We start from the raw sequence: 72,089 nt of genomic DNA on the forward strand, positions 1-72,089 counted from the left end.
CCTTTTCCTCCACATCTATAACATGCATTTTCTGCATTTGGCGCTTGCACCGCTTCATGCTTTTGTTCCTTCCTTTTCCACTGCTGGTGGTGAGGTGACTTCTTTGGTGCATTATTATTATTACCATGATTGGGGTTTCTTCCCCCGACCACGGCCATGACCACGACTGGGGCCACGACCTCTTCCACGTTTAGCTTGGTGGAAGTTCGTCTCATTCACTTCAGGGAATGGACAAGAACCAATAGGTCGACTTTCATGATTTTTCATTAATAGCCCATTATGTTTCTCTGCTATAAGAAGATGTGAGATAAGTTCAGAATACTTTTTAAATCCCATCTCTCAATATTGCTGCTGCAGGAGCATATTCGAGGCATGAAAAGTGGTGAAAATTTTCTCTAACATATCATGATCAGTAATATTATCACCACATAATTTTAATTGGGAAATAATTCTGAACATAGCAGAATTATACTCACTGATAGATTTAAAATCTTGTAGCCTTAGATGAGTCAAATCATAACGTGCCTGTGGAAGAACGACCATCTTCGGGTGGTCATATCTAACTTTCAAATTATTCCACAATATGACTGGATCTTTAATAGTGAGATATTCCATTTTCAGGCCCTCATCAAGGTGATGGCGTAGGAATATCATTGCTTTGGCACGGTCTTGGTTCGATGCCTGATTATTATTCATGATGGTGTCTGCCAGACCCATCGCATCAAGATGAATTTCAGCATCAAGCACCCAAGACATGTAGCTTTTGCCTGATATATCCAGGGCTACAAATTCAAGTTTAGAAAGATTTGACATTATTTAGGAAAAGAAAGTTCTTACCTCAGATACTTTCAAAATATTTGCTCGAGATGGTAGAGCTTCGTGCTGATAACGTGTTATAAAACAAAGACTGTAAAGTAAAGACAAGTATAGAGAGAAACTGATATATTATTCGAACTCAAACTGATGTACATAATGAACTGAAATCTCTTCTATTTATAGAAGAAAGGAAGCTGCTCTGTAAGCTGCTACTACGAGCTGCTACTACAAGCTACTGTGTAAGCTCCTGTTGTACCAGATATGGATAATCTTCTACTGAGAGCAATATTTATCCATAACAGAGTACTGAATGAATAAGCTTATTATACCCGGTATGGATAATCTTCTACCGGGGGTAAGTTTCTTCAGGAAGCTTATTTACAACGGAGTACTAAATTAACATCCATAATATAATATATTTATAACACTCCCCCTTGGATGTTCATTAAAAGATAACGTGTCTCATTAAAACCTTACTAGGAAAAACCACGTGGGAAAAAAATTCTAGTGAAGGAAAAAGAGTACACATATTTAGTAATACGCATTGTTAGGTGCCTCATTAAAAACCTTATAAAGAAAACCCCATGGGAAAAAACCTTAGCAAGGGAAAAAGAGTGCATCGCGTATTTTACTCCCCCTGATGAAAACCTTGTTTCAAATATTTGAGTCTCCGCATTCCAATCTTGTATACCATCTTCTCAAAAGTTGAAGTTGGCAAAGATTTAGTGAATAAATCTGCTGGATTATTACTTGAACGGATTTGTTGCACATCAATGTCACCACTTTTCTGAAGATCGTGTGTGTAGAATAATTTTGGTGAAATGTGCTTCGTTCTATCTTCTTTTATAAATCCTCCCTTCAATTGAGCTATACATGCAGCATTGTCTTCGTATAAAATTGTGGGTCTTTTCTCACATTCCAAACCACATTTTCTCGAATAAAATGAATTATTGATCTCAACCATACGCATTCCCTACTTGCTTCATGAATAGCTATTATCTCAGCGTGATTTGAAGAAGTAACAACAATAGATTGCTTTGTGGAGCGCCATGATTTGATAGTACCTCCATATGTAAATATGTAGCCGGTTTGAGATCGAGCTTTATGGGGATCAGATAAATAACCTGCATCTGCATAACCAACGAGGTTTGCACTATCTTTGTTAGCATAAAACAAACTCATATCAAGAGTTCCCTTTAAATATCGCAATATATGCTTAATCCCGTTCCAATGTCTCCATGTAGGAGAAGAACTATATCTTGCTAGTAAATTAACAGAAAATGCTATGTCAGGCCTTGTATCATTAGCAAGATACATTAGTGCACCAATTGCACTGAGATAGGGTACTTCGGGACCAAGGAGTTCCTCGTCCTCTTCTGGAGGTCGAAACAAATCCTTATTCATTTCAAGTGATCGAACAACCATTGGTGTACTCAATGGGTGCGCTTTGTCCATGTAAAAGCGTTTTAAGACCCTTTCTGTATAGGCAGATTGATGGATAAAGATCCCGTCTGCTAAATGTTCAATTTGCAGACCAAGACAAAGTTTTGTCTTTCCAAGATCTTTCATCTCAAATTCTTTCTTAAGATATTCAATTGCCTTTTGAAGCTCTTCTGGAGTTCCAACAAGATTTATGTCATCAACATAAACAGCAAGTATAACAAATTCTAACGCCATTTTCTTTATAAAAATACATGGACAAATTACATCATTTATGTAACCTTCTTTCAGCAAATATTCACTAAGGCGATTATACCACATGCACCCAGATTGCTTTAAACCGTACAAAGATCTTTGTAATCTGATTGAATACATTTCCTGAGATTTTGCTTCAGGCATTTTAAATCCTTCAGGGATTTTCATATAAATTTCATTATCAAGTGAACCGTACAGATAAGCTGTAACTACATCCATTAGATGTATTTCAAGCTTTTCATGTAGTGCTAAACTGATGAGATATCGAAATGTTATGGCATCCATAATAGGTGAATATGTTTCATCAAAATCGACTCCAGGTCGTTGTGAGAATCCTTGTGCAACAAGGCGAGCTTTGTATCTTTCAACTTCATTTTTATCATTCCTTTTTCGCACAAAAACCCATTTATGACCAACTGGTTTTATACCAGTAGGTGTTTGGACTACTGGTCCAAAGACCTCTCTTTTAGCAAGTGACTTCAATTCCAATTGAATTGCCTCTTGCCATTTTGGCCAATCAGATCTTTGTCGACATTCTTCGACAGATCGAGGTTCAAGATCCTCACTATCTTGCATAATATTAAGTGCAACATTATATGCAAAAATATTATCCACCACTATTTCAAATCGATTTAAATTAATCCCATCACCGTTCGAACTTATTAAAAGTTCCTCACTCACATGAGCTTCGGGTTCATTGATTTCTTCAGGAATCTCAGAACTAATCAAATTTTGGGTCTCTTCAGGAGATTCCTTCATAGTATCGTTTGGATCATTTGTCGATTTTCTTTTTCGAGGATTTCGATCCTTAGAACCCAAAGGCCTACCACGCTTCAGGCGTGCTTTAGGTTCACTAGCTCTCATGCTTGTAGATGGTCCTACTGCGACATCAATTCAGATAGGCACATTCTCTGCTGGGATATGTGACTTAGTTATCCTTTTCAAATCAGTAAATGCGTCTTGCATTTGATTTGCTATATTCTGTAAATGGATGATATTCTGGACCTCCTGATTACATATAGGGGTACGGGGATCAAAGTGAGATAATGATAAACTTTCCACACAATTTCTCTTTGATTTCCTTTTTCTCTCCCCCTAATTGTGGGAAATTTGTTTCATCAAACCGACAATCTGCAAATCGAGTAGTAAATAAATCTCCCGTCAATGGTTCAAGATAGCGAATAATAGAGGGTGATTCAAACCCAACATATATTCATATCCTTCTCTGTGGTCCCATCTTACTACGTTGTGGTGGTGCTACTGGCACATATACAGCACATCCAAAAATTCGTAGATGGGCAATATTTGGTTCATGACCAAAAACTAATTGTGACGGAGAATATTTATTATAATGTGTCGGTCTGAGACGGATAAGTGATGCTGCATGCAAGATAGCATGGCCCCAAACAGTAGTGGGCAATTTTGTTTTAATAAGTAGTGGTCTTGCTATCAATTGCAAACGTTTAATAAATGACTCTGCAAGGCCATTTTGAGTATGAACATAAGCTACAGGATGTTCAACTTTTATCCCAACAGATAGACAATAATCATCAAAAGCTTGAGATGAGAATTCTCCAGCATTATCAAGGCGAATAGCCTTTATAGGATAATCTGGGAATTGTGCCCTTAATCGAATTATTTGGGCTAATAGCTTTGCAAACGCCTGGTTGCGAGATGATAGTAGACACACATGAGACCATCTTGAAGATGCATCTATTAGGACCATAAAATATCTAAACAACCCACTTGGTAGGTGAATAGGTCCACATATATCCCCATGTATACGCTCTAAAAAGGCAGGGGATTCAATATCAACCTTCATTGGTGATGGTCTAGTGATCATTTTTCCTTGATAACAAACATCACAAGAAAATTAAATTCGTCATTTGTAAGAATCTTCAGGTTCTTTAATGGATGCCCACTCGACTTTTCAGTAATTCGTCTCATCATTATTGATCCGGGATGGCCCAAACGGCCATGCCAAAGCACAAAAGTATTTGAATCCGTAAACTTCTGGTTTACGATAGAATGTGCTTCAATTGTACTAATTTTTGAATAGTATAAGCCAGAAGATAAAGTTGGTAACTTTTCTACAATGCATTTCTGGCCAGAAATATTCTTTGTAATACAAAGATATTCCCTATTCATTTCATCTATTGTCTCAACATGATACCCATTTCGGTGGATATCTATAAAACTCAACAAGTTTCTTCGGGATTTGGAGGAGAACAATGCATTGTCTATAATAAGTTTTGTTCCCTTAGACAGAAATATTATGGCTCTTCCGGAGCCTTCAATAAAACTTATATTACCAAAAATTGTTGAAACATTTGCTTTTTCCTTATGCAAATAAGAAAAGTATTTCTGATCGTTGAATATGGCATGAGTTGTTCCACTATCAATAACACAAATATCTTCATGATTTGTCTTTGATCCAAACATAATTTGAGGGTTATCCATATTCTTCAAAATAACATAAATAAAATATATTATAGTAAACATCATTATCAAAGCATAACTTTTATTTATGTACAACAATTACATAACCATACTATCTATTACAAACAATAAAAATTAAAATATTTACATTTCTACAGATTCACTACCAATTACATGACTTGTTTCTCCTGCTGGGAGTGCAAAGTAATCAGCTACATCCAAATGCATGAAGTCTAAATTATCTTCAGAAATAAAATTTGCTTCAGCATTTTTTTCTGTCTTCTTCAGGGAGGCTTGATACAGCTCAACCAGGTGTTTTGGCGTACGGCAGGTACGTGACCAGTGCCCTTTTCCTCCACATCTATAACATGCATTTTCTGCATTTGGCGCTTGCACCGCTTCATGCTTTTGTTCCTTCCTTTTCCACTGCTGGTGGTGAGGAGGCTTCTTTGGTGCATTATTATTACCATGATTGGGGTTTCTTCCCCGACCACGGCCATGACCACGACTGGGGCCACGACCTCTTCCACGTTTAGCTTGGTGGAAGTTCGTCTCATTCACTTCAGGGAATGGACAAGAACCAATAGGTCGACTTTCATGATTTTTCATTAATAGCCCATTATGTTGCTCTGCTATAAGAATATGTGAGATAAGTTTAGAATACTTTTTAAATCCAATCTCTCGATATTGCTGTTGCAGGAGCATATTCGAGGCATGAAAAGTGGTGAAAGTTTTCTCCAACATATCATGATCAGTAATATTATCACCACATAATTTTAATTGGGAAATAATTCTGAACATAGCAGAATTATACTCACTGATAGATTTAAAATCTTGTAGCCTTAGATGAGTCCAATCATAACGTGCCTGTGGAAGAACGACCATCTTCAGGTGGTCATATCTATCTTTCAAATTATTCCACAATATGACTGGATCTTTAATAGTGAGATATTCCATTTTCAGGCCCTCATCAAGGTGATGGCGTAGGAATATCATTGCTTTGGCACGGTCTTGGTTCGATGCCTGATTATTATCCATGATGGTGTCTGCCAGACCCATCGCATCAAGATGAATTTCAGCATCAAGCACCCAAGACATGTAGCTTTTGCCTGATATATCCAGGGCTACAAATTCAAGTTTAGAAAGATTTGACATTATTTAGGAAAAGAAAGTTCTTACCTCAGATACTTTCAAAATATTTGCTCGAGATGGTAGAGCTTCGTGCTGATAACGTGTTATAAAATAAAGACTGTAAAATAAAGACAAGTATAGAGAGAAACTGATATATTATTCGAACTCAAACTGATGTACATAATGAACTGAAATCTCTTCTATTTATAGAAAAAAAGAAGCTGCTCTGTAAGCTGCTACTACAAGCTGTTGTGTAAGCTGCTACTACAAGCTGCTGTGTAAGCTGCTGCTGTACCAGATATGGATAATCTTCTACTGAGAGCAATATTTATCCATAACGTAGTACTGAATGAATAAGCTTATTATACCCGGTATGGATAATCTTCTACCGGGGTAATATTTATCCATAACTGGGTACTGAAAAGATAAGCTTATTATATCCGATATGGATAAACTTCTACTGGAATAATATTTATCCATAGCCGGGTACCGAAGTGATAAGCTTCTTGAGGAAGCTTATTTCCAATATAGTACTAAATAGATAAACATATTTACGGTGGAATCACATATGGATAAGTTTCTTCAAGAAGCTTATTTACAACGGAGTACCAAATGACATAATATAATATATTTATAATAGTATTGTTCCTTTGTGGGTGACCTAGTTTTCTGTGTGCTAAACTTTGAGCCTTTTCTTTATAAGTCTTGCTTTATTGGTTCTTTGACATTCTTTTCTCTTGATTCTTTGAATTTCCTAACATATTTTCTCCTTAGTTTCTGAAGGGATTTGGGGTTTGCACTACTTTTAGTCAAAATAGTGGAGAAAGAAAGAAATGGCAGGACATGGAAGAGTAGCTTCAGCACCAATTGCAAGTGACCCAGTGCCACATCCACCAAAGATTCAGCTTCCCAATGTTTCCTACTGCATTTGTAATCACCCCCCATGGCGTAAGTCTACATTCCTTTGATTTTATATGTTCCTGTTTTGGGTTTCACGGGACCGTTTAGTTTCTTTGAGCGAGACTGTTTCTGCATTGTTGATGTTTTTTTCACCTAGGTGGTTGAGGCCTATGGGCAAAAATTTGGGGTGGTTCAGGTTCGAATATCCGATACAACACTTATCATCTGTGCTTAGGGTTGAACAATACTATGTGGTAGTAGCCAGTGGGCTAGCGGGTGGATAAATCCAAAAGAAAATTATTTGTGCATATGGGTCCGAATCTAGCCACAAGCAATACATTACAATCAATACGGGCTAAAGAAATCAATTCCACAAGAAAAATACGAAATTATAAGCCAAAATCCGAAATTGGCCAAAAACCGGTCCCCGACCCACATCTCAAAATCCAACAAAAGTCACAAAATCTGAAAGCCCATTCACTCACGAGTCACCATATGAAATTTATCAAAATCCGGCACCAAATCGACACTCAAATCCCCAAAATCAACTCACTAATTCCCTAGCCTCAAATCCCCAAATTATGCCTCAAATCCCCAAATTACTCCTCAAAAACACTTAAACTAGGTGGGAAAATCAATGGAGAAACATAATTATTGAAGAAATCTAACCACAAGTGACTTACCTCAAAACCCCCTTCGAAATCTCTCTAAAAAATCGCCCAATTCCGAGTCCCAAATGTTAAAATGAAGCCAAAATCGCGAAACCTAGCATTTATATGTTCTGCCCAGTTAAACCGCACCTGCGGTCCAAAAATCCGCTTCTGCGGTGAAAGCTCCACACCTGCGGAAGTCACTTAACCTATCTGGGCTCGCACCTGCGGTCTAGGCCTTGAACTTGCGTAGGCACTTCTGCGGTCCACCATCTCCTTCTGCGGAAACATCCTTCACCCATTCATTCCTTCAACTCCGCTTCTGCGCCTTTTTCGCCGCATCTACGGCTCGCAGGTGCGGGAGAACCTTCACACCTGCAACTCCAGCTCCTCTCTTCCTTGCCCGCTTCTACGGCTTCCTTCCTGCTTCTGCGGTCTCGGACCTACGGTGCCCACTTCGTAGGTGCGATTACACCAACAGTGGAATTTCTTCAGCAACTTATCAACTTCAAAACTTGATACGTTAATCACCTGAAAATAACCCAAGGCCCCCTGGACCTCAACCAAACATACCAACGAGTCTTAAAACATCATACGAACTTAGTCGAATCCTTAAACCACCTCAAATAACATTAAAAACACGAATTGCACACGAGTTGAAGCCTAATGAACTTTGAAATTTCCAAATTCTACAAACGATGTCGAAACTCATCAAATCACGTCCGATTGACCTCAAATTTTACACACAAGTCACAAATGACCCCATGAACCTACTCTAAGTTCCGGAATTCCAATCCGAGCCCGATATAAAAAGTCCAACCCTCGTTCAAACTTTCCAAAATTTCAAGTTTCGCCATTTCAAGCCTAATTCTACAACGGACCTCCAAATCACAATCCGGACAAGTTCTTTAGTCCAAAATCAACTAACGGAGCTAACGGAACCATCAAAGCTCAAATCTGAGGTCGTTTACATACAAGTCAATATCCGGTCAACTTTTCCAACTTAAGTTTTCAATTAAGAGATTAAGTGTCTCAATTCACTTTGAAATCTCTCCGAACCCAAACCAACCAACCCGGTAAGTCATATAATAGAGCACAAAAGGAGCAGAAAATGCGGAAACAGGGCTACAATTCTCAAAATGACCGGCCGGGTCGTTACACAAGGTGTGGCCCAAGGTATGAAGACTTCCGGGGCTAGACTAAAGTATCAAATTTTGTATCATCTAAGATGGGCCATATCAAACCATCAACAGTGACCATGGCACTGGTTTGGTATATGTGATCAAGTCCTCTCTCTTTCTCATAAGATTTAATGTGTAGTTGTCAAATGGACGAGACCTCTATCCAACTGAATAAAGATCAACACTGATGGTAGTTGGAATAGGGAAGGGATCAGGGGGGCTGGAGGTATAGGTAGAGATTCTGATGGTAGTTTGATCATGGCGTTTGCAAATACTTTAGGAAGGGGCAGCAGCAATATAGCAGAGGCTAAGGAAGCTTGGCTAGGAGCGAAGAGGTGCATCTCACAAGGCTATCAAAACAACTGAATAAAGATCAACACTGATGGTGGTGATCGATATGATTAAAGGGAATACGAAGGTGGCTTGGCATATGCAGGACATCATTTTGAACATTAGGCAACTTCTCCAACATGTTAATAGTAAAATCCAACATTGCTATCAGGAGGCTAATAGGTAGAGATTCTGATGGTAGTTTGATCATGGCGTTTGTAAATACTTTAGGAAGGGGCAGCAGCAATATAGCAGAGGCTAAGGAAGCTTGGCTAGGAGCGAAGAGGTGCATCTCACAAGGCTATCAAAACAACTGAATAAAGATCAACACTGATGGTGGTGATCGATATGATTAAAGGGAATACGAAGGTGGCTTGGCATATGCAGGACATCATTTTGAACATTAGGCAACTTCTCCAACATGTTAATAGTAAAATCCAACATTGCTATCAGGAGGCTAACCAAGTTGCAGATGCTCTTGCTAAATGGGGCATTAAGGAATATAACTCTTTTTTCTTTTCATTAAGGGAGCTTCCTAAACATGCAGCTGGTTCATATCTTCTGAACAAGGCCCAAATGGCATCAATAAGGCATAAGCAAAGGAGAAACATGCTCGTATCAAGCTATTTTTGGTTTGTTAGGTGGTAATTGCTGGTAACATTTTGCTGGATAACTGGGGCAAATATACTGGGAACCAACCTTATATATGACCCTATGAATATGTACATAGTCTAGAGAATGCCAATATGCAACTTAGAATAGTCTGTAATTTTATAATATGGTTTTGTTTGTAGCTACTAGGAACTTTCTTAACAGAGGACGTTGATGCACGCCTCTGTTTCTGATGTCATTTTTCGGTGATCAATAGAAGGATCGTGCTTCCTAAAGGCATAAATTTTATTTTTAAAAAAAGAGGGTGAGAGACAGATTGGATGTTTTAGCAAAAGTCATGTTTGTGGTGCGTACGAATACTTCAGGGTCGACAACTTTGGTTTAAAATTTCATAAGCAAGAGCAGCTGAGGCTCACAGAACATCTATTGTTTTTCTGTATGTTCTACATTCACGTCCCTACCTTGGGTTATATAATACAACCCAAGGAGCGTATACAAGTACAACTCACAGACTAAGAGACTCCTACAATCTGGTCCTATACATGAAGTAACGTGCAGGCCAGGATATTCACATTGAACCAAATTAGGTCTCCGCTATCATCCACAATTCCTTATCCCATTCAGCTTCACTTTCAAAACAGCTTAGAGATCTCTAGTATAAACAAGAGAGCTGACTGTATACACAATTTTTTCCTCCGTCCCGTGTCATTTTTCGCTTCTCGAGATTTAAACTGTGTAAACTTTGACCAACATTTTAAAAATATTGACATGAGAAAAATTGCAACTTATAGAACTTTCTTATAGTTTTGAATATCTAAATTTTAATTTTAAAATATTGAGTTGATCTAATTCAATTTAACTTCAAAAATTAGTCTAATTAATTAATCAGAAGTGACAGATAAATTGGGATGGGGAGGGTGTATTATTTGGTGGCTGACATAGTATTTACTCTGTAAAGTATTTTCTTGTTTTCCTGTTACTGCTGTTGAACAAGAATGCTGTGGAACGCTTCTCTGATTTTGTCTAATTGCTGGAATGCAGCTGAGGCTATTCTGCACGGTTTTCAACATTATCTTGTTATGCTTGGTACAACAGTTATCATCCCTACAACTCTGGTTCCACAAATGGGAGGTGGAAATGTGAGGCTTCCAGACACATTGAACTACTTAACGACTTAAGATACGAATTTCACTTGAACTCAAGTAGTGTTACAGGTTTTTAATGAAAGAATACCTGCTCGTTAATTTGCAGGAGGAGAAAGCCAAAGTTATTCAGACATTGCTATTTGTTGCTGGTCTGAACACCTTGTTGCAGTCTCTCTTTGGGACCAGACTGCCTGCTGTGATGGGAGGGTCTTACACCTTCGTTGCACCTACAGTCTCGATTATCATTTCTGGACGATGGAGTGATGAAGACCCTGTTTCGGTTGGTGTCTTCTTCAAACACTTAGTTATTTCTCTTCTATTGTTTGGATCATCTGTTAATCAACTAATTATTTGTTGAATGTCGGAGTCAAAAGCAGAGATATTGGTCTAGTTAGCTTTTCTATGGAGTTAGTTGGGGAATGCATGGAATAAGCAGTTCAACAGTTGTTATTGTCATTTAGGTAGGATGCTGGGAGAACAAACTAGAGTTGGGTTTAGGTTTGGTTCTAAACCCAAAACCAGTAGTTTAGTTTAAAAGAGTTTATACGGCCATCCAAAGAATATCTACACACATATATATAAGCATCTTTAAAATGTGAGATTTGTATTCTTAAAACTAAAGCAGGTTGTCTACCACAACATGTAAAAATAATCTGATAATGTAAAAATTTCTTACATTGATGTATATATAACTTAAACTCGGTTTACAATTAGAATTTAAGTTCTATGGATTGACTGTGTAAAAGATATTTACACCATTAAGTTATCAAAAGGTAATTGTAAGTAATTTTATTTAATAGCATTGATTTTATAACATAAAATAAACGGCAAATAACCTGTTATGACAGACTAAATTATACCGAGAGTGTCACGACCCAAAATCCATCAAAGACCGTGATGGCGCCGGTCACCTCGGTCAGGCAAGCCAACATTGAGTAATTAATTAAACCCTCATTTTAATATTTTAGGAACCATAATTTCCTTTAATTTAACTAGTAAAAGGTAATCATCACTGAATAAATAAAATATTTACAACTTTTAATATTAAATATCCCATAATCATCCCAGAACCCAGAGTCACAAGTGCATGAGCAATCACTAAGAAATCAAATGAAGTACAATAACTGTCTGGAATACAGATTTGGACAAGAAGTAAATACAATACACTGAAAGAGACTATGCTGGCTGCGGGTCACCTCGAGAGATGCAGCTCGCTTAAGTCTCCGTATCATCCATACCGCTATGCCCATTAGTTCGTTAGAGGTACATGTGCATGTGTAACAAAAATGCACAACAAGTGTAGCATGAGTACAAAAACAACGTGTACTCAGTAAGTATCCCATCTAATCTCGAAGAAGTAGAGACGAGAGGTCGACTTCGACACTTACTAGTGGTCCAATGATAATATACCAATAATTTAATAAATCGAGGATTTTCATAAAAATGACAGTAACTCAAATAGCATGAGGCAAGTAAACAATTCTTTCGTTTATAGGAAATTCCCAAATTCATTTTCATCATTTATACATTTATCTCAGGCCAGGGAGAAACAAATATCAACATCTATGAATTTCAAGGCAAGCAATACAAGCACGCGCAAATCATGTCGAGGTCGTACAACCCGATCCAACAAATATTTAAACTATGCACTGCCAGAGGGTCGAATGACGCGAACCATAAATGCATCTATTACCCCGCTCGCGAATCATACATGCGACGCGGTCAAATATAAATAAACAATCACCCCACTCGCGAATCATACATGCGATGCAGGTACACATAGAAACACGCATTCAAACAGTCAATCAAGACTTCATCAGGGAAAAACAATTACCCAAAGAAATAGCAATTCTTTTTAACGGTCAAGAAAATTATGTTTTAATTCCTTTACCAATTTAATATGATTTAAGCATTTTAAATTGACAACAAGATTCCAAATATTACAAGTAGAGCATGCTTTTAGGTCCTAGACTACCCAGACTTATGCATAATAGTAACTACGCATGGACTCTCGTCACCTTGTGCGTACGTAGCCCCCACAAATAAGAGCACATATCCAATTAATTTACCTATGGGGACAATTCCCTCCTACAAGGTTAGAAAAGAGACTCACCTCGCTCCGAAGCCCACTTTCCGGTCCAAGATTATGCTCAAACCCTCAATTCAGTGCCGAACAATCCAAAACTATTGAAATAGTGTATAAACTAATCAATACATGTTCAAAAATTCATATTCCAACTATTAAGGTGATTACCCAACCCTAAACGTAAGATTCCTAAAATTCACCCCCGGGCCCACGTGCCTGAATTCCGGAAATTTTAGAAGAAAATTGTTACCCATAACCTTATGAAGTCAAATATGTGATTTTTACCAAATTCCATATCCATTTTCGTGGTTAAATCTTGTCACGACCCCGGTTCGCCCTCTGTTCATCGTGACGACACCTAGTCTCTACGACTAGGTAAGCCTAAATTGTGGAAGAAAAACCAAATTTGCCGAAGTAAAATAATTTAAAACAGAAATAAGGTAATAACAATATTTAACTAAGCCGCTCGACATACTCCATATTTAAATCTCAAAACAATAACTAAATCCAAGACCCGAAAACCCACAAATTTCAAGCTAAGAGATACATAAGAAGCTCTAACTCCAGAAATGTCTAATAAAGGGGAATACTGAAGGGCTACACTATTACAGTAAGATAGAGAGGGACTCCTCGGTCTGCGGACGCGGCAGATATACCTCGAAGTCTCTACAGAGCGCCTCGCCTCAAGGATAGTGAGTCTGAGCAGAGGTACCTAGATATGCACATGAAAAACATGCGTAGAAAGGGCATAAGTACACCACAACAGTACTCAGTAAGTGCCAAGCCTAACCTCGGTCGGGTAGTGACGAGGAAGGTCAGGGCCCTACTGAGATTTAATAAATATAAAGATGACATGATAAGATATACAAGATAATAAGGATTACAATAACGGAAAACAGAGATAAAGGCAAACCACAAGAAGTACCACTCATAACAAGGATGATAACCGGGGATCTCTTGGTATCCCGAGGATCTCTTGGTATCCTCAATATATGCTAGGGATCTCTTGGTATCCTCAATATACGTGCCAGGGATCTCTTGGTATCCCACACCTTAGTTCAGATCATAAATACATGCAGGGGATCTCCTGGGATGCCTTCCGGCAGTCCCAAAGTAAAAACACACAGCAACAACACAAGAATACCCAATTAAGCTAAATTTCGTACCAAGTAAATAGTTAATTCTAGCCTAACATGCTTCACGTAATGCAATTAAGGCAGTTTAAGCAAATAGGCAATTAAGTCAACTAAACATGCTTTCCTAAACTAGCAACATGCTAAATTCGCAAGTAGAATAAAATAGGAAAAAGAACTCAATTGAAATACTTAAGGAAAAAAAAAAAAATCAGATTTTCAACAATTAGCTCAAGTGCGCACTCGTCACCTCGCGTACAAGGCATTTCAATTATCAAATATATCATATCCTAAGGGGAAGGTCCCCCGTACAAGGTTAGGCAAGCCACTTACCTCGAACCAGCTCAAATCAACCCGAAACCACGCTCTTGCCACGAGTACTCGACTCCAAATGGTCCAAATCTATTCAATTCGATTGCATAATGGGGAAGGTCCCCCGTACAAGGTTAGGCAAGCCAGTTACCTCGAACCAGCTCAAATCAACCCGAAACCACGCTCTTGCCACGAGTACTCGACTCCAAATGGTCCAAATCTATTCAATTCAATTGCATAATGTAAATAACACTTCAAGTAACTCTACAATTAAATTCTAAGCTAATACGCGAAATTAGGTAAAATGACCAAAACGCCCCTTAGGCCCATGTCTCGGAATCGAGTAAAATTTACATTTTCAGAATCCTCATACTCTCACGAGTCTAACCATACCAAAATTATCCAAATCCGATGTCAAATCCCCAATCAAAACTCAAATTTTTGGTCTAAGAACTTTTCCCAAATTTTCATACAAATTCCGAAATTTAATGATGAATTCATGTTTGGATTAATGGGTTACAAGCAAAAAGGAGTTAAGAATCGTTACCCAATCGATATCTCTGAAAATCCCTCAAAATCTCGGTCAAATTCGAGCTCCCAAACTTAAGTTTTGATAAAAATGGCTAAACCCTCGATTTTGAAATTTTATATGCTGCCTAGGTATTTCCTTCTTCACAAACGCGATGCACTAAAGTCCACTAGTCAGTCTCCCTCTTCGCGAACGCGATGCCTGAGCCGCGAACGCGATGATCATTTCTCTTCTCCTACGCGAACGCGAGACTTCATTCGCGAACGTGTAGGCACACAGTCCCGCAGCCTCGCGAATGCGGAAGCTCCTTCGCTAACGCGAAGCGTTAATTCCTCACCAGCCCCAGCTCCCCTTCGCGAACGCGAGATCCCACTCGCGAACGCGAAGAAGGAAACCAGAATTGACTGCTGCAACATTTTTTGCAATTTTCTAAGTCCAAAAATGATCCGTTGAGCATCCGAAACACACCCGAGGCCCCCGGGACCTCAACCAAACCTGCCAACCAATCCTAAAACATCATTCAAACTTGTTCCAACCTTCGGAACGCTCAAAACAACATCAAAACACCTATTTTTCATCGGATTCAAGCCTAAGAATTCCTAAAAATCTAAAAACACGCTTTCGATCAAAAAGTCTATCAAACCTCGCCCGAATGACCTGAAATTTTGCACACACGTCACATTCTACACTATGGAACTACTCCAACTTTCGGAATTCCATTCCGACCGTCGGATCAAAATCTCACTATCGAACCGGAAACTTCAAAAATTCAACTTTCGGCATTTCAAGCCTAAATTAGCTACGGACCTCCAAAACATAATCCGAACACGCCCCTAAGCCCGAAATCACCAACGGAGCTAACGGAACCATCAGATTTCCATTCCGAGGCCGTCTTCACACTGTTCCGACTACGATCAACTTTCCAACATTTAAGCTCTCATTTAGAGACTAAGTGTCCCAAAACTTTCCGAAACTTAAAACCGAACGTCTCGACGAATAAAAATAGCAGAAATAGACTCGGGGAAAGCAGTTAATAGGGGATTGGGACGTTAATTCTCAAGACGACCGGTCAGGTCGTCACAAATCTCATTTTTTTACAAAACCTAGATTTTCATCTAAACCCTTGATTTCACCAATTTTTACATGTTAATCTATCCATAATCTATGTATTAAACTCATGTTGTGTAGAAATTACTTACCTCAAAGTGCTAGGTGAAAACCCTCTTCCAAAAGTTCCAAAAATCGCCCAAATTCGAGACTCAAAACTCCAAAATGAGTAAAAAATGGCTGACTCCCGTTTTTAGGCATTCTGCCGATGCGAGTCGCATGTATGAAATGCGACTTTGCCTGATTTTCAAGCAAAAATGAGCTACTATCGGCCTTCAGTCAATGGACCATAACTTTCTGTACAAATATCCAAATGATGAAGGGTTTATCTTTTTGGAAACTAGAATGCAGGGGCTATAACTTTCATGTTTTGCAAATTTTCAGATTCCTTATAGATTGCAAGATATGAGCTTCCAAAATCGACTGCTCGCATCAGAAATTTTCTGGCGAAACAGCTTCTGCAATAGAATTTCAGCAGCTTTCTATGTCCGAAATCCATTCCGTTAACCTTCCGAAATCTCGAGACCTTAACCAATTATACCAACATGTCCCAAAACATGATACGAACTCGCTCGAGGCCTCAAATCACATCAAACAACGTCGAAATCATGAATCACACTCAAATTCAAGCTTAATGAACTTTAAAATTTCAAACTTCTACTTTCGTTGCTTAAACCTATCAAATCACGTCCGATTGACCTCAAATTTTGCGCACAAGTCATACTTGACATTACGGACCTACTCCAGCTTGCGGAATCGGAGTCCGACCCCGATATCAAAAAGTCCACTTCCGGTCAAACTCCTCAAAAACCTTCAAATTTCTATCTTTAGCCAAATGACTCCAAAATGATCTACGGACCCCCGAATTCACTTTCGATCGGGCTCCCAACACTAGAATCACCATACGGAGCTATCCCCAGACTCGGAATCCCAAATGGACATTGATAACACTGAAAGGCACTTTAACCCAAACTTTTGAAATCCTTCCAAAAATGCTAACTCCCACAATAGGTGCCGAAACGTTCCCGGGTCTTCCAAAACCCAATCTGGACATACGCCCAAGTCTGAAACTATCATACGAACCTGCTGGAACCTTCGAATCCCGATTCCGAAGTCGTTTACTCAAAAATCCAATCTTAGTCAATTCTTTCAACTTAAAGCTTCTGAAATGAGAATTCTCTCCCCAAATCAACTCCGAACTTTCCGGAATTCAATTCCGACCATGCGTACAAGGCATAATACCTGAAATGAAGCTGCTCGTGGCCTCAAACCGCTGAACGACACGCTAGAGCTCAAAACGACCGGTCGGGTCGTTATAGAGAGTGAAAAAAATTCATTACGGTCTGTGATCATAACTTAGTGGCTGTTTGTGCAACGTGGCTCGACCCCTTCAAACATCTGAGAGAAAATAATAATTTATAAATTTTGGAAGATACCTCCAAATATACACCCAAACATTAACTATAAATTTCCGCAATAACATTTTGAGAACCAAATTTAAATACTACTTTCTAAGTGTCAAAACAAACTGATGCACATAATAATTTATTTTCCGCTTAATATATGATTCATGTCGGTGCCCATTTCTTTAACTTCGCCACTAGCTAGTCGGAAGAAGTTTTGAGACATAGGAGTCATCCATTGCATCTTGGTGATATTGGGTGTTAATTTTTTTGTTTATGTTTCCTATATGATTCATCAGAAATTCAAGAAGATAATGCGGGCGACTCAAGGTGCACATATTGCGGCTTCAACACTTCAGATAGTCCTAGGCTTCAGTGGCCTCTGGCGCAAGGTTACACGGTTTGTTATATCACAAGATCTCTCCTGGTTTTGTACAATCAAGCACATACTTTTCTGCTCTTGGATATTGTTATGCTATACTAATGATAGATTAATTGCTCTAATAAGGATCACTTTTCGGTGGTTTAATGTCTGCTCAGTTATGTTGAGTGCTTCGTGCACGTACACTAGCTCTAATAGGCATTTTACTTTCCGCGGATTCTTAGGTTTTTGAGCCCACTTTCAGTTGTTCCTTTGGTTTCTCTTGTTGGCTTTGGGCTTTATGAGTTTGGTTTTACTGGGGTAAGTATCGCAACTCGCTAAATTTATAAGTGTTGATGATATCTTGCATTATGATATTTTCTATTTAATTCTGATCAATGGGGTTGATACTGTAGGATGATTGTTAAATCTACTTTATCTTTGTTTAGGTTGCCAAATGTGTTGAAGTTGGGTTGCCAGAGCTAGTCCTTTTGGTCATTTTCTCTCAGGTGGGATGCTTTGTCTAGAAATCAGATATTTCACTTGAACATTATTTTACATGGAAGACATTGTAGGTATAAAGGTACAAATTCTGGTTATTGCAGTATTTTGCCTATTTGATATGCCCAAGGAAGATGATATTTGATAGTTTTACTGTTAGTATCACGGTGGCCATTGTATGGATTTATGCACACCTACTCACCATGCGTGGGGCTTACAATGGAAAGCCACCAAAGACACAAGCAAGCTGCAGAACTGATCGTGCTGGACTCATTGATGTTGCTCCATGGCAAGTGCTCTTCCTGTCCTCCCCCTTTTAATTTCCCTAATGCATTGATTCTCATATTGTAGACTGCATTAGATTGTTTGTTGGTCAATTTTAAACTATTTTCATTGCTACTATCTAGGAGCAGAACAAAATTTACTTCATATTTTGAACTACTTTTTTAACTCATGGTCTAATGATTGTATCAAGGAAGTCGTATTGTTTGAAAAACATTCCATTCTACTTATTTCTTGCTTAAATTTGTAACTTTAACGATTTCCTCTTATTCCTCGCTGGCACTAATTTGCAGGATTAGTATTCCTTACCCCTTCCAATGGGGACTTCCTTCGTTTGATGTCGGTGAAGCATTTGCTATGATGATGGCCACTTTTGTTGCTCTTGTAGAGGTTTGTTTACTCGTCAGAGCTTGGACAAAGATAGTACTAAAATATTTTGAATGCTTTATTGATTTTTGTGAAAGTCTCTAATTGGGTGTAAGAAATAAAGTAAGATTTTTACAACTTGTGATCTAATATAAAAATTTGTATGGCAAAAATTCATTTCATTAAATGTAAAAGGGGATTTTAAAGTTGAATTGTTACCAAATATAGAAAGATGCCATTATTTTTGAATTGACTAAAAAGAAAAGATTATCCTATAAATTGGGACAGAGGGAATATCTTTGGCTGGTTTTGTAGACACTTAGGGGTCGTCTGATTTGAAAACAAGTTGTCCTAGAATTAATTATTTCGGATTAGTTATCCCGGGATTATTATCCCACCCTCTTATAGGGATTAAAATAACAATACAATCCCAGGATTGGTTATATCGCGATTTTATCCCAACTAAATGTAGGACAAACGCATCTCAAATTTAATACCGAGATTAATTATCCCTTATCCTCGTACCAACGAGCTTAGGGTTTAAGTAGCTCCTTGTGTTGTTTTCTTTTGCTTATTCGAATATGATCTTGATTGCCTTACATTGGGCTATTTTGGAATTATGACCCTGTGGCTGTTGTTACAGATATCTCAATCTTCATCTATTTTCTCTCACTCTTTGTGCTCCCCCTCTTTCTCCGTCACCCTTTTTGCATCCTTTTTCATTCTGATGTGATTCGTTTCAAATTCAAGAGTAACTCCATAATGGATGAAATATATTGTTTTTTGACTTTTATAATATATGTTTGAAGGATCTAGAGAAAAAGGCTACTTCTTGACCCCATTTTTCTTTTAGATCCTATTTGGGATCCCTTTTTCTTCTGCACACACAAATCCAAATACATATATTTCTTTTTCCTCCATTTTTTTTCTTCAAAATCGTCTCTTTCATCTTCAGAGAAATCTTCATCATTTAAAGAGAACCTCTGTTGCATCGATCTCCTCTTCCATGCTAAAATGACTTTTCTTGCTCAAACTAGGAAGAAAAGATGGGCTGAGCATTTAAGGTTGTGTACATGTTTCATGAATGAATTGAGAATCCTTGGTTGGGAGGGCTAAGCAATTGCTAGAAAGTAATTAATGTATGAAAGTTATTGTCTAAAGGTGGAAGTTCGACCGGTAACTGCAATTGATTAGTTTGTCACCTCCATTGTTGTCCTTGTCTCCAAAGTGGACTTCTATTCCAAATTAACCTCATTGTTATCGTCATAAAAATAGCATCTTATTCTTATGTATGGGTAAAAATTCCCTCTACCATAGTGATTTCGTTGTTGGTTGAGGAACTCTTTTTTTGGTGGGACAGTGTGCTCATCCGATATAGAAGTTTTGTCAGGTATAATATCATTACTTCCTTTTGTTTTCAACATTAGCATCATTAGTATTCTCATTACCATCACCATAACCCCTAGCTTCTTCATAAGCCTTAACCTTAGGCAAGTTACATTGTTGTGCACCCACATGATCTTTAGTTGCACTGTTTATTGTACATTCTGTTTAATTGCTAGAGGCTTCTAGGAGATGCATTACTTTTACGAACATACATTTGTTTTTGCCTCTTTTTGGTTTTGGTATTGCTCCAAGGTCGCTCCTTGTCCTTTAGATATTCACCCTGTTGTTTATTTTTCCCTATGTTATTATTTCTCAGCCATATGCTTCAACTCTTTATCCTTGTTCTGTCCATTATCATTTTTGCCAAGCTCAGTTTGTTCATCATCCTCAACATTCCATTCTTTTTTTGCATTGCTTTTCCGAATGCCCTTGCTGTGAGTACTTAAGACAATAAGAAGGACTGTTCTCATATTCTATTTTCTGCCAAATGTCCTCAACAATCTCACTCCCCGACCTCTTAAAATTGACCCAAACTTCATTTAACAACTTGTTTGGATGGTTGTTACTTGTTGTATTGTATCGTACTGTTACTTTAAATACAATTTTTGTCTTGAATATTACTTAAATTTTATGGTATCATATCGTTAAATCCGTTGTTGCATAACGACGAAAAATGCCACTTTATGGAACGACCGATTTGGTGTGGTCGCGTCGTTCCCTTATTTTTTTCCTCTGATCTTGCCTTCCATATTATTAAATAATCTCATTTTATGCTTTATCCTACCTTTTTATATAATAATTCTACCTCGTGTCTTTTTTTAATTTTATAATATTGCAAATTTATTCTTCATATTGTTGATGACATCATGAAACGGCGGAAACTAATACAATCTATCCAAACATTATATACATCAAAAAGATACAATACAATATTATAAGATACATTATGAAACCATACATAACAACCATCCAAACAAGCTGTTAGTCGATCCTTTGCTAAATCAATCTCTACTTTAACTGTAGCAGCAGAAGGTCTACCCCTTTTTTTTTTTTTTTTAAAACTAACAGACTGCCAAGTCTAGAGCAACTAGATGACCTTTGGCCCGTGCTAGCACGGGCCCAACATAGTATGTGGTTCAATTTTCGGTATGTATGCAAAATTTAAACTTATTTATCTGGTTTTAGTTACGTTTTCCTTTCTACAAAAAGTAACTAAAGTTTTTTATAAAGAACATACAAATTCTGTCATACACTACAATTTATATACAATTTGAGCATAACTTTTTGTTGTACAAATGACATACAAAAATAAATATACAATCTATTTATGTCTTACTCTTCGAGTTTCAATCTAAAATTTCATGCAAAATCAACTCGAATCTTCACCAAATTGATATATAAACGCCAAAGGATATTTCAATTACTTGCGACGTCTAATTTAGATAAATAATAATTTTGTAAGATTCTATTTTTGATTCAAAGCTTCGAAACTTTTATGGATGTCAACGGAGTTTAAGCTTATGTCTTTACGTTTCACACGTCTTAAAAAATTGTGTATAAATGAATACATAAATAAGTTTCACATAAAAGAACAAATAAATGGTTTCAGCCTCGCCTTCAGCAAGGTTCCTTTTTTTTTTTTTTTAAGTATCTTGACTTTAGCATTGTTAGGATGACGTAAAAAATGATGTGATAGTTAACATGGATCAATTATACGGGATGTGATTTTTTTCAAGGAAGCTTTAGTTCGTCCCTTTTTTGGGATAAGTTTATCCTTCATAGTTTAAAAACGAAGACGGGAGGTGCAGTAAAAAATAAGGATTTCTAGCCTATAAGCTGGTAAGAGTGCGTAGGCCTATCTCTATATACGTCATAGAAGTGACAAGCAGGCGGGTCGGGTATGGTTTGGGTCGAAACGGGTAATGAAAAAACAAACAAATTATCCGACCCGACCCCTATTTAATACGGATAAAAAACAGATCAACCGGCGAATAATATGTGTAACTATATTATCCATGACTTCTTGCATATGATCACTTTTGGGAGAATTCTTAGTCTCCCTAACTTGAGGAACCCCCAATTTGAGGCTTTACAAATGTAAAAGTTAGACTCGTTGGTTATCCATTGGTTATCCATTTTCTAAATGGATAAAATGGTTCTTATCCATATTTGACCCGTTTTTAAAATGTTCATTATCCAACCCATTTTTTGTGGATAATATGGGTAGTTAACTATTTTCTTTTAACCATTTTGCCATCCCTAGTATGTCGGATAGAGTTGGGTGGAATGGGGGAGAAAGAAGAGAGAGAAAGAATGAGGAAGATTGCAGTCTAAATACATTATTTTGTATAAAATTGGTAAATTATATATCAAATATTATAAAAGCATTGTAGAGTTGTATAAAACTTTCTAATATGTGTATTGGAACTTATTCTAAATACTCATAAGCTTTTTTTGCTTAACACACATGTAGACCTATTGTTTTGCAACAACATCGCAAAGTTGTATAGAACTTTCAAATATATGTACTTAAATTGCTAAACATAAGATTGTATAGAACTTTGAAATATGTGTACTGAAATTGCTAAATATATAAGTAGTTTTTTCAACACATGAGTGTGACAAAGTTTCCATCTGTAGTTTTCTCCATGAATAGAACTTTCGTTACATCTTTTACCTTTTGGGATAAGTTTTGAATACCTCAATAAATGACAGTTAAGATAAATAAATACTTTAAAAATAAATAATACAGAACAAATAACCACATCATGTGTAAAGTAACAAATTGTAATCTAAATGGATTTTCTTTGCTAAACAACTTAAATGAATATGGTGGTTTTCTTTTAAAATTATCCTATTTTAGAGTGTTTGTCCAAGTTTTTATGAAAAAATAGCTTTTAAGTATTAGCATAAGTTGTTTTTCAGAAGCTGAAAAATAGCTTTTCCCTATAAACACTTTTGAAACCTAGGTCGAGCATAAATTGTTCTAATATTGAGAATTGAAACATAAATTGTAGTAACTCTCTAGTAGTACTTTTTCTGAAATAGTTTTGACAAAAAGATCTTGTCAAAATAAATAAATTTAGGAGGTTTGGCCAAAATGCATGTTAAATTGGGTAAAACTATTACTATAACTTAATTAGCGTCACAACTTCTTACAAAATATATTATCGGATAACTTTGTTGAAAACCCAATTGGAGCTCCATAGAATTGTTTTCGTTATATTTCCTAACAAATATCAAATGTTTACATTTACAAAAATAAATTTAGGCAATTTTTCAAATTAAAACAAATAATATTCCCTAATTGTTGGAGCTCATGCTTAACTTACTAATGAATCGACTTTTGCGAGTATCCCGATTTTCTATAATTAACTTTCAAGATGTGGCTAACTTATTATATTAGTCTATTACCTTCTTTTTTTTAAAGTTGCATTGCAAATACCAGTGTATTATTGTTTGTTCGATTTTTTTGACTATATTTGTTAACTTTATATTTGTTATGATCACTATTTTTAATTTAAAATTAATGTATTTGTGTCTTTGACCAATTTGTAAAGATAATAATCTACGGAAGAAGTTAAGTCAAGCTATTATAAAAGTTATTTCTAAGGAGGAGGGTCGACATATATAGGTAAAAAGACTGGAACGATTGGGCCCCAACGTTGCAGTGCTACTAATGACGGATGTTATGGATATTTTGTCCAAATAAGGAAATGCACAATATACAAGGCAATCTAGTACTACAAGATTAAAGCACAGTTGTGCGCGAAATGCCAAAATTGTCCCTGGTCGGCAAGCTGACCTTCAACTGCTTCTCTCGCTCTTCTATATATTAGTAATTACTTTTCCAATTGGGGACAGGATTCTAACCAGACCTTCCTTTCTCCTCAAGTGCAATGGGAGGCTGAGTCAGGGGTCCGCAAGTACAACCCACACTAGTGCAATTGCTGTTTCCTCTTTCGGATCAAAGTCAGGGGTCCGCAAAAAATTCTTATGTTGGATCCAGTAACAAGCATCTTAGTTTTGGAATAAATGGGTAAGAATTCGGATTCTTCAGCAAAGTGAATAAAAACATGCCTGAAATCGTAATAAACAATTTGAATTTAACCCTTAAATGGACTCTGTTCCAAAAACTCTCACCTTATCATATCCATTTTAGCCTTACCATGGGAGAACTTCCCAACTAGTGTGTACTTACAATCTTCAGCTAAAATATCAAGGTACTCTTCCGGGAGAAGTATACACATGGTTTACCAATGTAGGTTTTGTGGCTATTGTGAGATGGGAAAAGAGGTCTTCGTCCTGATCTAATACCTTATGTCCCCTTAAGAACAGTAGGAAAAGACGTCCCAACAGTTGCCGTCGCGTTACTGCTCGTCTGAGTATTCGGGTCGGTGAAGATGTTCGCATCAGGCGGCTGAGGCAAGGGATGTATCCCACTCGCCGGTAGAGATTCAGCTGATGTTTCCATGGAGAAGACGCGTGAGGCACACACTTATATTTTGACCCAGATCCTCTTCTTATATGAGAGGGCAATTCTTGTGTGATTTACTTTTCTTTGTTTCCCATTTTTCTTAAGAAACATACTTTTTCTTTTCTTCTAAAGAAACTGATTTTTTGGGAGAATCTTACACAAATATCCTAAAAGAGTCTCAACTTATCAAGCTTTAGTCATTAATTATACACTTACCAAACTAGTCAAACAACTATAAAAATTGAAAAGCCAATTAGATTTATCAAAACAAATTTGAAAATTTATGGCCAAATGCTAACAAAGAAATAAGGTTATTTCTCTCCAAGAATCATACACAAAGATCTCCTACCATATTTTTAAGCGTGATTAGCAATATTAGATGCAAGACGGAAAGGTAATTTCATAGATGAGATAACAAATAAGGTGATAAAATACAAAAATAATATATTTGTACAAGATTCCAAAAATCTAAGCAAAAACAGACCCTTTTCAAATGGGTATGGTTGAGATTCAACATATAGATGTGTCAATATACAAAATTTGAGGAAGATTGTAGATGATTTGGACTGAATTAATATCAAAATTCGTAGTTAAAATCGAATTCATAAAGTTCTTCTGTGACACATGTATCAAACATGTATCACACATGTATCTCACATGCATGTATACATGGATATACATGTAATACACATTTGATACAAATATGATACATTTCTGATACACGAGTGATACGTAATGTGATACACATCATTTTTTAATGTTCATCTTCTACTTGGAATTTTCAATTCAAACCACCTTAAAACTCCACCAAATCATCCCAAAACTGAGATTCAAGCTCTTTACGATTTACCCAATCTATTCTAATAACACACACTCAAAAGAAAGCAAAAACTTACTTTTTTTTTGCTACAAATAACTAATTGGCTAATATTAATAATATTTTTATGAATTGGCTAGTTTTTATAATTAGCAAAAAACAGATACTTTTTTTTTTCCTGAAGAAACAGATGTTTTTATTTTTAAAGATATAGGCCTTGAACTAACTTCTTTTCACGCTTGTACTCTTTGGTGTTCAGTCCACTGGTTCTTTTATTGCAATTGCAAGACACACATCTGGCACTCCTGTGCCCCCATCAATACTAAGTCGTGGTGCTGGTTGGCAGGTAAACAGTTTTTCTTCCCTTGAATCTTTCCCCTTTCCCTCACCAGAGGCAGATTAGGGGGCAGAAGGGTGTTCACCAGAGCCCCTTTCGCCGAAAAATTACACTATATACGTAATGAAAATCTGTTTTTTACCTCTATATATTATGTTTTGAATCCCTTGACACAGCCCAAATGCATAGTTTAGGGGTCAAGGGGGTTCAAAAACTTTATAAGGCCATTAGTTCTATTCTCACTAGCTACAATCTTTTTAACTTTTTTCTTTTATTGAACTCCCTTGGCGGTAATCCTGCATCCGCTACTGCCTCTCACCCTCTTGTAAAGTAAGCAAAGAAGAGTAAAAGAGAAAGTTCGATTGGATTGAATTTTTTTTTTCCAAAAATAATGGACCATTTCTCGATTTGTGCATGTTAAAAGTTCTGTTGAATTGATTTAAGCGGAGCTTTAATCGGAATCAGATGAGTAGAACTTTTAGGGAAGTTTTATGTGAAGTCGGTAAGTAGATTAAGAGAATTACACAAAATTGGAACATTGTCGATCTGTTCCAGTCTCAGCATTTTCCAGATGCACAATTTACCATAAGAATAATCACTTGTTTTACGAAATCCCAACACCCAACTCTAACTAGAATGCTTTCTTCCCGTAACACAAGTCAAAATATGTGTCCATTCAACTGCAAGTTTGCAATCCGAGATGTCTGATCTGGTTCATGTACTTGGAACTATAATATTTAATATAATGCTAATTTTTGTAAATTTTGTTATAAATTTATTTTGCATTGATCCATTTAGGCTGTGACAATACATGTCAGATGTGATATTTCTTGAGATAGCAGATATCATACTTTATGTGGTTAAGGGATTGGAAGTCAATAGTATTTTCTCTTTCTAGCTTCCCCTAAAATATTCTCTTTTTCTCTGCTCTCTGTCTTTCATTTTCTGCATTGAAGGATTGTACTTCATGAGTACAAGGCATTTATACACTTACAGAAGAGACTATCAGGAAAACTAATCAAAACAAATAAAGGAAAATATCCTACGGATCTGCTCTTATAATTGAATCACCTATATATAGAGAGTAATGTATTAACGACTAATTATTCTGTAACACTCCCCTCAAGCTGGAGCATTGATATTGATCATCCCTAGCCTATTACAGAGATAATCAACTTGAGCTCCATTCAAAGCTTTTGTGAACAAATCATTTAGTTGTTCTCATGTCTCCGCATGATTAGTGCAAAATCGAGTTTTCTTGAATCATCCCACAAATAAAGTGACAGTCAACCTCTATATGTTTAGTTATTTCGTGATATATGGGATCTGAGGTGATATGAAGAGCAGCTTACTTATCACACTAGAGTTTTGGTGGTGCATAGAGCTTCAACTCAATTTCTGTCAGAAGATGATGATCACATGATCTCATATGTTGACTATGCCATAGCTCCATACTCAAATTCTGCACTGGACCATGATACACCATTTTATTTCTTACTTCTCCATGATACCAAATTTCCACCAGCAAAGACACAATAGTCAGTAGTATCTCTTCTATCAATTTTGGATCCAGCCTAGTTAGTTTCTACAAAGCACTCAATTCGACTATGTCTATTATTGTCTTATAATATGCGAGTCCATGGGCTCCTTGTAAGTAGCATAGAATCTGCTTCAAAGCTACTCAATGTTTGAATGTAGGTGCAAGCATGAATAGGCTAACAGCACTTGGTGCTAAAACAATATCTGAACGAGTTATATGGAGATAGTTTAATCTTTCAACTGACCTCCTATATCTATCTAAGTCATCAAAGTTCTTAAGATGCACATTAGGAACCATTGGAGTACTACAATGCTTGGCTGCCTTCTTTCCAATTCCAGCAAGCACGTCAAGGATATAATTTTCTCTAGCTTACTGAATTTATCAAACCAAGCACGGGGATCATGCTTCTAACCATACAAGGATTTCTTCAATTGATAGGCTTTCCTATACTCCCTTTAGCAACAATATCAAGTTGTTATCCCATATACACCTCTTCTTGGAGATCACCATGAAGCAGTGGATTATTGATATTTTACCGATGTAAAGGCCAATGCTGAGAAGCAACTAAAGAAATAAACAATTTGACACATGGAGTTCCCCCGGAGAAAAGTGTTTGAATAATTCACTAAATAAGTTTTAACATACCCTTTCGCCACCAGTTTGGCCCTTAAGTCTGGCAATAAAACCATCTAGATTTACCTTAACTATAATGACCCATTTGCATCCTACTGCCTTTTCTTCTTTTGGTAAGTACACCAAGTCCCAAGTGTGATTCTCATCTAATGCATGTACCTTCTCATGCATTACATCATACTATCCGGGGTGACTTAAAACTTTAACTGCCTTAGGCATAAAGATAGAATCTATAGAGTCAATTAAAGCACTAGATGCAGGAGATAAATGGTAATAAGAGATACAATTAGCAACGGAATATGTAGTTATACACTGATGTTCACCTTCACGAAGAACAATAGGAAGAAGGATTGAGTGGAGGAGTATCAAATGACGATGAAGCTAGTGCAGGACATGTATTATTGGTCTCTCTTCTCCTGGAATAAACTTGAACAATCAGTGACTTTGCTGGAGTAGATGGAAGACCATAATCCAACGAATACGTAAGGGAGGAACTAGAAAAAACATCCTGATCCGTCAGTTGTTCTACACTTGGTGAAGTGATCTTGTAGATGAGCCATTCTTTCATATTCCGCTGACTTGGAGAAATGTGAGAGAAGGAAAAAAAATAGGATGTTCTTAGAGAAGACCATATCAGTATAGACCATATATCGGTAAGTACTAGAGAGTAGTCACCAATAACTCTTCTGATATCCCAAAAAGAAACACTTTAAGGCCTTAGGGTCCAGTTTAATAATATGGGGACTTATATCACGAACATAGCATGTAATACCAAACACACTTGGCTCTATAGGAAATAATGGCTTATTAGGAAGAGCAAAAAAAATACTATAGCGAATGTCACCGTTAAGTACTGTAAATGGCATGTCATTAATTGAAAAGTTGGTTATGGAAAGCGCATCAACCCAAAATGGCTTTAGGGACTTACACTTGGAAAAGCAACGCACATGCGATATAATAAAGTGTTTGTTGTTCCTCAACAACTCCATTGAGAGGGAGTATCAACATAAGAAGATTGATGGAGAACACTATGTTGATTCATATAGTTCTAAAATGACATGTGTTCTTTAGCATTATCGCACCTTAATGTCACATAAAAACATTAAATTGTGTCTTTATTTTAGCACAAAATATAGGCAAATGAGAAAACAACTTAGAGCGATTCTTCGTATAAAATAAATTCTTCTCGTTTGAGAAAAATCATCTATAGAGATTAAAGGAAAAAGATAAAAGATTCTGATTTTATTAGATTTGTATGATCTTTAGGAGATATAGATGTAGATATTTTAGGAAAATGTTTAAACAGAAAATCCCTTGAAATCAGGGATCTCCTTGAGTCAAGGGATTGTTACCATCTTTTGTAGAACTCTTCTTTGTATAAATTCATGACTCTTACACAGATTTGATTATGGAATAAAAGAATATTTTTCTACTCAAACTTTCATGGTATCAGAGCCATAAGTGAAAGAGACTGCTGCTTCAGATTCAACTCGTGCCATCATGAGCCTAAGCGGAGATACATCAAATTACTCATTCTAGTTAACTGTCCATAAGCTGAATGGATGGAATTATCTGGAATGGGCTCAGTCCGTTAAACTGGCCATAGATGAAAGAGGAAAATTAGGTATTTGACCAGAGAAACTCAAAGGCCAAAAGCCGAAGATTCAAAAGCCAGCACGTGGAAGTCTGAAAATTCACTCATCAGCGCATGACTGATTAATTCCATGGAGCCATCTGTAGGTAAACCTTACCTTTTCCTTCCCACAGCAAAAGATATTTGGGAGGCTGTGAGAGAAACTTACTCAGATTTAGAAAATTTCTCACAAATCTTTGAGGTAAAAACAAAACTGTGGAAGTCTAGACAAGGGGAGCGTGAAGTTACTGATTTTTATGATGAGATGATGTGTCTTTGGCAAGAGTTAAATCAATGCTATAATGATGAGTGGGACTGTCCAACTGATAGTGTTAGGTTTATGAAAAAAGAAGAAAGTGATCGTGTGTGTATTTATTTTTGGCTGGGTTAAATAAGGAGTATGATGAGGTTAGATCCTGGATTTTAGGAAAGAAACCATTGCCAACTCTTAGGTAAGCTTTTTCGGAGATAAGGAGAGAAGAGAGTAGGCGGAAGGTGATGCTAAAACCAAATTCAGATTCAGATTTCAAAATGCTAGAGAACTCTGCACTAGCTACAGTAATAAATGAGACTGAAGGGGATAAAAAGAAAAAACCTTGGTGTGAGCATTGCAGGAAGCCGTGGCACACAAAAGAGACATGCTGGAAAATACACGGGAAATCTCCAAATTGGAAGAAAAAAGGAAATGATGGTCGATTTGGCCAGCCACTTGACAATGGAGCATTGCAGGTTTTCGGGGATGACAAGGGCCAACAGACTACTTCAGATTTACCTCAGTTCACAAAGGAACAGTTAGAGTTTCTGCATAATCTTTTGCAATCTCCACAAATTTGAGGTGGAAACACTCCAAGCCAACCATCTTGCTCATTTGTCCAAAGAGGTATCCTTCCCTCGGTCTTTCTTGGTAGTAGTACCCCGTGAAAATTCCCTTGGATTATTGATTCCGGAGCAACTAATCATATGACCAGTTGTTCCTAATCCTTTTCCACATATGTCCCATCTGCAGGAAATAAAAAGATTTGGGTGGCAGTAGCTGGGATGGGAACAGTTAAAATTTCACCCCGTCTTGTCCTACATGATGTTCTTCATGTTCCTAAGTTATCATGTAATTTATTATCAGTAAGTAAACTTGTTCATGCCCTTCGTTGTCGTGCCATTTTTGAGCCTTTCCGTTGTGAATTTCAAGAACTAATCTCGAGGAGGACGATTGGCAGTGCTAGAGAAAGTGAAGGTCTTTATGTCTTCGAGGATGGATCTAATTTTAGTTTTCAATCTCCAAGTACCTGTTTGAACTAGTTTTATTTGTAATAATGTTATGCTTTGGCATTACAGGTTGGGATATCCTAGTTTTTTCTATTTAAAACATCTGTTTCCGAGTTTATTTAATAATAAAAGTCCATTTCTTTTCAATTGTGAAGTTTGTGAAATTGTGAAGTATCACCGAACCTCCTTCCCATCTAAGCCATATAATGCTACGAAACCTTTTCTCCTAATTCACAGTGATGTTAGTGGACCATCTAGGATTCCTACCATGACAGGGAAAAAATGGTTTGTAAGCTTTATTGATGATCATACGAGACTTAGTTGGGTATACTTATTGGAAGACAAATTTGAAGTCAAAGAGATCTTTAGAATGTTTTATGCTATAATTGAAACACAATTTCAGGTGAAGATACAAATATTTAGGAGTGACAATGGAAGAGAATACCTTAATGAAGCATTAGGGGATTTTTTCTTAGAAAAAGGCATAGTACATCAAAGATCATGTCCAGATTCTCCCCAACCAAATGGGGTTGCAGAGAGAAAAAACAGACATCTCTTAGAGGTTACTAGGGCTTTATTATTTACTAGTAATGTTCCTAAGTATCTCTGGGGGGAAGCTCTTCTAACGCCATTTTTTTGATCAACAGAATGCCTTTCAAAAGTTTTACATTTCAAGACACCTTTAAGTGTGTTTCAGGAGACTTTTCCTTCCTTTAGGTTGATGAATGATTTACCTTTGAAAGTTTTTGGATGCACTGCTTTTATTCATAACCGAACTCAAGGGAAATTAGATCCTAGAGCCAAAAAATGTGTTTGTGGGATATGCACCAAATCAAAAGGGGTAAACGTGTTATGATCCACATAAGAGAAAGATACTCACTACGATGGATATAACCTTCTTTGAGTTTGAACCATATTTTAAGTCTCATCTTCAGGGGGAGAAATTAAGTGAAGATTCGCTTCAATTTCTTGATCTTTCTGAACCTAGGAAAGAATCAGATTCTAGAATTTATTCAGATAAGGACTTTAGTGTTTTATCACCGGAATTAGATGTTTTAAATAGTGAAAATCTGGAATCTGAATCTTTAAGGAAAAATTTTGACATTAATACAAATAAAGCAAATGATCAAGCAGGTCCAAAGGAGCTTATTGTCTACTCAAGAAGGAGCAAAAATCAAAGACATGAGACTGGAACTACTCGGCACTGTTAAGAATCTAAACCCCAAGATTCTACTAATCCTCAAGGTAACTCCCCTATAAGCTTATCTGAGTCTAGTCCTGTCCAGTCCGATTCTAGTGATCTTGACCTTCCCATTGCCTTGAGGAAAGGTGTCAGGCATTGTGCAAAGTATCCCATATCCAATTTTGTGTCTTTTAAAAATCTTTCTCAAAAGTTCTCTGCTTTCTCCTCACAATTATCTAGTGTGGAAATTCCAAGAAATGTGCAGGATGCTCTAAAAGTTCCCGAGTGGAAAGAAGCAATTCTTGAGGAAATGATGGCTCTTGAAAATAAAACGTGGGAGGTAGTAGATTTGCCAAAGGAAAAGAAAACTGTTGGTTGCAAATGGGTATTCACAGTAAAGTTTAGATCAGATGGGTCCTTAGAGAGAGCACGTCTGGTGGCCAAAGGTTTCACACAAACCTACGGGATTGACTATCTCGAGACATTTGCGCCGGTGGCAAAACTAAATACTATTCGAGTTCTTCTGAGTATTGCAGTGAACTTGGACTGGCCTCTTCAACAACTTGATGTAAAAAATGCATTTCTTAATGGCGACTTATTGGAAGAAGTCTACATGGACCCTCCTCCAGGATTTGAAAACAGGTATGGCTCGAGAGTTTGTAAATTGAGAAAATCTTTATATGGGCTAAAGCAGTCTCCGAGAGCATGGTTTGACAGATTCACCGAGTTTGTAAGGAAGCAAGGGTATGCTCAGGGACAAACAGATCATACAATGTTCAGAAAGTACTCAAAAGAAGGAAAAATAGCAGTTTTAATAATGTACGTGGACGACATAATTCTAATAGGAGATGACTCAATAGAAATGGAAGCCTTGAAGAAGAAACTTGCCTCAGAATTTGGAATCAAAGGTCTCGGACTATGGAAATACTTCTTGGGTATGGAGGTAGCTAGATCAAAAAGAGGACTTGCAGTTTCTCAACGTAAGTATGTGCTTGACTTACTTGACGAAACTGGGATGATCGGATGTCGTCCAGCAGAAACTCCAATAGATCTCGATAAAAAATTTGGAATGAAGGAGGGAAAACCGGTGGACGTAGGACAATATCAAAGACTAGTTGGAAAGCTTATCTATCACATACAAGACCAGATATAGCTTTCGCGGTAAGTTTGGTAAGCCAATTTATGCATTCTCCTCGTGAAGAACAATTGGATGCAGTTCATAGGATATTAAGATACCTTAAAGGTTCACCAGGGAAAGGATTATTCTTTGGAAAAAGTGAACATCAAAGGATTAAAACTTATATTGACGCTGATTGGGCAGGCTCGATCTCAGATAAAAGGTCTACGTCTGGATATTGTACCTATGTATGGATAAAAACTTATCAAAGGTAATCTTGTAACCTGGAGGAGCAAAAAACAGAATATGGTGGCCAGGAGTAGTGCAAAAGCAGAATTTCGTGCTATGGCCAATGGACTGTGAGATAATTTGGTTCAGGAGAATTTTAAAGGAGCTGAGAAGACCTGTTACAATGCCTATGAGACTATGTTGTGACAACAAAGCAACAATCAGCATTGCTCACAATCCAGTGCAACATGATAGAACAAAACATGTTGAGATAGATAGACATTTCATTAAAGAAAAAGTTGAAGATGGAGTAATCTGCATGCCCTTTGTTCAAACTTCTCAACAAACAGCTGATATTCTCACTAAGGGGCTATTCAAGCCACAGTTTGAATCACTAGTTAGCAAGTTGGGCATGATTGATATCTATGCACCAACTTGAGGGGGAGTGTAGAGATTAAAGGAAAAAGATAAAAGATTCTGATTTTATCAGATTTGTATAATCGTTAAGAGATATAGATGTAGATATTTTTGGAAAATGTTTAAACAAAAAATCCCTTGAAATCAGAAATCTCCTTGAGTCAAGGGATTGTTACCATCTTTGTAGAACTCTTCTTTGTATAAATTCATGACTCTTGTACAAATTTGATTATCGAATAGAAGAATATTTTTCTACTCAAACTTTCATCATCCATAATAATAAAAAAAACTGTGTAACCAATTTTAGACATAACGGGACATGATCCCCAAATATCTTAATGAACTAATTCAATAGCAAAGCTCACTTGTCTATTAATTCTAGGTCCTAATAACCTTTAATGAAGTTTTTCAAAATGTATAAATTCACATTCTACCCAAGGTACATCATGAAACTGGGGGCATAATTTCTTAAAATAGGTAGAGAAGGATGTTCTAGCTGATAATGTGCTTCAAATTGGTGACGACACTGGAGTAAGCAACTGACTGAGGTAGCCATGTATCAAGAATGTAGAAACCATCATCTGCATGTCCTTCATCATAGGCAAAATACATAAGTAGCCACCTGAGCTTTACACCAAATTCCTGTTACACACTTTTGAGGGCGAGCATCATATTACACACACAACCTTTCAAAAGTGTATTTAGTACACACTAATTTTTCCTTGGCCAATTTTTCAGAATATGTGGTGTCATGCACCAATAATATCGTGTGACACGTGTTAATAATTTTTAAAAAAAAATAAAATTCTTAAATATCTCTTGACCATTTTCTCTCTCATTGTCTCTTTTCTCTTCCCGAAGAAAACCAGAGGCACCACACCATACTTCAATTCTTCTCTTTCTTTAAAGACCAGTACTTTCTTCATCATCTTTGTTCTTCTTTACCACAATGCTCTAAAAATTTATCACCATTTTTTGGTTTCTAGGTTTTTTTTGCTTGAAACACCATTTTTACCGATGGGTGTTGCCATTGTAACAGTGGCCAAAAAATGGAGGTCGCCAACGAGACCAGATCTGAACAAAGAACCACCAGCTTGCCGGAAAGATTTGAGAGCTTTACCCAGCCAAAGAAGATCTGACCTCGTCGGCCATGAACTGACAGTGAAAGTAACGACCTGGCAACAGAGGTCTCGACGTTGCTTGAGGTCGTCGCCGACATTTACGAGTTATGGCTGAGATCTACTTAAAGAGATGAAAGGGGAGGAGATAGGAGGTGTGGGAGAAAAAATGGTGTTGTCGTTGTCGCCGGATTCCCAAGACGGCAGGGGAACCAAATGGGGAAGAAGGCCTGGACGCCTTTTTCTTTTCTTTTAACTAATAATTTATAAATAATTTAAGAAAAATAAGGAGAAAAAAAAGATTTGGACACATGGGCGTATATAAGGATTTGGACAGATAATGCATAGGTTTCACGCACTCGGTTTTTTTGTTAAACACATGTGTGTCATCTGGCAAAAGAAGTATGTGAGAAGTGAACAAAACAACCTGTGAATCGAACAAAATTCTCTTCGAACAAATTCTATTAACTAGAGAAGCACTAGGAGTTACCAGAAAATGGAAGGCAAGACTGAAGACAAAACTAGAAACCAAAGTTGTGGGCGCACGTGCCTTCAGGCGTAGGTGCATGAACATATTGAAGCTACAAGTGGTCTGTGGCTGCCACTTTCTTCACAGGTCAATTGCCGGAGATGACTGGTCAAGGCCGAAAAACTCCTCCACCACTTCCTGTAGTGGCTATGAAACAATAAGTTGCTTGGAATGTGTAATATATTCGTCCTCAGAAAGTGTATAACAGCATTTGATGTATAGTTCAGATGGCGACTTATGTATTTTGCCTTCATCATATGATCCTGAAAAAGATAGTGATCATGAATGAATGAGGTACAATAGTTAGGTCTTTGGTATATGTTTACTAAACAGATTAGATTGAAAGCAAGGCTATGTAGACTTAGTACAAAGGATAAGGTAATAAATGATGTGGGTTTAACATTCCCATCCCTCATTGTTACAGGTTGACCCATCAGCTATAGTTACAGAAGATAGTGTTTTATGTGGCCGAAACTAGAGAAGATTTCGAGTTTAATTGTCATGTGACAAGTGGCACCAGAGTCTATGACCCATTTATTTGAGGAAATGAGACATTTGTTACCTAACTCCGCGAGAGTAGTAATTGGAGCAGATTCTTAACTGATTGCTAATATTGAGAGAGCCTGGCATTTTCATCAGCTGAGAAGAAACACTAACACCATTGGTAGTTTGAGTTTTTTATTATGAACCTGTAATTTCTTACAATCTCGTTTCATGTGTCCGGGTTCCTTATAGTAGCAGCAAGTGATGTCATTGTTTCCTCCTTTGTTATTGTCCAACCTCCAAGCATCACTGGTATTGTTTTCCCTCCCAGCATTACTGTTATGTGTTATCGTTCCATTTACCAGCATCATTCTTATTGTTCCACCTACTAGCATTACTGTTATTATTCCCCCTTCCAATATCATTTCTTCCTCTTCCTTTTGCAATGAGTACGTTGATTTGCTAATTTTATGGAGTACTCTCTGTGCACAGCGCCCGACTGATACATTACTTTTGCGAGAATATACAACAATAACAACAATAATCCAGTATAATTCCATTAGTGGGGTTTGGGAAGGGTAGTGTGTACGCAGACCTTACCTGGAATTTATATATTTTGCGAGAATATATAAATTCCAAACAATCCACTAACTCCTTAACAAGTCACAACGGTTAACCAAACCAGCTACTTCATTTTCAACCGATTTTGTGATTTGCACGAGTAATATAGCATCATCTCTCATCCAAACCATTTTAGTTTCAGCTGTTGGAGAGACTTGAATAAGGCGATCATCCTTTTCAACACTACATAAATCCTGATTTTCACTCTCCAATCTAAATAATTAGCCCCGTTTAGTTTATGTTCAGTAATTTTTTAATTTTTATTGTAATAGAACTATTTCAGTCACAAAGGTATTATTATCAGATATTTTGCAACTAGTGTTCAATCAAGAATTGCACTAACAAGAGTAGAAAGAGCATAAAAACGTGAATTGGCAGCTACACACACAAATAACGAAAACCCAACACCAAAACAAGAGCCTAGCAGCCACATAAGCAAAAGAGATCAGATCTGAGATACTAATGAAACAAAACAGATTCGTGAAACCTGCAATAGCCCGAGAAGTGAACAAAACAACCTGTGAATCGAACAAAATTCTCTTCGAACAAATTCTATTAACTAGAGAAGCACTAGGAGTTACCAGAAAATGGAAGGCAAGACTGAAGACAAAACTAGAAACCAAAGTTGTGGGCGCACGTGCCTTCAGGCGTAGGTGCATGAACATATTGAAGCTACAAGTGGTCTGTGGCTGCCACTTTCTTCACAGGTCAATTGCCGGAGATGACTGGTCAAGGCCGAAAAACTCCTCCACCACTTCCTGTAGTGGCTATGAAACAATAAGTTGCTTGGACTCTGGGCCGGATGTCCGATACTAGTGCGGATCTAGTGGTCGAATTCTTTATGGTCTAAATTTTAAGATTCGGGGGTACGGATCCGGGTACGGTTTCAGAGCGGGTCCGGGTACGGATACAGATGTAGGGATTCAATAAAAATAAAAAATATGCCTAAATAATGAGATATTATGTGAAAAACTTACATGTTGCTTGTAGAGCACATAAAAGGGACTACAAGTTCAGTAACCATACAAAAGTGAAGAATATTAACATTTGAACTAAGCTAATAAGAAAATAAATAAGTATTTTCTAACCGGAACTTGTAGGCCTTCTATATTTTCAAAGGAGGTTCCGATGAGTTAAAAGGAAAATGAATGATATAGAAATTTCTACAGGATAATCATTCTCTTCGATTTTACCTTAGCATTTGTTTGGATTTTAGAAATTATTGTATTTGTTCCCGAATTTCTCTACTGGTCGATTTTGATTAAAGTATCCAAAATCGATTGACCAGATCTGGTACGGATCGCCCACCCACACCCTCACCCACGCCGTGTCGACAACAGTGTGGCACCGAAAGTGAAGAGTCTGAGCAACTTAGGTGAAACACAATGACCACTCAAATATGATCCTTTAAAGATCCGAATATCTTTATGAAAAAATAGCCAAATGATCGAGCCTATGGGATATAATACCATGTAATCTATGGGAGAAATATCTTCTATTCATGAGTAGAACGTATTTATATACTTGCATAAGAGACTACCAAAGGAAACTATTGAAAATAAATAAAGGAAAATATCCTAAGGATGTGCTCATACTGTCCTTCTCTACTTTCTCTGCCGATGCAGAAGAGGGTAACTAACCTCTTGACTAAGGGTTGCCTACCCCTTGGAACCCTTCTCCCTTATGTTCTTCGTAAGATGAACCTTCTTGCTTTCTTTATTTTGAAATATCATGCTTCTACCTCAGGGAGTTGGAATTTTACTATCAGGATTGTTTGGCACTGGGATTGGATCTTCTGTTTCTGTGTAAGTCCAGACGAAAACCTTCTGCAGCTAGCAAATAGTCTCTTAGGATTACATTAGTTGACTAAGAAGAACTGACTTTTCCTTTGTCCACATGCAGTGAGAATGCTGGCCTTATAGCACATACACGTGTTGGCAGTAGAAGAGTTGTCCAGACATCTGCTGGGTTCATGATTTTCTTTTCAATTCTCGGTAAACCATCACCTCCCTAACAGTTTTGTCGAACAACTATATTCTTGTGGGTTATCTTGATGCTTGATTTCCCTCTCTCCCCCACCCTATGTGGATTTATCTTGACAACACTATTATCATCAGGGAAATTTGGAGCGTTCTTTGCTTCAATTCCAACACCCATTGTAGGTGCTTTGTATTGCCTTCTCTTCCCTTATTTAGGTATGTAAATATACCAAGGCAAGTACTTCCGCTGGATCAGTGCCAAAATCTTTCATGTTATTAATATAGTTTGCGAATTAATAAGATTGTAGGTTCTTATGTTGTTGATTCTTTGCAGGAGCCGGAGGCTTAAGCTTCCTTCAGTTTTGCAATCTTAATAGTTTCCGCACCAAGTTTATATTAGGTTTCTCCATCTTTCTGGGTTTGTCCGTGCCACAGTACTTCAATGAGTATACTGCCATTGCTGGTTATGGACCTGTTCACACGCATAGAAGATGGGTATATCAAATTAAATTTGCATTTTAACCTTGAGAACGTATATCTTAACACATGACTTGTGTTTCATTCTAGTTTTGTATTAAGAGCTTTTCTGGTTTCTTATTGTTCAGCTCAACGACATGGTCAATGTGCCCTTTTCGTCGAAAGCTTTTGTTGCGGGAATCGTGGCTTATTTTCTAGACAACACACTACAGAGAAGGTATAATCAGACATGGAATGACAGAGGCAATCACTGGTGGTACATATTCACGTCCTACAAGGCTGACTCTAGAAGTGAAGAATTCTACTCCCTTCCTTGCATTCTGCATCATTGGTGACCCTATGGAGACAAAAGGGTTCCTACTTCAACGAGAGTCTTGCTTTAGCCCTGACCATTGAAACACCAATCTTCTTTTCATATGTATTGCGAAAAGAAGAATAAATAGTTTGGATGGTTGTTATCTATTGTATTTGTTAATCTAAATTACGGAGCAAGAACAACAAATTGTGTGTACCTTATTATGCGCAACAGAAATCGTTGTAATCGCTACCAAGAAAATTGCTCCCAAATCTACTTTAAATCACTAGGAAACAAAGTTAATCTTTCATCAATTAAATGCCTTAACTTGTGTGTTTTTCTTGTAGAGAGGATTAGTTAGAGAGAAAATTCCTGCGCTTGAGAAGTTTTTCGTTTTCCCTTTAACATAAATAGATAGAGTAATAGCAGTTAAGGAAGATAACTCACCACTCCCTTTTACGCGTTTACTTTAATGAGTGTTTGTGATTGTGTGGTAACTTCTCTTAACCTCTCTTACTTATCTCTCCAAACCGGGTCGGGTCAGCCCATATGGAGCGACCAACGACCCATAATCTATCTGCCACTTTGCTCATAGTGGGCTAGATCGATGTCTTTGACACACAATTCATACTGGCAAATAGTTGGTGCAACCTGCGAGCACAAAGAGCTGTAATACTCCAAAACCAATTAAAGATTGTACTAAAGCTCTATGTAGAAATCCAATCACATACAAAAAGGATTCACTACTAGCATGATGATCTTATTACTCACAATACCCTAAACATCATTCGCTACTCTATAGCTTGTTATCCGATTCCTCATCCTCGAAAAGAGGTGAACTCGGGTTCATGTATAACTTTATCCTTAATTACATTTTTTATCCTATGGTAAATGCAATGGTCGACCTATGAATACAAGTAATATTATTTATTTTAGTTGTCTTCCCTTTCTACTCGAAACTATCCATTCCATATCAACTGCTTTTCTAGACATGCACTGCATTGCCAAATCACTGATGGCTATTAGTGACATGCTAAAGTAGCAACATCGATTGGCACTTCATGAAACAGTAAAAGGTCAAAGGGTATTCCAATAAAAGTTAATATAACTATGGGGATCTCACACAATGAAGAAGCATGTTTCAATTCTTCCATTATCCCATTGGTCGTCAGCACACATGGTATGAAACACGTGTTATGGTGTTCTCACCATATATTAGTGTGCGTGTCTAATTGTTATACACATTCAATACCTTATAGATCTTGGTCTAGACACCTACAAATGTCTTAACCCGAATTTCTCACTTCAATAATCCTCAATCCTCAATAGTTTATATTAGGTTTCTCCATCTTTCTGGGTTTGTCCGTGCCACAGTACTTCAATGAGTATACTGCCATTTTTGGTTATGGACCTGTTCACACGCATAGAAGATGGGTATATCAAATTAAATTTGCATTTTAACCTTGAGAATGTATATCTTAACACATGACTTGTGTTTCATTCTTGTCTTGTATTAAGAGCTTTTCTGGTTTCTTATTGTTCAGCTCAATGACTTGGTCAATGTGCCCTTTTCGTCGAAAGCTTTTGTTGCGGGAATCGTGGCTTATTTTCTAGACAACACACTACAGATAAGGTATAATCAGACATGGAATGACGGAGGCAATCATTGGCGGTACGCATTCACGCCCTACAGGGGTGACTCAAGAAGTGAAGAATTCTATTCCCTTTACATTCTGCGTCATTGGTGACCGTATGGAGACAAAGGGGTTAATTCATACTTCAACGAGAGTCTTGCTTTAGCCCCTGACCATTGAAACACCAATCTTCTTTTCATATGTATTGCGAAATGAAGTATAAATAGTTTGGATGGTTGTTAGTATTTGTTAATCTAAATTACGGAGCAAGAACAACAAATTATGTATACCTTATTACGCACAACAGAAATCGTTGTAATTGCTATCAAGAAAATTGCTCCCAAATCTACTTTGAATCACTAGGAAACAAAGTTAATCTTTCACCAATTAAAATAACTTAACTTGTGTGTGTTCTTTGTGTAGAGAGGATTAGTCAGAAGGAAAATTTCTACGCTTGAGAAGTTATATGTTTTCTCTTTAACATAAATTGACAAAGTAATAACAGTTAAGGAAGATAACTCACCACTCTCTTTTACACATTTACTTTAGTGAGAGTTTGTGATTGTCGGGTAACTTCTCTTAACCTCTCTTACTTATCTCTCATAACCGGGTCGGGTCAGCCTACAAGGAGCGACCCACGACCCATAATCCAACATCTCCCACTTCCCTCATAGTGGGCTAGACCGATATCTTTGACACACAATTCATACTGGCAAATAGTTGGTGCGACCTGCGAGCACAAAGAATTGTAACATTTCAAAACCAATTAAAGGTTGTACTAAAGCTCTATGTGGAAATCCAATCACACACGGAAAGGATTCACTACTAGCATGAGGATCTTATTAATTACTCTCAATACCCCATACATCATTCGCTTCTCCTATAGCTTGTTATCTGATCCATCATCCTCGAAAAGAGGTGAACTCTAATTCATGTATAACTTTATCCATAATTACACTTGTTACCCTACCTATGAATACACATTATATTAGTTATTTTAGTTTTCTTCCCTTTCTACTCGAAAACTATCCAATCTAAATAAACTGCTTTCCTAGACATGTACTACATTATCGAATCACTCATGGCTCTTAGTGACATTCTTTTCACGACCCAAACCGATGGGCCATGACGGGCACCCGGTACCTTACTCAACCGAGTACCTACATAACGTATATTTTCATGTCATACTATCATAGATAACTGAGCCGGAAGGCTGCCGTGAGATAAGTAGAATACAATATATGAAACCAACTTATACACAAGACATACAAGTCTATAAGATCAAAATAACCACTCGTATACTGAACATAGGTCGAAAAAGCCATACAATCTTTTACGTACATGACATCTGTCTACAAGCCTCTAAGAATACATAATTTTCATAAAGGTCAGGACAAAGTCCCGCCATACCAAACAATACACGTCTAAATTATACTAACCAAATAAGCAACTTCGAAGCAAATGGAGCGCACCAACATCTTTCCCTGAGCTGATAGCCTACTTGGAGGGCTCTCGACCTATCTATCGGGACCTACGAGCATGAAATGCAGCGTCCCACGACAAAAGGACGTCAATACGAATAATATACAGAGTATGTAAGGTACATAATTAAGTACATAACAGACATGAAAGAAATATAGAGTAAATGACTCAACCTGTAAGTCTAGATAACTATGTAAATCATGATATAATTATGGTTTCATGCATATATGTATGAATGTCATGTCGTGCATAGGTACATGTTTTATATCATCATCAGGCCTCTAAAGGCATCTCATCATATCATATCGGCCACTGTGGGCAAAATCATCATCGTATACCAGCTGATCAGGTGGTGGTGCGTATATAACGCCATAACCTTTCCCATATCCCATATACATATATATACATACATATATACGCATATATAATGCCGTTTGACATACATGTATAAATGCATATGAAATACATTAATAAAATCTCTCGGTACATCATAAGACCATTATGCCTCTAATTAATATCATGAAAAAAACTTTACCATCTTACGTATTTTTGAGACGCATGAATAAATGATAGAATAATATGACACATGGGGAATCAAGAACATAAGCATCTTTAGCATTTCTATGAGTATAGTCATTTATGGAAGTTGTGCATTTGTTTGTTTCGTTTGTATTGTATGAATCATGCCAAAAGGAAATAAGGGATAACCTTAACATACCTGAACCAATTCTCATTTGGGGAAACACGTAACGGTGGATCGAAGTAGGAAAAAATACGTATGATATTCTTGAGAAAGATTGTACCTCGTTTTTTTTTGAATTTGCATAACACGTTGGATCTTGTAGCATTTCTCTCTGAAATTTCACGTTGGATCTTGTAAGATTTCAGAGAAATTTCACGTTGGATCATTGTTATTTCTCTTTTAATGGTATAAAAATGTTATTTTGCTTAACTTTCCAAAGTCCTATACTTTTCCAATAAAGAGACCATTCAATCTTTACGTGTAAACAAGTTATCACTTTGTCTAGTAACTCATTTTGTATAATTTGCCACCTTGGCTAAGCTTATGCCATGTGGCAATCCAAAAAAGAGTCTTATCCACTTAATACCATAATTATCTTCACTATTAATTAATTATCCACATAATTAAGGAGTATCTCAAATTACTTAAAATACTATCCACTTTTAACATACCTTATACACCTTACTGTTACACCTCCTTTTTTTCCCGAAAGAGATATAAGGGAATTTTTCCAATTAAAGTGACAATAATTGAAACGAGATTATTTATTCAAATTCAGAGTCGCCACTTGGAATAGTTTATGGTGTCACAAGTCACGGGTTTAAAATCTCGAATCGAGGAAGTTCGACTCTATTTTACAGTCCGCGAAACACAGAAATCCGGGTAAGAAATTCTGTTAATCCGAGAGAAGGTGTTAGGCATTCCCAAGTTCTGTGATTTTAGCACGGTCGCTTTAATCATATACCTGGCTTATTAAATTGTTTAATTACTTATTTTTAAACCTGTGTGAATGTAAAAATTAGCTGCTTTTAATTTCTTGATTTATTCGTAATTACGGAATTATCTTAAAACGAGTCATGCGTACGTGTACTCATTTTGTTTGGCACGTCAAGAATCATGTCACACGTATGTGTCCACAATTCTTAACAACTTATTATTATGTAGATTGTTTCGTCCAAAATTGCGCACACACATACCTTGGTTTATTTGTGGAAATCAAAATCATATCACACAAACGTGCACGCAATCATAATAACATCTTCATATCTATAAAGGATCACATTCAACAAATCCTCCATCTCTAATCCGAAAGTTACTCGGGGTTCAAGAAACATAAAGTTCTATGCTGAGAGCTTTTAAAGATTTTAAAGCCCCAATCCCTTCAAAATTGAACAAAGAAATTATCCTCAATTAAGATTATCACCTTTCAACTTTTCTATGGAGACCTTTCATTTTCCTGGAGTGATACTTGATATACGATCGTGCTATTTAGAAGATGGTATAAGAAATAGAATAAATTATATGCTAAGAGTAATTCTGAAACAAAATACATTTATAATACCAATTAACATTATGATGATCTGCTTGACCATTCCCTTTCTGAACATCAAACAAAGGACACCCAAAAACTATTTTTATTATGTTTTTTGTATTGGTATGAGACATCTGAACATCAAGATACCGTCACTGCTGAAATGCTTTTCAAACATATTCCACATTTAGAAATTAAGATGGTTAGATAATCAGAATTTATACATAATGTGCAAGAAGCAAATGAAAGAGTTTCCTAAACAAACATGCGACCTAATAACATCTCAATATTTACAATTCTATTTCAAACTAAACAAGTAAATCAATTATAAAAGAACAGATAAGAGTCATCAGCTAAAATGCTAAACATTAACAAAAGAAACTATGAGATCACAATTTATCTATGTTGACCGAAAAGCATAGAGCAAATGAAATAATTCCAAACATCACCAAATTATATGGCACCACGAAAATGAACAGACCTTTTATATATGAGAGTAAAAGATGGAAACTAGGTGATAAATCTCAAGCAAACTGGACCGGGAACAGAGAACTCACCAGCGACCTCGGTAATAGAGCTTCGGCCTCGAAAAGCTGAAAATCTATTTCTGTTTCGATTTCCTTCTTCAAAATGATACTGGACACAAGAAATTGAAAGATTTTGGATATTTTCTCGCTGTAGTAACCAAGTCATTCCACCCCTTCCCTCTTTCGTCCGTTTAGTACCTTTGTGTGCGCGTGTTTTGTGAAGAATAGAGAGGATGGCTGCGGAGATGGAGTTCAGAGAGGGAGATATGGTCGTTTGAAGGGGTTACTGGTTTTTGTGGTGGTCGTGAGTGAGTTGAAGAAGCAACATCAATTGCTTGTTAGTTGTCACCGGTCATTACTTGGGAAGAAGAAGGGTGTTCTGGGTGTGCAACTAGGTTTTCCGGCGGCTTTCATGTGGTGAGGGAGCAGCGGCAGAAGGGTGAGAGGCGCTAAAGTGGTGCGAGGGAAATGGATAGAGAAGAAGTAGCGGGTCCTTTGGGTGAGGGTTTTGCGGCTGGTTTGTGTTGTTATAGGAAGAAGGTAGCCGATGAAGGGGGGGGGGGGGTCTTTTGTTTATGGCTGCTGCCGCTGAAGCCTCTTAATTAGTGAGGGTTCACATGATAAACAACTGGATGAGGGGTAGGCTATGGCTATTTCTCCGATGAGTTTAGGTTGAATCACCGGCTGGCTGTGTGTAGGGGTGTGGTGGTGACGACGTTAGGCTGCTGAGTTTTGGGTGGAGATGGGGTCATTTGATATGAGGTCTGTTTTGGGATGTTCCAAGGTGATGAAAACGGATGAACCAGATTCTCGCTAGGGGGAGGGTCGATGCTTCTCTAGGTTAGAAAATTAGGTCTCCAGTTTTTGTTGTTCCATTTTTTTTGAAGAAGCAACGACTGTGTCCCTTTTTTCCTTAAGGGTCTAGGGTCTCTTTTTATTGAAGAAGATGACGCCTAGCATCTTTTTTCAGAAAAACGGTGTTGGAAATTAGGCTTAAAAAATGGGCTAAATTTCCTTGAAATCAATTCAAAACTAGACTCAATAAATCTCAATATATTATATGAAAAATATTAGGTACTTCCTTCTAAATTTTTTCTAAAAATGTAAAATCAACTATTTTTTTGTATTCTCAAATGTCATAATAAAATAAGAATAAGGTACTATTTTTGTATTTTTTTTTAATTTTATGAAAGGTATATAAACTAAAAGTAGCTAGATAAAAATATTAATTAGCTAAAGAAAGAAAATATTTTTGTGACAAAATAAAGTAAAAGAGTCAAGACTAGTTGAAATAACTATATTAGACCTAAACTAAATATTTACACTAAAATGTGTAAAAAATCTTGGGGAGGGTAAAAAATTACATGTCTACAACTGCCCCTCTTTGACTGGAAACACGAAGAGCTTTCAGACAAAGAACGACGAGACAGGTGTTTTAACCCGACCCTTATTTAGAGAGACTAAAAACTAAAAGAAAGGAGAATGTGATCGAGCCCTAGTATCTGAGTTGCTTACATATCCTTGGCTATAAAGGAATCAGGCCACGTGTAGTTCAAAAGTAGTAAGAATGATGGAGTATACCGAGGTGGAGAGCTGATTGAGGTGCCATTCCGTCGAGGTTCTGGTTCGCGGCCTTGTTATTACATCAAAATCAAAAATAAAAAAAAACTAACTAAACCTATCAGCTATGAGTTTCAAGATTCCTATCTATAAGTCTTCTGAAACTTGATCTTGAGTCTTGAACGATTCTTCATGCAGACTTTGATTTGGACCTTGATGCTTGGTAGCTGTGGGTGCTGCTTCATTCTTCCACGAATTCTTCGGATCAAAATTAGACACACCGTGCTCGTGACTTCAGCCACGTCTTGAGCAGTTCACATCTTTCTCTACTTCTGCATTTTGGATTCACTTCTTTTTTCTTTTTTTATTGTGGTTTGAGACTATTTCTGTTGGTCATCTCGGACTGTTGACCCTCATTCTTGCCGCGAGCTTCTACTACTTCTAACTTGAATTGAATTCTAAAATGACTTCCCTTGTTCTTTAGGTGGGTGCCTACTATTGACTTGAAACTTGAAATAATTACAAAACGAATTTTCTTGTTCTCCAAGTGGGTGCCTGCAATCAAAACAACAAAACAAACAAAATTTTTGCCCCAGTTTGCACTCGGAAGATTTGTAAGTTGCTAGCAAAACTGTAAACCACTTGTGCTATTGATGCAATGATGAGAGTAAACTAAAGACTCGACTAGGATGTGCGTCTTCTGTGAGTAAAAACCAAGGAAATTTGACTAGCAAATACATCTACTAAAAATAAAACCTGAATGACCCAGATTAGGAAGTGCGTCTCCTATGGGTGAAACTTGAATGAACCAAACTCGGAAGTGCATCTCCTAAGGCTGAAACTTGAATGAACAAAAACCAGGAAGTGCGGCTCCTAGGGGTAAAATCTCAATTTAGGAAGTGCATCTCCTAAACAGTATAACCTGAAAGACCTATACTAGGAGTCCTACGGGTAAAATTTCAATGGCTCAAACTAGGAAGTGCGTCTCCTAGGAACAAATTTACATGACCAAAAACTAGGAAGTGTGTTTCCTAAAACAATAATAACTTGAAAGATCCGGACTAGAAGTGCGTATCCTAGGGATAAAACTTCAATGACTCAAACTAGGAAGTGCGTCTCCTAGGAATGAACTTAAAAGGCCCAAAACTAGGAAGTACGTTTCCTAGGGGTGAACTTAAGTGACCTAAACTAGGAAGTGCGTATCCTAGGGATGAAATCTCAATTTAGGAAGTGGTTTCCTAAAGGTATATCCTGAAAAGCCCAGACTAGGAAGTGCGTCTCCTAGGGGTGAAACTTGAATGAACCAAACTAGAAAGTGTGTCTCCTAGGGTTGAAACTTAAATGACCTAAACTAGGAAGTGCGTCTCCTAGGGGTGAAATATCAATTAAGGAAGTGCGTCTCCTAAAGGTATATCCTGAAAAACCCAGACTAGGAAGTGCGTCTCTTAGGGATGAACTTAAGTGACCTAAATTAGGAAGTGCATCTCCTATGGGTGAAATTTCAATTTAGGAAGTGCGTCTCCGAAAGGTATATCCTGAAAACCCAGACTAGGAAGTGCGTCTCCTAGGGGTGAAACTTGAATGAACCAAACTAGGAAGTGCGTCTCCTAGGGTTGAACTTAAATGACCTAAACTAGGAAGTGCGTCTCCTAGAGGTAAGAATATCAACTTAGGAAGTGCGTCTCCTGAAAGTATATCCTGAAAAACTCAGACTAGGAAGTGCGTCTCCTAAGGGTATAACATTAATGCTTAGAACCAGGAATTGCGTCTCCTAAGGGAAATCTCAATGTACCCAAAACTAGGAAGTGCGTCTCCTAGGGGTAAAATTTCAATTTAGGAAGTGCGTCTCCTAAAAGTGCATCTTGAAAAACCCAGACTAGGAAGTGCGTCTCCTAAGGGTGGAACTTCAATGACTCAAACTAGGAAGTGCTTCTCCTAGGAATGAACTTAAATAACCCAAAACTAGGAAGAATGTCTTCTAGTGATAAAATCTCAATTTAGGAAGTGCGTCTCCTAAAACAAAATATAACTTGAAAGACACAGACTAGGAAGTGCATCTCCTAGGGGTGAAACTTCAATGACTCAAACTAGGAAGTGCATCTCCTAGAGATGAATTTAAATGACCAAAGCTAGGAAATGCGTATCCTAACAAGTATAATCTAAAAGACCCCTACTAAGAAGTGCGTCTCCTAATGGGTAAAACTTCAATGACTCCAACTAGGATGTACGTCTCCTACGGATGAATTTAAATGACCAAAACTAGAAAGTGCGTCTCCTAGGTGTGGAATCTCAACTTAGGAAGTGCGTCTCCTAAAACAAAAGTATAACCTTAAAGACCCAGACTAGGAAGTAATTCTCCTAGGGGTGATGTGTGATCTTCTCAATAGCCTTTGCGTAAGCAGAATTAGGGCATTACACCTGAAAAATTCAAGTTTCCAAGCTTTGATATGAACATAGCTTTCATCCCTATTTTAGACAAAGAAAACTTGTGAGTTTAAACATGGTGGTTGGTTTGTGGCCTTGATTTTGAGGGTGATTGCTCCTTCACTTGCCATTATAATTTTGATTTCAACTTGAAAGACCTTGCTTGTTTATTGACTAATCACTTTCTCTGTCGCCCTTATCACAGAAAATATCTCTTATTCATTCAAACTCAATACCCTCTATCTGTTGCATTGTGCTCATGAATTGATATATATTGAACCTTTGTATTTCACATGAATCCCAAAGCACGTTGATTATTACCAACTCAGTGCGCATAATGTTCTTTCCTTACTTATGCCACTTTGATGTGCTACCCAGATTTTGTTTTGTGCAATTAGAAAGCTAGTAGCAAATTTTGAAGTCATTTCTGACTTGTTCTGATCAAACAGACTCAAGAAAAGGAAGTAAACAAAACAAAAGAAACAGTTTAAGGGACAATGGAAAGAGATGATACCTAACAAGAAAATTGCAAAGTAGAAACTTATCAGATGTGGATACCAACTCTAATGACCATGACATGCACCTTTGGATTAAGTGGCCTAATCTGTGAAGCAACTCTAATATTCAACTCTTGTTGTACCTCTTTGCCGTGAAACTGGGCTTCATTGCTCTGATTATCCTATCCGACTCTCTATCCTTACCCGACTTGTAGTGCCCAAAGGGTTTTCACCATCAATCCTTTCTCATTTTGTTCTTTCTCTCAACTTACCGTTGCCTTATGGTGCCTGTGAAGGTTTTCACCGATAAGACTCTCTCATCTTATTCTTTTTCTTTTTATTTCCTCTGATTATATAGATGACAAGGCATTGACCATAGTAAAAATATCATATGCTCTTGGCATGTCTAAACTCAGCACTCTCAAAATTATTTGGGAGGTCTTTTTTGGACTGTAATGTGGCTTTTGGACATGGATAGAAAGAAAGGATATCATAAAGGATCAAAATAACTAAGATAACAAGGCTAATTTATTTACAACTTTTAGAATCCATTTCAAAACTTTGCCCCGATTTCTAAAACAAGAGAATTTGATTCTAAGAAAAACCGCCCCACTCTTGACTTCGTGGGATTATGAAATATTTTATTTGGTGCAACCGAACCGTAAGGCTGCCTACGTATCTTGTGGTAACAAGAATCAGGTCGAATGTAGTTCACAAAGATACTTTTTGTTGCTATTTTCCTTTATTTTTCTTTTTCCTTTTTTTTTCTTTTTCTCTTTTCTCTTTTGTTTTTTCTTTTTGACTTTTCTTTTAGATTGAATTTTCTAAAATAAACCTTATGGGGCATGAATTTTGCTTTTTATTTTTTTTAATTTTTTAATTTTATGTAATGACTCTAACTCGATTCCAAAACAGGGGAGGTCAAGAAAATTAGCATAGGCTCAAAAGGGGTACCAAATGGTATAAAGTGTTTGGGTAGCTGAAAGAGGGCTTCCCAATCCCTGAAAATGCCAAGTACAACATTTCTTTTTCTGCTCCGGCATTGATATCACTGATATGCCTTCCATTTTTTTAATTTTTTAGTGCCTTGTCAAGTACAAAACTCTTGTTGGGTAATTTATCTTCACAATGGATGTGCTCCGTCAGTTTGGAGCAAAATTCCTTGGCTTTATCTTGTTACTTGAGATGCATTTGAACTCAAATTTTCTCACTTCAAATTGTTGTGACACACTCTCTTGTAAAAATTCTTGTCGTCCTATTAACTTCCCAAACTATCTACCCTAGTTTCACACAATTTGGGCTTTAAGTGATCTCAAAATGCCTTTATTTATTTCCCTCAAATGTTCCTATCATCTTCAAAATTATTTCATTGCTTCATGATTAAACTAACTTTTAAGACCATGCCTAGAATTATGCGTGCATGTCATGTCACTACAATCAGCAGGAAAAGAACTATAAAAGGAAAAAAGAATTAAACAAAAAATGACTAGAAATAACATAAAATAGAAAATTGCATTAGATAGACGGTGAAAGGGTTTGAACAACAAAACAAGTAAAATAAGCTGGGGTTACAACCCTGGAACAAACTTAGATAACACTAAACGAGTTACTACGACTAAACGAACTAGGCAAAATAAAAGGAGAGGATTTGAGTCACAAGACAATATCCGGATTACAACTATGAAAAAACCTAGACAACAGAAACAACAAAATAAACCACCAAGACTTCTCCCCAGCTAGCCAACAAATGAGCGTCTTTCCAATTACCAAGCTAGACATCTTAGCCATTATGTTCCACAACAATATTATCAAGACCATTACCAACTTCAATATTATTAACTTCAGTCAGCAAGTTCGAAAGAGTATTCTCATACTCCCTATCACCATGAATGATCCCCACAAAGTATGCAGGTAAAGGATTCTGCGCGATACTCTGGGTGTCACTATCTTGGATCAAAATTATCCCTTCTTGAATCATTCTTTCTATTTCCCCTTTCAAAGAACGACAATCTTCAATGCTATACCCTTGGACATTAGAGTGGTACATGCACCATATAGTAGGATCAAAACCTTTTGCATATGGGTCTGGAGTATAGCTGAGGAACGACTCAATCAGGCCAAAATTTTTCAACTTTTCAAACAGGCTTATGTAGGATTCTCTGATTGGCGTGAAACTATTTCTTTGCCTCTGTTCCCCTCTGTACCCCAGTTTTCTAGGGTTGGATGCTCCAAAATGTTATGAAGGTAAAAGTGCATTATGCGGTGCTGGCGCTCGCCATAAAGAGTGACCCAGTGGTTGGACAGATGACCGGATATTGTTCGGAGGATAATACTAAGGTGGATTATGTGGAGCTCGGGGATAGATTTAGGGTTGGGGTTAAGACTGAGTATATTGGCAAGGCAGACCCGTTGGACCATGTCGTGATCCTGAGACAACCATGGCAACATCATCATGTTCCTTCTGACCCATCAAGCTTCCTGTGTCATTCTGAATTGCTTGTGTTGTGGCTTTTAAAGCAGAATAGCTCATGATCTTGCTCGACTTCAACCCATCTTCTACCATTTATCCCATTTTTACCACATCATTAAAAGGCTTATCCACAACCGAGATCAAATGCGCAAAGTAAGTTGGCTCTTGAGCTTGAAGAAAGTACTCGACCATCTCGTCTTCTTTGATCGGATGATTGACTCAAGCAACTTGCTCTCTCTATCTGAGCCCGTATTCCCTAAATCTTTCGTTAGGCTTCTTTTCCATCTTGGTGAGGGACATGCGATCCGGCACAATTCCTATATTGTACTAAAAGTGCCAGGCAAAGGCCTGAGCCATATCATCCTAGGTGTTCCACCGTCTAGCATCTTGACGGATGTACCATTCCAGAACTGCCCCACTCAGAGTCCGACTAAAATACGCCATCAATAATTTGTCCTTCCCACCGACGCCTCTCATCTTACTGCAATAACCTCTCAAATGGGCCACGTGATCTCCATGTTCGTCATACAAATTAAATTTTGGAATCTTAAACCCATCAGGTAGTTGGATGTTAGGAAACAAGTACAAGTCTTTGTAAGGCACGCTCATCTGGTTCACTAACCCTTGCATATACCTCAATGACTATTCCAAACTCTTTACTTTTCTAAATATCTACTCTTGCTCCACGTTCTTGGGTGGATTCTCAGTTTAAACATGAGGGTCAAAGTGAGGAGTGTAGGAATAAGGATCCGAGAGTTCTGGAGCATAGTATTGGGCATCAGAGACTTTGAACACAGCGTCGCTAGAGGATCGAGGAAAAGTAGCTGGTGGAGGAGCTACAAAAACATGAATGGCCAAAGGAGAGGGATATGATGTGGTTTTGGCGGGTGGAGTGTTAAAAGGTTGTGGGGAGATATCAACAACAGTATGAAGCTAGATTTGTGACAGTGGCAGAATGGTGACAAGGCTTTCAGTGTAGTTAGCGGGAACTAATGGTGGAGGACGCCCACTAATCCAGGCTTGGTATATTTCGACCATCTATCCTTTCAACCTTAAGACCTCTTCTTTCAACTCAGATTCTGATTCAACAATCTCCTTAGACGGATCAATACACCTGTGTCCAAGTCTTTGCTAGCCATGGCTACCTTGCTCTTGACCTTGTTTTCACAACCCTAGTTCGCCCTCCGTGAACCATCATGACAGCACCTAGTCTCAATGACTAGGTAAGCCTAACAATGCGAAAAAATAAATAAAATTGCGGAATAAATAATTAAAAACCGAAATAGTGAAATAAAACCGTGTTTTAAATACCGCTCGGCATAAGCAATATCAACTCTCGAAACTAATAACATTTCCCAAAACTCAGAATCTCATGAACACAAACGTTTGAATGTCTACAAGTATCAAACTCCAGAATATCGAACAAAGAAAAGAAAATACAGAAGGGATAATACTTAAAGGGAGAGTAGAAAGGGACTCTTCGGTCCGCGGACGCGACAGATATACCTCGGAGTCTCTACAAGCGGCTCGTCTCACACGTGATATGTCTGAGTGGAGGTACCTGAATCTACACATCAACATGCACAGAAAGGGTATGAGTACACCACAACGGTACTCAGTAAGTGCCAAGCCTAACCTCGGTCGGGTAGTGACGAGGAAGGTCAGGGCCCTATTTAGGTTAAATAAAATATAAAGTTCAGCAGTGTAGAACATAAACAGTATAAATAAGTACAATAGTAAAGGTAACACAAGGAGAAAGAACAACAACAACTACTACAGAGGCAAAGTAAACACAAAAAGAAATACAGCTCAACACAAAGACAACAACCGGGGATGTCCCAGGATACCGTCCTGTAGTCCCAAATATAAATATCCAGTAATATCCGGGGATACCGTCACGTAGTCCAACTCATAATGCAAGGGGATCTCCCGGAATACCGATCCATAGTCACAAATGTAAATACTCAGTATAGGGGGAATCTACCAGGGCAGTTCCGTAGTTCCAATGTAAATGTTCATGGGGATCCCCTGGAATACCGTTCCGTAGTCCCAAAGTAAACATACAAGGGGATATCCCGGGATACTGTCCCGTAGTACTAAAGTAAATACAGCAACATCAAGAAGAATACATAGTACAATTCAAGTTCCATACCAAGGTAAAACAGGTATTTCTAACCTAGCATGCTGCACGTAATCCAAATAAGGCAGTTTGAGCAAGTAAGGCAGTTATGTCAATTAGACATGCTTTCCTAAGCTAACAACATGCTTAAATTGCAAGTAGTATAAACAGGAAAAGAGACATAATAGTAATTACTTAATTAAAGCCAGATTTTCAACAATTAGCACAAGTACGCACTCGTCACCTTACGTACAAGGCATTTCATTTATCAATAATACCAAATCCTAAGGAGAATGTCCCCCACACAAGGATAGGCAAGCCACTTACCTCGAACCGACTCAAAGTCAACCCGAAACCATGTTCTTGCCATGAGTACTCGACTCCAAATGACCCAAATCAATTCAATTAAATTGCATAATGTAAATAACACTTCCAGTAACTGATTCCACAAATAAATTCTAAGCTAATACGCGAAATTAGGTAAAATAACCAAAACGCCCCTCGGGCCCACGTCTCGGAATCGGGTAAAATTTATATTTTCAGAATCCTCATACTCTTACGAGTTCATGTATACCAAAATTTTCCAAATTAAAGGTTAAATTCCCAATCAAAATTCGAATTCTAGGTCTAAGAACTTCATTCCAGTTTTCCCCAATTTTCACCTATAATCTGAAATTAAATGACAAAACTAACAATAGATTAATGGAATACAACTAGAAAGGGTTAAGGAATTGTTACCCGTTGATTTCCTCTTCAAATTCCTCCCAAAATCGCCCTCTCCCGAGCTCCAAATCAATTTCTAACTTTTTGAAACTAAACCCTCAAATTCTGTTTTTTTTGCCTAGCAAAGTGGCATCTGCGGCTCAATTTTCGCATCTGCAATACCACTTCTGTGGTCAAGGTAATCGCTTTTGCAGTTCTCACTTAAATTTCCCTTTACGCACCTGCGACCCATATGCCGCATCTGCGGTCACGCAGGTGCGGTAAGACATCCGCTTTTGCGGTTCCTGCTCACATTCCTCTTGTCCGCTTCTGCGGCTTGACTCCGCATCTACGGGAGTCGCATCTGCGGCCTCTCAACCGCAGATACGGTTACGACAGTAGCCCAAATACTTCAGCTGGAAACTCCAACTTTCCAACTTCCCGTTAACCACCCGCAATCATCCCGAGGCCCCCGGGACCTTAACCAAAAGTACCGACACGTCATATACCACAATTCAAGCTTAAACAAATCTCCACAACACCTCAAACAACATCGAATCAACCAATTAGCATCAGATTCAAGCCTAAGAACTTCAAAAACTCACAAAATACGCTTTCTATCAAAAAGTCTATCAGTCCGAATGACCTGAAATTTTGCACACACGACAATATTCAACACTACGAAGCTACTCCAACTTCCGGAATTACATGCCGACTCTCGTATCAAAATCTCATTATCATACCGGAAACTTCAAAAATTCAACTTTCGGCATTTCAAGCCTAAATTAGCTACGGACCTCCAAAACACAATCCGAACACGCTCCTAAATCTGAAATCAGCCAACGGAGCTAACAAAACCATAAGAATTCCATTCCGAGGCCGTCTTCACACTGTTCCGACTACGGTCAAATTTCCAAAACATAAGCTCTCATTTAGGGACTAAGTGTCCCAAAACTCTTCGAAACTCTAAATAAACCCTCCCAGAAACTCACAGTAGCATAAACAAATAAGGGAAAAGCTGTTAATAGGGGATCAGGGCATTAATTCTTAAAAACAACCGGCCAGGTTGTTACACTTGTGTTGTATGGAAGAGTTACCAGTTTAAGAACCACAAACCAACCACCCTTCTGCTATAGTGAAGATAACAAAGAGGAACAAAATGAAGTCATCATGTTAGTGTTAGGGAATTTAACAGCTAAAAAATATCACATTGCGTGCAATGCACCTAGCAACAATTAACGGTTCACGAATGACTTCGAGGGTCACAAGATCACTTGGCATCATCCCAATTTGTTCATTTGAATATTCTCTAGCACTTCTTTGCTTGCTCATTTTCCTTCCTTTTTTTTAATTATCACTCCTTTCTTTCCTATAATTTCTCACATCCTACAACTTCATCTTTTTTTTGTTTCATTATTTTCTTTTTCTTTTAATTTTAAAAATGATTCGATCGAACCATATGTAGGTTGCCTACTTATCATGTCCCTCATAAATCAGATCAAACATAGTTCTGAAAAATCGAGAATAGACTAAACAAACTAATGTTCTCTCTTCCTTTTTTTTTTCTCTTTCTTTTTTTAACCTTAATGACTACTCTGACGAGAAAAGAGAAATAAAAGAAGTAATTTTTTAAATTTTTTAGACTTAATATTTTATAACCTATTCTAAACTCAAACTTAACAAGCATATATGTTTTCTTTTTTTTGAAACAAATACTCTATGAGAAATTATTAAGGAAAAGAAAAAAAATGAGAAATAAAAAATATAAAAATAGTTTTTCAGTTTTTGATTACCTAAGGGAGAAACTCTAAAGATAAAAAAAAGATAAAGTATGTTTTTTATTCTTTCTAATGTCCTAAAATTCTAGTGAAAATAAAGAAAATATTTTTTTATGTTTTTTATTAATTTCTCAAAGAAGAACATCTAAAAGAAAATCTTTTCGGATTTTTGGAATTAATATCTTAAAGATAACTTCTAAAGAGGTATCAAAAGAAAATTCTTTTTTTTTTGTTCGAATTTTTAGTTATAACATACTAAGGGAAATATAAAAATATTTTTTTTATTTTGAGTTCAAGATATTAATTTCCTAAAGGAAAACCACCTCAAAAGAATTTTTTTTTTTTAAAAATTTCTAGAACTAGTATTCTAAAGAAAACTTCTAAAGGAAATATAAAATGCAAAATCTCTTTTTTGGATTTTTAAATTATAACACATTTTTTCAATTACAAAGTAGGAAGTACAATAACAAAAGACTCGACAAACTTACTAGACTATGACAGACTCTAACATCATCTAAAAAACTCGACATTATTGTATAAAACTAGAAGGTAAAAGACAACATAAAAAAACAGACTTAAAACATTAAAAAAAATCTCCTTAAGCAACACCTTGATAAGATATCCTGACTGGATGGTCCTGGGGCGTCTGTCATGCTCAAACTCCGGTAAGTAGATCCATGTCACGACCCATTTCCATAATAGATCGTGATGGCGCCCAATACCATTGTCAGGCAAGCCAACGTGGAAATACAATTAAGTTCTCATTCTACTTTCACAAAAAATAAGTGCAGCAATTCCTTAAGTTAAAGTTAAAACCTGAAATGAACAGTAATGTGCCAATAATAATTATAAAACCCTAAAATAATAGTCTACTAATATGTGTGCACGACCTGGTGTCACAAGTTGTGGGCAACTAATAGAATATACAAAAGAATCAATCTATCCTACTGTCCGAAATAGAATAGACAACAAAAATAAATAAGAGAGACTCCATCAAGCTGCTGAACGGCGCAAGGAGGGAAGCTGCTCACCGTAGAAGTATCAAAATATGCTTAGGGATGCGCCCCAGACTGGTAACCAGAGATACATACCTCAGATCCTATACAATTAAGTACAGAAGTGTAGTATGATTACATAAACAATATGTACCCCATAGTATCCCGTCTAATCTTGAAGAAGTAGAGACGAGAGGTCGACTTGATACTTACTAGGGTCAAATATTATGAGAAAGGATTTACACTAAGCATGGATAGTACAATTAATTAGCATTTTATGGCAAGAAATAACAGTTCCTTTTTCTAGATAATATAATACTTAACCATTTACATTTCAAGGCTTATACGAAGTTAAGTCCACAGGAAAATACTAAGTAAAGCATGCGCAAGTAATGCCGAGGGTTGTACGGCCCGATCCAACTGAAAATAAATAGTGCACTGCTGAGGGTCGAACGACACGAACTATAGATGCATATATTACCCTACTCGTGAATCACACAGTCGACACGGTCAAATATAAATAAACACAACAACAAGCAGACAATAGTGTATATCTGAGAAGCAGTTACTCACAGAAATAATCAATTTCTCTTTAAAGGCCAAGAAAGATAATGTTTCTCTTACTAGTCTCATTTACCTTAATCAACATAATTTATACGAATCCAACTTAGACATAAAGTTACAAGAATATCACATAGAGCATGCTCTTGGGTCATAGACCACCCAGACTTAACATAATAGTTGCTACACACAGACTCTCATCACCTAGTGCGTATGTAGCCCCCCCATATAGTAGCAATTTATTCAATTATTACACTTATGGGGACAATTCCCTCTTACAAGGTTAGAAAGGAGACTTACCTCGCTCCGAAGCGTACTTCTAACACCAAGAATGAGCCCAAACCCTCAATTTGGAGCCGAACGATCAAAAACTAGTTAAATGAGGTAGGAACTAGTCAATGCAAGCTCACAATATCACATTCTAGCTATTCAAGCAATTTCCCAACTTTTAACACAAGTTTCCAAAAATCCGTCCCCGGGCCCACATGCCCGAATTCCAAAATTTTTCAAAGGAAGTTGTTCTCTATAACTTAAGGATCAATAATATATGATTTTTAATTCATTTCATAACAATTTTTGTGGTCAAATCTAACTTTTGTCAAAATCCTAGGTTTTTCTCTAACCCATGATTTTACCTTAATCCTAGTGTTTAATCTACCTAAGACACAAGTATTAAACTAGGAATGGGTGGGATAAACTTACATTAAGATGCTAGGTTTCTTCTCTCAAAAGCTTCCAAAATTGCCAATGGAGGAGTGAAAAGTGGCAAAAATGACTTAGAACCCGTATTAAGTGAAGCTCACTGCTTCAGCGATTTCCGCATCTGCAGTCAGGGGACCGCATCTACGGTCCCACTTCTGTGAGAAATTGGATGCATCTACGGAACCAGCCAAGCGGGCAGCGACAACTTCTTCCATCTTGAAGCCACTTCTGTGGCTTGGGAGCCACTTCTGCGGTTTTGGGCCTGACCTACTTGGCCGCATCTGCAATAGGCAAACCGCTTCTACGGTTTCGCACCTGCGGTCGACCAACCGCAGGTGCGGTTATGACAGAAGTAGATGCTTCAACTCCTCTCAACATTACCAACTTCACTCGAGTCTCGTCCGATTGACGCTCGAGGATCCCGGGCCCCGCTCGAACATACCGACAAGTCTGAAATCATGAAACGGACTTACTCGAACCTTCGGAACGCCCGAAACAATGCTAAATCTAAGAATCACCCCCTAAAACCAATTGAATCAAACTTATGAACTTCAAGTTCTTAATTTTCTTCTAACGAGCTGAAACACCCATAAACTACTCGGATTGACACCAAATTTTGCGGGCAAGTCTTAAATGTTATTTTGGATCTAAATTGGGCTCCGGAACCAACATACAAGCCCGATACCAATGTGATCAATCATTAATTAGTTTCTTTAAATCCTTAGAATTTCTATTTAACAATTGCTAATAAAAATTCATTACTCGGGCTAGGGACCTCAGAATTCGATTTCGGGCACACGTCCAGGTCCCATATTTTTCTACGAATCCTCCTGGACCGTCAAAACATGAATCCGGGTCCGTTTGCTGAAAATGATAACAAAGGTCAAACTTAGCCTTTTAAGAAAATCTTATGGAATCAAATGAGCATATTTCAACCCAAACTCTTCCAAATCCCGAACCAACCATCCCCGCAGGTCATAATTAGTTAATGCAAGCACAAAAAAATTTATTTAAGGGAACGAGGATCTAAAAGGCAAAACGACCAGTCAGGTCGTTACATTCTCCACCTCTTAAACAAACGTTCATCCCCGAACGGACATAGAAAAGTACCTGAGCTGCTGAATAAATGTGGATATCTACTCTGCATGTCTTCCTCAGACTCCCAATTCGCGTCCTCGACTGGTTGGCCCCTCCACTGGACCCTCACCGCAGAAACCCTCTTGGACCTCAACTGGCGATCTTGTCTATCAATAAGGGCAACTGACTCCTCCTCATAACCCGAACTCTCATCCAGCTGAATAGTACTGAAGTCTAACACATGGGCAAGTCGGCATGATACTTCCGAAGCATCGATACATGAAAGATCAGATGAACTCCCGATAAGCTGGGGCTAAAGCAAGCTCGTAAGAAACCTCCCTAACTCATCTCAACACCTCCAAGAGGCCAATAAACCTTGGGCTCAACTTGCCCTTCTTCCCAAATCTCATAATGCCCTTCATTGGCAAGACTTTCAAGAGAACCTTATCGCCAAACATGAATGATACATCATGCGCCTTCTGATCCGCGTAACTCTTCTATCTGGACTGAGCTATGCGAAGCCTCTCCTGAATCAACTTTACCTTGTCCAAAGCATCTTGCACCAAATCTGTACCATATAACTTAGCCTCACTCTGATAGGAGAACGACACCGCCGACCGTATAAAGCCTCAAATAGGGCCATCTCAATACTGGACTGATAGCTATTATTGTAAGCAAACTCTTCCAAAGGCAAGAACTGATCCCACTGTCCTCCAAAGTCAATCACACATGCTCTAAGCATATCCTCCAATCTGAACAGTCCGCTCCGACTGCCGTCAGTCTGAGGATGGAATGCTATGCTAAGATTTACACGGGTCCCCAACTCACTCTGAACAGCTCTCCAGAAATGGGAAGTGAACTGAGGGCCTTTATCTGATATGATGGAAACAGGCACACCGTGCAATCAGACTATCTCCTGAATGTAAATCTGAGCATACCTCTTTGCTATATAAGTAGTCGCCACTAGAATAAAGTGGTCCGACTTGGTCAACCTATCAACAATAACCCACACTGAATCAAACTTCCGCAAAGTCTGCGGCAACCCAACTACGAAATCCATGGTAATGCGCTCCCACTTCCACTCAGGTATAGGCATATACTGAAGTAGGCCACCTGGCCTCTAGTGTTCACACTTGACCTGCTGGCAATTCAAACACCTAGACACATACTCCACTATGTCTTTGTTCATACTCTGCCACCAATAATGCTGTCTTAAGTCACGATACATCTTCGTAGCACTCAGGTGAGTGGAATATCGCGAAATGTATGTCTCTTCTAGAATCCTCTCCCTCAGACCATCAACATTAGGGACACATAGACAACCCTGGAGTCGCAAAACACCATCCTCACCAATAGAAACCTCATTGGCACCTTCCTGAAGCACCGTCTCTCTGAGAACCGCCAAATGTGGATTATCGAACTATTGGGCCTTGATCTGCCCCAATAATGAAGGCGGAGCAACCACACACGCAAGAACTCGGCTGGGCTCTAAAATATCCAAACTCACAAGTCTGTTAGCCAAGGACTAAATGTCCAAAGCTAGTGGCCTCTCCCCTATTAGAATGAATGCCAAGCTACCCATACTCTCTGCCTTCCTATTTAAGGCATCCTCGACCACATTTGCCTTGCCCGGATGATTAAGAATGGTGATGTCATAATCCTTCAGTAACTCAAGCCACTTGCGCTGCCTCAAATTAAGATCCCTCTGCTTGAACAAATGCTTTAGGTTGCGATGATCAGTATAAACCTCACATGACACCCCATATAGATAATGCCTCCATATCTTAAGAGCATGAACAATCGCAACCAACTCTAAATCGTACACATGATAATTCTTCTCATGAACCTTCAGTTGACGCAAAGCGTATGCAATAACTCGCCCCTTCTACATCAATACACATCCCAAACCAATGCTTGAAGCATTGCAATATACCGCATACATCCCCAAACCAGAAGGCAACACAAGGACTGGTGCTGTGGTCAAAACTGTCTTGAGCTTCTGAAAGCTCTCCTCACAATCATCAGACCAACAAAAAGGAGCACCCTTCTAGGTCAGTCTAGTCAGAGGTGATGCAATGGATGAAAAGCCATGCACAAATTGTCTGTAATAGCCTGCTAACCCTAGGAAATTCCTGATCTCGATCATGGAAGTAGGACGTCACCAACTCTGAAGTTCCTCAATCTTCTTGGGACCCACCTTAATGCCCTCTCCTAACACAACATGCCCCAAGAATGCCACTGACTCTAGCCAAAACTCACACTTGGAGAACATAACATATATATTCTGCTCTCGCAAGGTCTAAAGCACTACTCTCAAATACTGCTCGTGCTCTCCCAAGCTACATGAGTATATCAAGATGTCATCAATGAAGACGATGACAAATGAATTAATATAAGGCCTGAATGCCCTGTTCATCAAGTCCATAAATGTTTTTGGGGCATTAGACAAGCCAATAGACATCACCAAGAACTCATAATGGCTATATCTAGTTCGGAATGCAGTATTCGGAACATCTGAGGCCTGAATCTTCAACTGATGGTAACTCAACCTCAAGTCGATCTTAGAGAATACCCTAGAACCCTGCAACTGGTCAAACAAATCATCGATACGAGGAAATGGATACTTGTTCTTGATAGTGACTTTGTTCAACTGGTGGTAATCAATGCATATCCTCATAGTCCCATCCTTCTTCTTCACAAATAACACTGGTGCACCCCAAGGTGATACACTGGGTCTAACTTACCCCTTTTCTAACAACTCCTCAAGCTACTCCTTCTACTCTTTCAACTCTTTAGGAGCCATATGGTACAATGGAATAGATATAGGTTGGGTGCCTGGAGCCAAATCAATATAATAATCAATATCACGATCCAATGGCATGCTAGGAAAATCAGAAGGAAACACATTAGCGAACTCCCAAACTACTGGAACTGAATCAATCCTTGGAGACACTGCAGTGGTGTCCCGAACATAAGCTAGATAAGCCAAACACCCCTTCTCGACCATATCCCGAGCCTTCAGGAAAGAAATAACCCGACTAGATGTATCAACTTTGGAACCCTTCCACTCCAACCTCGGCAACCCTAGCACCACTGTTAAAATAGTCTTGGTATGGAAATCTAGGATGGCGTGATATGGAGATAACCAATCCATGCCTAGGATGACCTCAAAGTCAATCATATTAAGCAATAGGAAATCCGCTCTAGTCTCGAATCAACAGAATGTGACCACGCAAGACTGGTAGATTCGATCCACAACCACAGAATCGCCTACAGGAGTGGACACATGAACAAGAGTGCCCAAAGGCTCAGGAGAAATAACCAGGAAATGAGCAAATAGAGATGATACATATAAATAAGTAGACCCTAGATCAAATAATACCGAGGCATCTTTACCGCCAACGAAAATAATAGTTGTGATGACGGCATCTAACGCCAATGCATCTGGCCTAGCCAGAAGGGCATAGAATCTGGATGGAGCGCCGGCTGGATGGCCTCCACCTGACTGAGCTGGATGACCTCTCCCTGCCTAGCTCCACCTCTAGGACGGTCTCTACCCATCTACCACCTGCCTATTGGAGGCTGGGCAACCGGTGCTAGAATTATGGGCTGCTGACCTTGATGCACTGCCTTGCCCTGAAGTCTGGGACAAGTCCTCTTCATATGACCCGGATCTCCACACTCGTAGCAACCCCTCGGCACCATAGCCTACTGCCCTGAAGTTTGAGCCTACTGACCTGAATATCCGCCTGAAGAACCCTGAATGGCTGGTGAGCGATATGAACTCTCTTGCATTTCACTAAAGTAAGCACTAGAAGAACCCTGATGACCAGAATACCCGCAGGAGGAACCCTGAATAGTTGGTGGGTGGCAAGAACTCTCCAGCATCACACTGAAATAATATCTCACTAGAGCGCCTCGGGGAGGTGGTGGTGTTGCTGAATATGGGGGTCTACTGGGCTGACCCCTCCCGAAGTGACCTCTACCCCTAGCTGGGGCACCTCTGAACTCCCCAAAAAACCGGGCCCTCATGTCCTGCTGAATCGGCTCTCTACCTCTCTGGTGATATCCCTCAATCCTGCGAGCAATCTTTACCATTAGCTGATACTCAGTACCTATCTCTACCTCTCGGTCCATACTAGCTCAAATACAGGGGTACAACCCCGCAACAAATCTCCACACTCTCTCTGTATTTGTGGGAAGTATCATGAGTGCATGGCGAGACAACTCATAAAACCTTGCCTCATAGTCGGTCACAAACATCTGACCCTGCTCAAGATGTTCAAACTTATACCGTAGATCTTCCCTCTCAGAGGGTGGAATATACCTATCCAAGAATAACTATATGAACTGACCCTAAGTGAGGGGAGGAGAACCTGCTGGCCTGCCAAGAACATAGAACTGCCACCATGTATGGGCCCTGCCCTCCAACTGAAAAGTAGTGAAGTTTACTCCATGCGACTCTAATATCCTCATGTTGTGCAGTCTGACCCTGCACCTACCAATTGAAGTCTTGAGCATCTTCATGGCGCTCACTCCCGAAGATAGGAGGGTGAAGTCTAGTCCATCTATCTAATAACTTCTACGAGTCGCCATCCATAGCTGGTCATGGCTAGGGCGCCACTGTAGCAACTGTCTGAGCCCCATCTGCAGGTAGTACACCCAGAGTCTAATACACTGCAGCTGCGTGACCATGAGCCTGAGTAGTAGGGGTTTGTGCTCCCTCTCATGCCTATGATGTATCTGGATCTACTGGAAATAAACAAGGCTGAGTCATGGTATCCAAGAATCGTAGCATACGACCCATGACCTCTTGGAATCTCGGTGCTGTCATAAAGTCCGCCAGGGTAGGCCCAGCTGTGGGCACCTCGCCCTGCTCCTCAATGATAGGATCTCCCGCAAGATTTGCTGGTGGTACTACTAGGATAACTTTGGGACGCCCTCTTACCCTACCTCGGGCCGGTGCCCTCCCCCGTCCTCTACCTCAGCCTATAGAAATGGGGGGAGTAGCTCCTCCCGGGTCTGGAACATTACCCGTGCGTGTCCTCACCATCTGTGAGAGAATAGAATAGGGAAATTTAGTATACCAACCACTGCACGATAGGAAATGAATAAATAGAAATTTTCCTAACACTCTATAACCTCTCGAGGATAAATACAGACGTCTCCGTACCGATCCACAAGACCCTATTAGGTTTTCCCATGACTTGTGAGAGCTACGTGAACTTACTGCTCTGATACCATGTTGTCACGACCCATTTCTATAATAGATTGTGATAGCGCCCAACACCATTGTCTGGCAATCCAATGCGGAAATACAATTAAGTTCTCATTCTACTTTCACCATAAATAAGTGCAACAATTCCTTAAGTTAAATTTAAAACCAGAAATGAACAGTAATGTGCCAAGAATAATTATACAACCCTAAAATAATAGTCTACTAATATGTGTGCCAAGACCTGATGCCACAAGTTGTGTGCAACTAGTAGAATATACTCAATCTATCTTACTGTCCGAAATAGAATAGACAACAAAAATAAATAAGAGAGACTCCATCAAGCTGCTAAACGGCACAGGGAGGGAAGCAACTCACCGTAGAAGTCTCGAAATCTGCTTAGGGATGAGCCCCAGACTGATAGCCAGAGATACCCGCCACAGATCCTGTACAATTAAGTAAATAAGTGTAGTATGAGTACATAAATAATATGTACCCAGTAAGTATCCCATCTAATCTCGATAAAGTAGAGATGAGAGGTTGACTTGATACTTACTAAGGTCAAATAATATGAGAAAGGATTTACACTAAGCATGGATAGTACAATTAATTAGCATTTTATGGCAAGAATTAACTGTTCCTTTTTCCAGATAATATCATAGTTAACCATTTACATTTCAAGGATTATACAAAGTTAAGTCCACAGGAAAATACTAAGTAAAGCATGCGCAAGTAATGCCGAGGGTCGTATGTCCCGATCCAATTAAATATAAATTGTGCACTACCGAGGGTCGAACGATATGAACCATAGATGCATCTATTACCCCGCTCGCGAATCACACGTGTGACACAGTCAAATATAAATAAACACAACAACAAGCAGACAATAGTGTATATCTGAGAAGAAGTTATTCACAGAAATAATCAATTTCTCTTTAAAGGCCAAGAAAGATAATGTTTCTCTTACTAGTATCATTTACCCTAATCAACATAATTTATACGAATCCAAATTAAGTATAAAGTTACAACAATATCGCATAGAGCATGCTTTTGGGTCCTAGACTACCCCGACTCAGCATAATAGTAGCTACACACAAACTCTCGCCACCTAGTGCATATGTAGCCCTCACATATAGTAGCAATTTATTCAATTATTACACCTATGGGGACAATTCCCTCTTACAACGTTAGCAAGGAGACTTACCTTGCTCCATAGCGTACTTCTAATACCAAGAACGAGCCCAAACCCTCAATTTGGAGCCAACCCATCCAAAACTAGTTAAATGAGGTAGGAACTACTTAATACAAGCTCACAAGATCACATTCTAGCTATTTAAACAATTTCCCAACTTTTAACAAAAGCTTCCTAAAATCCGACGCCGGGCCCACGTGCCCGGATTCCAAATTTTTTTGAAGGAAGTTATTCTCTATAACCTAAGGATCAATAATATATGATTTTTAATTCATTTCATAATAATTTTCGTGGTCAGATTTAACTTTTGTCAAAACCTTAGGTTTTGCTCTAACCCCATGATTTTACCTTAATCCTAGTATTTAATCTACCTAAGACACAAGTATTAAACTAGAAATGGGTGGGATAAACTTACCTCAAGATTCTAGGTGAAAGTCTTCTCTCAAAAGCTTTCAAAATCGCCAATGGAGGAGTGAAAAGTGGCAAAAATGACTTAGAACCCATATTAAATGAAGCTCACTGCTTCAGTGTTTTCCGCATCTGCGGTCAGAGGACCGCATCTGCGGTCCCGCTTCTATGAGAAATTGGACGCACTTGCGGAACCGGCCAAGCGGGCTACGACCGCTTCTGCGGTTTTGGGCCTGGCCTACCTTGACAGCATCTGTGATAGGCGGATCGCTTGTATGGTCTCGCACATGCGGTTGACCAACTGCAGGTGCGGTTATGACAGAAGCAGATGCTTTAGCTCCTCTCAACATTTCCAACTTCACTCGAGCCTCGTACGATTGACGCTCGGGGCTTCCGATCCCCGCCCGAACATACTGACAAGTCTGAAATCATGAAATGGAGAGGAGTTTTGGTGGTTTATTTTGTTGTCATTTCTGTTGTCCGGGTTATTTCAGGGTTGTAATCCAGACATTATCTTGTGGCTCAGACTCTTCTATCCTTTTATTTTTCCTAGTTTGTTTAGTCATGGTAGCCCGTCTAGTGTTGTCTAGGTTTGTTCTAGGTTTGTGACCCCAATTTAGTTTGTTTGTTTTGTTCAAACCCTTTCACCATCTGTCTAATGCAATTTTTTGTTTTCTGTAATTTCTAGTAATTTTCATTTAGTTCTCTTTTCTTTTATAGTTTTTTTCCTGATTGACTCTAGTGACATGACATGCACGCATAATTCTCGGCCTGGTTTTAAAGGTTAGTTTAATCACGAAGCAATAAAACAATGTTGAAGATGTTGGGACATTTGAGGGAAATAAGTAAAGGCATTTTGAGATCACTTCAAGCCCGAATTGTGTGAAACTGGGGCAGATAGAGCATAAACAAACCTTATTGAAATGTATCATACCGCATCGGATTGAAGCTAAAGGCAAGTTTTCCTAAATTGACATGAGTCGTTCGTGGTAATGAGAGGGAGAGTGTTGTCCAATGGTGATTTGTATGTAACAGAAGTAGAAGGCGAATGTGTGGATATGGTCATCAAGTCTGGCGTAATCAAAAGATGTTACGAATGTTTTCTTTGGTTTGTTTAATTGGTTGTTTGTACTTGGCATGTTTTGAAGATTGGAATGACGAAAACATTTTGTTCTGCTATCTAAACACCTTATCCTTCGTTACCCCTTTGAGCCTTGTTTATTTTCTTTCATACCCCTCTTTCGGGATCAGTAACAAAGATAAGAAACACAAGCATGAAAGATAAGTAAAGGAAAAAGAGAAAAGAATAGAACGAAAAGTGAGAGAAGAAAAATGAAAATTTTTTAAAAAAAAAGAGAAAAGAAGAAAAAGAAAAAAAGAGGAAAAAGAAGAAAGAAAAAACAACAAAACAACAAAAAGAGAAAAAAGGAAGAAAGAAAAGAAAGGAGAAGAAAAGAAAAATCACAACAACAGAGCAATTCCTAAGTCATGAACTACGTTCGACCTGATTCATTTTAAGGATACGTAGGCAGCCTCATGGTTCAGTCTCATCAAAATAAAAATCCAAAAGTCCCCAAGCAAGGAACTAGGGCAGAAATTATGTTTGTTGTAAGGAATCTGGTTCCGAAAGTTGTAATTTTGAACCCATGATGAGTTGTTTTGAGCCTTTTGATACCCTTTATTTCTAACCCAATTCAAAAGCCCATGCTACGGTCCAAAGAAAGACTTTCCAATCAGTCTTCGAGAGATGCCAAGTCAAGAAAATAGAGGTGATTCATATCAGGGGCAACACTATGGTCCAAGCAAAAAAAAATAATGAAAATGAGTGAGTCTTATTGGTGAAAACACTCACAGGCACCTTAAGGCGACGGGAGTTGAGAGAAACAAAAATGAGAGAATCTTATTGGTGAAAACCTTCACGGGCACCTTGAGGCGCCTGAAAGTTGAGAGAAAGAATCAAATGAGAGAGGCTCGGTGGTGAAAAACCCTTCGGGCACTACAAGTCAAATAAGGATTGTGAATCAGATTGGATAATCGGAGCAGTGAAGCCCAGTTTCATGGTTCAAAGGTATAACAAGAGTTGAACATCAAATTTATTTGACAGAATAGGCCACAGGTGCATGTCATGGTCACTAGAGTTGACATCCACATCTGATAGGTTTCTACTTTGTAGTTTTCTTGTTAGGAATCACCTCTTTCCCTTGTCCTTTACTTTGTTCCTTGTGTCTTGTTTACTTCCTCTTCCTGAGTCTATTTGGTCAGAACAAGTGAGAAATGACTTCAAAATTTTCCACCAGCTTTCAAATTGAACAAAACGAGATCTGGCTAGCACGCCACAGTGTCATAGGTCAGGAAAGAGCAACAAACGCACTAAGTTTGTAACAATCAACATGCTTTGGGGTCCATCAGAAACACAAAGATTTGGTATATTTCAATTCGTGAACAGTGCAATAGATAGAGGATGTTGGGTGAACAAGTCAAAGGTATTCTCTGTAATGAGACAAAGAAAGTGGTTAACCAGTGACAAACGAGGTCTTCCAAACAGAAATCAAAGTTATCGTGACAAGTGAGGGAATAATAGACTTCAAGGCCAAGGCCAGTGACTTAAGTCAGGAAAAAACAGCATGCACACTAAGTGGATGACAATTAATGTGCTTTGGAATTCATGAGAAACACAAAGGTGCAGTACACGCCAACACAAGTTAGGTGGACGGATCTAAGGTGTTTTCGGTGGAATACAAAAGCTGGTAAATGTCATTTCATGAGCAATGCAATAGATAAAGGGAATTAGGTCTGAACGGAGATTGGGTATTTTTTGTGATAAGGATGACAAAGAAAGTAGTTAGTCCATAATCAAGTACGGTCTTCGAGTGGAAATCAGTTATCATGGGAAGTGAAGGAGAAATCGCCCTCAAAGTTAAGGCCACAAACCAACCACCACATTTTAAACTGACAAAATTTTTCTTTGATTAAAACAGGGGCAGAAAATTTCGATTGTTTCGGAGAAACCCTCCGTGGAGAAAGGCAGTCACCAAACAGGTTTAATTTTTGATTTTCAGGACCCTCCTGGAAAATGGGACCTAGTTTAAATGTTCAGAAATAACATAATCTAGCATAAATGTATCCCAAAAGAATATAAGTTAGCTTAGAAGTTTGCATGTCCGAGATAGGATTCAATTTGGAGTTTCCAGGACCCTCCTGAATAATGGGACTTAGCTTTAATATTTCGATTAGATAACAACAATTTAGCGTAAACTCTGCTGTAGGGCAGTATAATTCAGCTATGAAAGTTGTCACCCTTAAGATAAAAAATTGACATTTGATTTTCAGGACCCTCCTGGATAATGAGAAGTAGTTTGAAGACCCTCTTACATAACAAGATTTAGCAAAAGTCACACCTTTAGAAGATATAACTTAGATTTTAAATTGGCGTTTAGTTCAGAGTTGTCAAGACCTCCTTGAATAATGGGACATAGCTTTCAAATCCTTATAAATACTTGGTAATATGATTTAGTTTTACAATTACATCAGTGCCCAGCCACCAAACTGGGGCAAATTTTTTTTCTTATTTTGTCTATGTTGCAGTCAGGAGCCCGCCTGGAGAGCAGGAAATACATTTCAAGTCGGCAGTCAGGAGACGCCTGGAGAGAAGGGAATACATTTCAAGTCGGCAGTCAGGAGCCCGCCTGGAGAGCAGGGAATACTTTCAAGCGTAGCAGTCAGGAGCCCGCCTGGAGAACAAGGGATTACAATTTAAGTTTTAGCTTTCAAATTCTTTGTTTTATCTATTTGAAGTCAGGAGCCCGCTTGGAGAGCAATGGTATACAATTAAAGTTTCAGTAATCAGGCGCCCACCTGGAGAGCAAGGGAATACAATTCAAGTTTCAGCAATCAGGAGCCCATCTGGAGAGCAAGGGAATACAATTCAAGTTTCAGCAATCAGGCGCCCACCTAGAGAGCAAGGGAGTACAATTCAAGTTTCAGCTTTCAAGTTCTTATTGATATTTGGTAACATGATTCAGTTTACACTCACATATGTGCCCAACTACTAAATTGGGGCAGAAAATTTTCTTTGTTTTTGTCTATTTTGTTGAAATCAGGCGCCCACCTGGAGAGCAAAGGAATACATTCAAGTTCAGTAATCAGGCACCCCCCCTGGAGAGAAAAGGGAATACATTCAAATTTAGCAATCAGGCGCCCACCTGGAGAGCAAGGGAATACATTCAAGTTCAGCAATCAGGTGCCCACCTGGAGAGCATGGGAACACATTCAAGCGCAGTAGTTAGGAGCCCGCCTGGAGAACAAGGGAGTACAATTTAAGTTTTAGCTTTCAAATTCTTGGTTTGTCTATTTTGAAGTCAGGAGCCCGCCTGGAGAACAAGGGAGTACAATTCAAGTTTTAGCTTTCAAATGCTTATTGATATTTGGTAATGTGGTTCGTTTTACATTTACATATGTGCCCAGATACCCAAACTGGGGCAGAAAATTTTCTTTGTTTTGTCTATTTTAAAGTCAGGAGCTCACCTGGAGAGCATGAGAATACATTTCAAGTTTAGCAGTTAGGAGCCCTCCTAGAGAGCATGGGAATACATTCAGGTTTAGCAGTCAGAAGCCCGCGTGGAGAGCAAGGGAATATAATCCAAGTTTTGTTAATCAGGCATCCACCTGAAAAGGGAAAGCATCTCAGATTGCAATTGAAGTCAGCAACAAAAGAAGCTCATGGCAAGAACGTGAGTCAACAGTCCAAGGCGATCAACATAAGTTAGTCACAGGAAAGAAAAAAGAGAGAAAGGCAAGAAGTTAATCCAAATACAGAAGTTGATGAAAGATGTGTGCTGCTCAAGACATGGCTGAGATCACAAGTACTGCATGCCCAATTTGATCTGAAAAGCTGAAGAAGAACGAGCTAGCACCTGCAGCTAACGAGCGCCAAGGTTCAAATCTAAAGTTTGCATGAAGAACCATTCAAGACTCAAGATCAAGCTTCAGAAGACTTATAGATAGGAATCTTGTAACTTGTAGTTGAAAGGCTTAGTTAGTCTTTTTCATTTGATTTTAATGTAATAACAGGAACCGTGACCGGAATCTCGATGACACCTCAATCGGCTCTCGAACTCATCACTTCATCCACTTCTGAACTACACGCGACCTGATTCCCTTATAACCCAGGATATGTAGGC

General features: G+C 38.2%; 1 protein-coding gene and 1 long non-coding RNA gene across 3 annotated transcripts; both read left to right on the top strand.

Moving 5' to 3' along the window:
* The first annotated feature begins 6,725 nt into the window (after positions 1–6,725).
* Positions 6,726–39,826, top strand: LOC107775459 (nucleobase-ascorbate transporter 6). 2 transcript variants are annotated; one of them, XM_075236767.1, is made up of 14 exons: positions 6,726–7,029; positions 10,796–10,893; positions 11,006–11,179; positions 17,769–17,869; positions 18,076–18,151; positions 18,280–18,339; positions 18,436–18,620; positions 18,907–19,003; positions 25,919–26,005; positions 38,508–38,566; positions 38,664–38,755; positions 38,879–38,956; positions 39,075–39,235; positions 39,346–39,826. In XM_075236767.1, exons 1-14 carry the CDS (start codon positions 6,915–6,917, stop codon positions 39,550–39,552), a joined length of 1,590 nt encoding a protein of 529 aa, XP_075092868.1. In that variant the 5' UTR covers positions 6,726–6,914; the 3' UTR covers positions 39,553–39,826. The 2 variants fall into 2 exon arrangements, 1 of the variants encoding a protein (XP_075092868.1); XR_012701988.1 differs by having other exon boundaries at positions 6,733–7,029; positions 38,879–38,974.
* On the top strand, positions 29,623–30,944 carry LOC142172889 (uncharacterized). The gene is made up of 3 exons (XR_012701989.1): positions 29,623–29,909; positions 30,417–30,682; positions 30,809–30,944. It is a non-coding gene; the product is annotated as an uncharacterized LOC142172889 (long non-coding RNA).
* Positions 39,827–72,089: the final 32,263 nt, after the last annotated feature.

Source organism: Nicotiana tabacum, chromosome 18 (assembly GCF_000715075.1).
Source record: "Nicotiana tabacum cultivar K326 chromosome 18, ASM71507v2, whole genome shotgun sequence".
NCBI classification, from domain to species: Eukaryota; Viridiplantae; Streptophyta; class Magnoliopsida; order Solanales; family Solanaceae; genus Nicotiana; species Nicotiana tabacum.

Bases quoted from the DNA above. Each gene is read 5' to 3' on its own strand.
- LOC107775459 (XM_075236767.1), top strand. From the start codon at position 6,915: ATGGCAGGACATGGAAGAGTAGCTTCAGCACCAATTGCAAGTGACCCA. The intron at 18,152-18,279 runs GTAAGTATCGCA...ATCTTTGTTTAG, and splicing joins ATGAGTTTGGTTTTACTGGG to GTTGCCAAATGTGTTGAAGT. The intron at 39,236-39,345 runs GTATATCAAATT...CTTATTGTTCAG, and splicing joins TTCACACGCATAGAAGATGG to CTCAACGACATGGTCAATGT.